This window comes from Drosophila mojavensis, unplaced genomic scaffold, assembly GCF_018153725.1.
Source record: "Drosophila mojavensis isolate 15081-1352.22 unplaced genomic scaffold, ASM1815372v1 contig_72, whole genome shotgun sequence".
Lineage (NCBI taxonomy): Eukaryota > Metazoa > Arthropoda > Insecta > Diptera > Drosophilidae > Drosophila > Drosophila mojavensis.
The window spans coordinates 1792609-1864697 of record NW_025318897.1 but is presented as its reverse complement, the minus strand read 5'-3'; the positions used below and the strand labels follow the sequence as shown (position 1 = coordinate 1864697).

General features: G+C 39.5%; 1 protein-coding gene and 2 long non-coding RNA genes across 5 annotated transcripts; 1 reads left to right on the top strand and 2 right to left on the bottom strand.

The window, feature by feature from the left end:
* Nucleotides 1–15869: 15869 nt before the first annotated feature.
* Nucleotides 15870–16388, top strand: LOC26528099. The gene is made up of 3 exons (XR_001448869.3): nucleotides 15870–15962; nucleotides 16048–16127; nucleotides 16184–16388. It is a non-coding gene; the product is annotated as an uncharacterized LOC26528099 (long non-coding RNA).
* Nucleotides 16389–22969: 6581 nt separating this feature from the next.
* On the bottom strand, nucleotides 22970–24551 carry LOC122757402. The gene is made up of 2 exons (XR_006357431.1): nucleotides 23120–24551; nucleotides 22970–23056 (listed from the first exon to the last, which is right to left on the bottom strand). It is a non-coding gene; the product is annotated as an uncharacterized LOC122757402 (long non-coding RNA).
* Nucleotides 24552–25275: 724 nt separating this feature from the next.
* Nucleotides 25276–68523, bottom strand: LOC6586709 (G1/S-specific cyclin-D2). Of its 3 annotated transcripts, XM_032733354.2 has the most exons (6): nucleotides 68416–68522; nucleotides 57178–57698; nucleotides 35125–35346; nucleotides 28670–28844; nucleotides 25684–25826; nucleotides 25276–25617 (listed from the first exon to the last, which is right to left on the bottom strand). In XM_032733354.2, the coding sequence occupies exons 2-6, from the start codon at nucleotides 57604–57606 to the stop codon at nucleotides 25552–25554; spliced, it is 1035 nt and encodes a 344-aa protein (XP_032589245.1). In that variant the 5' UTR covers nucleotides 57607–57698; nucleotides 68416–68522; the 3' UTR covers nucleotides 25276–25551. The 3 variants fall into 3 exon arrangements, with proteins under 3 accessions (XP_032589245.1, XP_043865277.1, XP_032589246.1); XM_044009342.1 differs by lacking the exon at nucleotides 35125–35346; XM_032733355.2 differs by lacking the exons at nucleotides 25276–25617; nucleotides 28670–28844 and having other exon boundaries at nucleotides 25698–25826; nucleotides 68416–68523.
* Between the last annotated feature and the right edge of the window lie 3566 nt (nucleotides 68524–72089).

The following is a 72089-nucleotide window of genomic DNA, read 5'->3' as shown; positions in this document are numbered from 1 at the left end:
CATGGTAAAGTGCAAAAATTAAAAAGTGAAGACACCCTACGACGGCCGCGGGGTCGGGGGGTCAGAAATTTCGGGAAGCGTCGAGCGAAAAACGGGACTAGAAAACCGTTGCGGCGCCGAAAAGTACAGTGCGTGCGAAAATATTACGCAGAAGCGTAAAACCGAAAACGCATGTGCATAAGCATGTGCACGCGCGGGGGCAGCGTAGCGAACGTCGCCGAAATGCAGCAACGAGAAGTGGTAAGAGCAGAGTGTGTATATATGTATGCACACACCAAAAGTAAGTAAGAGGACAAAAAAAAAAAAAAAAAAAAGAAAGTGGTCATAGTGAACGAAATTAAATGTCAACAAGATCATTGATGCCGCTGCAATTGCACCAAGGAGCTAATAGTTGAGTATAAAGTGGTTACAGATGAAGTAAGAGAAAAGTGAAAGCATTTAGTGCCGACGGCAAGCGAATATACCCGCCATAAGAAAGTGTAGTTGTGAAAAAAGAAACAGTCAAGAAAACGCGCATAGTCAAGGGTGCAAGTGTGCATATATATACATGAGTGAATGTAAGGATTAGCGGGGAGAGAACAAAAAGTGAAATAGTGAAGTGTATATATGTATGTGCGCATAGACGAGTGCGCATATGTATATATATACATATATATGTGCATGTGAGACAATTAGTTAAGAGAGGGTGAGCGGCGGAGTGTATATATGTATGTGCGTGGGTGCATGCGTGCGTACATATGTATATACATGCGAAGCGCTCAGTTAAGAGAGAGTGAACAGTGAAGGGTACTATGCGCGCATAGGCAAGGGTACATATGTGTATATGTATGTGAGAAAACAAATTGAGAAAGAGAGAGCGATCGGTCAAGCGTATGTGTGTGATTATGCGCATATGACACTGGGCGATTTTTTTTTTTGTATGCTTGCGCATGCGGGTGCGTGTATGTGTGTAATTATGCGCATGTGACACTAGGCGGTTTTTCTGATGCGCATATGACACGAGGCGATTTTGATCGCGGGAGTGGACAGTAGGCCGAGACCAGTGAAAATAAAACAAAATAAAATAAAATAAAATAAAATAAAATAAAATAAAATAAAATAAAATAAAATAAAATAAAATAAAATAAAATAAAATAAAATAAAATAAAATAAAATAAAATAAAAGAAAATAAAATAAAATAAAATAGAATAAAATAAAATAAAAAAAACAAGTGAGAACGTTGCAGTCGGGCGTTACCGACTGCGGAATACTCATTCACATCCCATCAACAATTTAGTAGTTAAGTTTCGCTCTTCGCCCCAACCGGGCGTAGACACCTCATTTTTGGTCAGTTTTTAGAACGAGATAACAGTACCCTAACTGCAAAGTTTGAATGCTTACTCTCAAATAAAAGTGAAAATTACAGAGTATTTTTCTATACGCCACGCCCCTAAAGAAGCGTAAAAATTATTTTTTGGGGAATCGTAGAGGAGGCTACTCAACAATCCAAATTTGAAGCTTCTAGCTATTATACTTTAGGAGATATAAATTTTTGCGGTTTGCCACGCCCTCTGTGGGCGGACATATATCCGACAAAGCTTTTTGGTCTTGGGTGATCAGACCGAGTATATATACAAAATTTGAGATCTCTGGCATCAATAGCGTTAAAAATATAGCAGAATTCGAAAAATCACTATATCTTCAGGTCCGATTTGCCACGCCTCTAATGGGCGTAGACTTTGTCTTTAGCCTTTATAGAATCATAACATTAGCTGACATGCAAAATTTCAGCTTTCTAGGTTTACAACTTTAGGAGACACAGTTTTATCCGATTTGCCACGCCCCCAATGGGCGGAGATATATCCGCCATAGCTCGTGATCTTGGGTGGTCGACGCGGACCTACATACCAAATTTCAGCTTTCTAGCTCTTCAACAAACATGATTTCTGGTATATCGGAAAATGCATTTTCCGATTTGTCACGCCCCTAGTGGGCGGATCGGGAAAATTTTAACACTTTATAAATCGGAGATATACACGAGTATGTGTTCCAAATTTCAAGTCTCTAGCTTCAATAGCGCCGAAATAGATTGCGTTCATACGGACAGACGGACAGACGGACGGACGGACAGACGGACATTGCACAAAACCAATATACTGATTCACTTTCGTGAATGAGTATAATAAAATAAAATAAAATAAAATGAAATAAAAACGCACTGGAACGGAGGGAAGCGGAACATAGCAAGGTTAAGTAGGATAAAGCGAAGCGAAGGAAAAGCAAAGAAGATATAGCGAAGCCAAGTCATGTGAAGATGAAGTGAGGCGATATGAGACAAAGTGAAGAGAAAATGCAGCAAGGAGAACTGAAGCGGAGTGAAACAGAATAGAAGCGGAGTAATAAAGTAAAGGGAGATAAAATAACGCGGAATAAGTAGAGACGGGAAAGTCAAGTAAAGGAACCAGAGTAAAGAGAAGAGGAGTAAGTCAAGTAAAACGGTAGTGAAAGCAAAGCAAGTTGAAGCGAACAATCTGGGATAAAGGGATAAAGTTGAGTCGGATGAGCGAACGGAAAGTGGAAAAAAAGGGAGGGGGAATAAGATCAATTAAGAAGTAAAATTGAAAGAAAAAAAAAAAAATGAAAGAAGGTAAAATAATCTAAACTAGGTTAAGAAAGAACAAAGAAAAGAAATAAAACAAATTAGATTAAGAAAGAACGAAGGAAAGAAATAAAACAAAAGAGATTAAGAAAAATAAAGAAAACGTAATGAAACAAAATATATTAAGAAAAATAAAGAAAACGAAATAAAACAAAATACACTAAGAAAAATAAAGAAAACGAAATAAAACGAAATAGATTAAAAAAAAAAAAGATTAAGAAAAAAAAAGGAATAATACTAAAGAGAACGAAATATGTTAAGGCGAATAAAGAAAGTAAAGCAAAACTAGAATAAGTGCAGAAAGGCAAGGAAGAGGATAATGGAATAAAATAAGATAGATTAAGACAGGAAAAGCAAACAAAATTGTATAAGATAAGAAGGAGGGGAAGAAGACAAAATTATAATATATAATATAAAGGAGTAAAAAAAAAAAAAAAAAAAAAAAAAAGAAAAAAAAAAAGAAAGAAAAAAAAACAAAGAAAAAAAAAGAAAGGAAAGAAAACAAGGAAAAGATATTAGTATAAGCGAACAAGGAAGCATCAAGACAACAAGGCATCAACAATGGAAGGAGGAACACCCCATACTTCGGGGCTAAGCGTCGGCTGGGTCTATCAGCGCTGTAAAGAGGAGTTGATAGCGGTGGCACGGGATCTGGGCCTTGAAGATGAAGGCCGCGTGGAGGATCTCAGAAAGAGGTTGTCGTCATTCATCCAGGGCGGCAACTATTCGGTGGAAATCAAAGGAAGACTGGCCGAATGGGAGACACGTTTCTCTTCGGGAGGCGCGGCGTCGAGTATGGGCGGCCGCGCGTACCAGAAATCAGAGCCCGATTTGCGGAAGATCCAGGAGAGTGGTTCTATTTCGGCGGCGCCGCTGAGGCTTAGCGTGCCGACGGCGAGCAGCGTGGCTGGGAGCCGGAGGGACGAGAGGCCGAGGGAATCCGGCAGTGGTGGCGAAATGAGGATTGAGCGACAGGCTCCAGCGCTCTCGTTGCCGCCGGAGAGGCACCCACCTTGGAATATCGCCGAGCAAGTGAGAAAGTGGGGAATGAAATACGACGGTCGGTCGGATCCTCTCGGTTTCATCGAAATCCTGGAGGAGCGAGCCATAACTTATGGGATCGAACTGGACAGGATGCCGAGGGCGCTGAGCGAGGTGTTGGTAGACAAGGCGGCTAAGTGGTTCCTAACTTGTGGGCTAAGAGACGTGCCCTGGATAGAATTCAAGAAAGAGTTCTTGGATTTCTTCTTACCTCCATAATACCTCGAGCGTCTGGAGGATCAGATCCGGGCGCGCCGGCAACAGGAGGGCGAACCCTTCAAGGACTACTTGATCGAGTTGCGTTTATTGATGCGTCAGGCTAGATACAGCCCGGCCCAAGAGTTGAATAGGGCCTACGAAAACGCATCCCCGGAATACAGGCTGTACGTACGGAGGCACGATTTTTCATCCCTGACCCAGCTGACACAGATGGCTGCAGAGTTCGAAAACGTGAGGAATCAACAAAGAGAACGAGGGAGGAAGGCAACGGTGGAGACCGCCTGGCCTAAGCCAGCGGAGGTGCGACAGAATAATCCCTTCCGTGAGAAGATGTCTGATCCCCGGTCTGGTGGACAAGCCGGGGGGCAGAAGGAGACGCCAGCGACGACACCTTCGACGGAGGCAACTAGCCGGATGATGGCGCAGGACGCTGGACCCAGGCCGAGTCGGGTCTGTTATCGATGCGCACAACCTGGACACTTCGCGCGGGAATGTCGTAACGCGCCGGTGTTGTTCTGCCGACACTGCGGGCAGCGAGGCCGGACTGCGAGGGAGTGTTGCGAACAGGACGGTGCGGGAAACGGCCAGGGGCGCCCTCCAAGAGAGCGGAGCGGCGCCAATTAGATACGGAAGACGAAGAGAGGTACCCGCTCCGAGTAAAGGAGTGGAAGATCGTCGCGACGGTGACGGTCGGGGGTCAAAGGATGACCGCCACGATCGACACCGGGGCCACGCGCAGTTTTGTCAGCGAGGATTGCGTGCGCCAACGGACGATACGAGGCGAGCGTTGCCAGGTGGAGTCGCGAATCAGGCTGGCCGATGGATCAGCGCTGGACGTGACGAGAATGATGAAAACGGACGTCTGGCTGGAAAGACGGCGGAAGCGAACCTGCTAATAATGCCGACCATGCTGGACCATGTCATCCTCGGCATGGATTTTCTATGCGCCATCGGCACTACGGTGCGTTGTGGCAACGCGGAGCTGGAAATGAGGATGGTGGACGACGTGGGAGAAGGGGCGTCGCCACCGAGTGAACGAAGAGGAGAGAAAGGCAGCAGCGGTTTTAGAGAGCAAGGCCAGCTCGCTAAAGGACATGTGAAGGAGTCGGGCCCAGAGGTGTCGCGCAAGGCCGCGACGTCGAAGGAGGATCCGAGGTCGGCAATCACGGTGTCGACAGTCGGCGTTCAGGAGGCGTCGAGCCAAGGCGCGCCGCCCGACAAGAAAAGAGGTGAGAGGAAACGGACGAAGAAAAGCGGAAATAAAAGGAAAAGAATGAATGAAGGAACGCCGAGGGAGAGACTTGGAGAGAATCTTCCGGCGACAAAAAGAAATGAAGAGAAAAGAGGCGAGACACTGGAGTATAAACGGGGAGCTGGGCCTCCCGCGAGAGCTGTGAAGCGGACCCGAGGAGCGGCCGCCGGAGTTCAGGTCGGTCAAGTTGGAGAAGGAAGGTGAGCCCGGAGGCGGCCTACCGACGAGAGAAGAATCAGAAAGCGAGGATGAAAGAAATGAACGATCCGCGCACAGTAGCAAGGAGTGGCCGGAGGAGTTGGAGGAGGAACTGCAGGAGTTTCTAGAAGCAGAGCTAGCATTGTTTGAGGACCTCAGAGGCGTGACGCACATCGCCGAGTATAGTATCCGGATGAAGGACGACAAGCCTTTGAAGCAAAGGTACTACCCTAAAAATCCGGCTATGCAAAAGTGATCGACGAGCAGGTGGACGAGCTACTCCAAGCAGGGGCGATTGAGCCGTCGAAGAGCCCACATAGCGCACCCATAGTCTTAGTCAAGAAAAAGACTGGAGATTGGCGCATGTGCGTAGATTATCGTCAACTCAATGCCCACTCGATCCCGGATGCGTACCCGTTCCGCGGATCCTGCACATTTTAGAGAGGTTGCGGCACGCACGTTTCATATCGACGCTGGATCTAAAGAGCGGGCACTGGCAGATCCCGATGGCGGCGGATAGTAGGGAATATACGGCGTTCACTGTGCCAGGCAGAGGACTGTTCCAATGGCGAGTGATGCCGTTCGGTTTGCATTCGGCGGGGGCGACATTCCAAAGGGCGCTGGATACAGTCATCGGACCCGACATGGAGCCTCACGCGTTTGCATATCTAGATGACATAGTGGTCATCGGAGAGACAAAGGAGCAGCATGTGGCCAACCTGAAGGAAGTTTTCCGGCGGTTGCGGGCAGCCAATCTGAGACTCAACAGAAAGAAATGCAGGAGTGAGGAAGACGGCAGCACGACTTGCGCAAAGGTACTATTGGCCGGGCATGTTCCGAGATGCCGCCAAGTACGTGAGGTGTTGCGAAACGTGCCAAAGATTTAAATGCGTGCAACAGAAGCCGGCCGGGCATATGCTCACCAGGCAGGTGGCGGAGCCAATGGCGGTTTTGTGCGCAGACTTCGTGGGACCGTTGCCTCGTTCCAAGCGTGGGAGTACGATGTTGTTGGTGTTCCACGACGCTTTCGCTAAATGGGTGGAGCTGGTGCCATTGAGGAGAGCTACTACCGCTCTGCTGCAACTGGCGTTCCGGGAACGTATACTCAGCAGATTTGGAGTACCCAGGACATTCGTTTGCGACAACGGCGTACAATTTGCAAGTAGGAGTTTCAAGGCGTTCATGGAATCCTTGGGGGTGACACTCCAGTACACAGCGCCTTATTCGCCGCAGAACCCGACGGAGAGAACGAATCGCACGGTGAAGACAATGATAGCTCATTATATCGAAGGCCATCAGAGCTCATGGGACGAGCTGCTGCCGGAGATAACGCTGGCCGTCAATTCGAGCGTGGCCGACTCCACGGGCTTCACTCCAGCATTTCTGATGTTTGGGCGGGAACCACGCCTACCCGCCGCTTTGTACGATGAAGTCACTCCCGGTTCGGCGACTAGAGAGACCCAGCCCGAGGCCAAAGAAGTTAAAATGAGAGAGGTTTTCGACATAGTGCGCAGTAACTTGCAGCGAGCATCAAAAGATCAAGGCAGGCACTATAACTTAAGACGGCGTGACTGGAGGCCAACGTTGGGTTCGGCAGTTCTGTTGCGACAACATCAACTGTCGAACGCGGCGGAAGGATTCGCGGCGAAACTGGCGCCCAAATTCGACGGCCCTTACAAGGTCGTTAGGTTCCTATCCCCCAACGTAGTGCGCCTAACGAAGGAAGGCGAACGCAAGAGAAGGGTGGCCAACATTGCACAGTTGAAGCCATTTCATCAAGGATATGAGGAAATTGACACGATCCCGGTAACCGAGACCGGGGAAACGGAGAACGAGGAGCGAACTCCGCTGTCCCCAAACAATAACGAGAAGACGGCGGCACAGGAGGACCCGCTTCCGGGTCGCGGCGGGGGGACAGTCTTATACGGTGACTGTCAATTCGTCGGGAGGCGTGGTAATTTCCCTGTCGAAGTAAGGGGGGGTGTAAGGCGGCATTTTCTTGCCCACCTTACATGTTTATAGCCTAAGTAGACGTTGAAATGAAATGGATTTTGTTGCAGATTTTGATTTGGTAGATAGTAAGGTTATATTTTGAAGTGTATTATTAGAATAAGAGTTAGTTTGTAAGGGTGGATTTCGATATAGATTTTGGTTTACATTTTGAAGTCATTTATAAGTTGATAGGAGTTAGTTGTTATTAGAATAAGCGTTAGTTCGTAAGGTAGCACTGGGTAGTTGATAATTAGATGTAAGTGCCGTAGCGATTAGCCTTAAAAGTAAGTAAAATTCAAATAGTTGAGCGCGCGCGCGCGATCAGCAGTGCAACCCGGCGGCTCGAAAGCTCGTCGTGGTGAGCTGCACTGCTGGTCGCGTGGTGAAAGCTGCAGAGGCGAGAGGAAAAGATCGAAAGCTGCGCATCAGTTTTTAGTTAGTTTCGAGCTCCCGAAGCGAGCGGACGCGACAGCGAGAACAAAAGGCAGCGAGACGATTTAGCGAGTATAGAGGACAAAGGCACAAATAAAGTAAGAACATGTATAATGGGATTAACTTGCGTGTTTTATTCAGATCTGGTTTGCCAGCTAATTCCCCAGTCCACTAATCATAACCACCATAACACTACTAACTGGTAGTTTGAACGAGCTCACGACCCGTTCGCCAGAAGGTTAACACTCTGGCAGTAAAACCGCGTGGTCTTGAGCGAACGCCGGCGGCAACGCTGGCCGTTCCTCGATCCGCGGTCTACCAATCGTAGTAACCCCAGTAACAGTGCGCTTGATCGCATCACTCGATTGCGGCCGCCCTCCCGCGTGCGAACGCGTGGGCGTGGTCGGCGAGCTCAGGCCACGTGGTCGCCTAACCTATACGACTTCCCCCCCCCTCTCCCATTTCTCTAACTCAATACGTCCCGTAGCTACTTACAAATTTCTTGTGAGTTATGGCCCTGGGCAGACTGAGACTCTGACCCCGGCTGGAAAATAATGTAACCTTACACCGTTACTGTAGTTTTTTCAGATGACGCTCTCTTATTAAGTTATTCTATTTTAGCAACTGGATCAGCTAGACCAAAACAGTAGCGCGTGTGCTAAAGACAACGCAAGTTATGTTAGAGTAGGGGAGGTTCGACACCTCTTCGATGTTATTGTTTTTTTTTTTTTTCATACATATTTCTTTTTGTACAAAATAGATATTTTATTGGAAAGGAGCGAGCTTGAATGAATGGCACTAAATATTCTGTTTTTTCTTAGTCGAATAATTCTATAAGTTTAAATTTGTTTCTTCTTAAATAGCCCTCAAATACATATACGCATATACATACATATATATATATGTAAGTATGTATATATAAGTCTTCACGCATAGCATCAAGCATTCCAGCCTTATACACGCGCTAATTTGTATGTGTGTGTGTATGAATCTCGTTGCGATTGATTTGTCATTGCATTGTTTTCGAATTTCCAGCCGCTACACTGGCTTTTCTTTGCTATATGGCGTCATAACAATAAGTGGATTTCGTTTTAACTACTGCGATTCTAAACGACGCGGTGGTGCTGTAGGCAGAAGCGCCGGCGATCTTCATTTTAGTTATTTTGACAAACGTGCTATTCGGCTTGGGTGCGAGCTCAAATCCCGTGGAAAACTCTTTTTTGTAAATTGCAATTTTTTGTTATTTTAGCTTATTTTATATTTGTTAAATTTCATAAAAGTGTTTCTTTCCGTTTTATGAATATCTATTAAGCTTATTAATATGTACAAATGCATAAATAGATGACTGACGCATAAATATGTCGCAATTCGGCCACTATAAATGCCGATTGTCATGCCCCTAGTGGCCGTAGACTCCTCATTTTTGGCCAGTTCTTAGAACGAGCAACCGGTAACCTAAAATTTCAGCATTCTAGGTTTACAAATTTTAGGAGATACAGTTTTATCCGATTTGCCACGCTCCCAATGGGCGGAGATATATCCGCCATAGGTCGTGATCTTGGGTGGTCAACGCGGGCCTACATACCAAATTTCAGCTTTCTAGCTCTTCAACTAACATGATTTATCATGATATATCGGAAAATGCATTTTCCGATTTTCCACGCCCCTAGTGGGCGGATCGGGAAAATTTTATCACTTTATAAATCGGAGATATACACGAAATTTCAAGTCTCTAGCTTCAATAGCTCCGAAATAGACTGCGTTCATACGGACAGACGGACGGTCAGCAAGACAGACATTGCACAAAACCAATATACTCATTTCACTCTCGTGAGTATACAAATTAAAGATGGAGCTCTGTTGGTTTAGTTTTTATTATACCCTGAACCCATTGAAAATGGGAAATCAGGGTATAATGGTTTTGTTGAAATGTATGTAACAGGCAGAAGGAGGCGTGGCAGACCCCATAAAATATATACATTCTTGATCAGGGCGACGAGCTGAGTCGATTTGGCCCTGTCCGTCTGTCTGTCCGTCCGTCTGTCCGTCCGTCTGTCAGCATGTTTGAACGCGGATATCGAGCTTTGCTTTAAAAATCGATAACTACTCCCGATATTTTTATACCCTGAACTCATTTTCAATGAGACGATTTAGACCTGTCCGTCCGTCCGTCTGTCTATCTGTCTGTATACATGAACGCGTCAATTTCAGAAGATATAAGACCAGTTTTTTTTAAATGTCCGTAATTACAGCGCGAATATCAAATTAATCATTAAAAATCGGTAACTCATCCCGATCTTTTTTATCGATAAAAACCTTATCGAAAACCAGCTATAAAATTATATCTCCTACACCTTTATTGCTAGAGTCTCCAAATTTTTTATGTATGCTTATATGCAATTTATGCAATTTCGGTTTTCGTTAAAATTTACCCCCCACCCCTATATCCACCCCCTCACCCTCACCTTTGTAAAGGGCGTATTTTAAATACTAGAGACTTGTGCTTTGGCAAATACATGCACATCCATGTTATAATCATAATCTAAAAGTTTCATGTCCACAAAAAAAGTTATTAAACAATTAAGTTCTCATAGTAAGCGCACACTGCGCCCATGCGTGTTTATGCTTGTGTGTGTGTGTATGTATGCCTGTGTGTGCGTGCGTGCTTGCGTGTGTGTGTGTGTATGTGCGTATTTCTTGTGTAAGCTGAAAGACGCGAAAAATTATTGAAATAGCTATTACTCCAAGGCTTCAGGAGATCTCGTAGTCGAGCAGTCTCGACTAGAGCTTTCTTACTGGTTTTTGTATTTTTGTTGTATTTTTTATGTAATTATACGTGAATAAAAGTATTATAAATGATTTTCAATATTTTCAATTTATTAATTATAATAAAATAGAGAAAATTCAAAATATTGGATAGCTCACTTCCCATTGAGGTTATCAAATCGCCTCGACCAGCCTTTGGTGGACAACAAAGAGCTACGGGTGTTCTCCCAATTGGGAAAGCCATATTAGAATAGGATTGGGTAGTATGCCGAATCCCAGCCGTGGACCAGCCCAATCGCTGTTTCAGACGCCAATGGCAAAGCTGTGTTGTGGGTATGTGGGAACACTACGAATGTACTTTCGAATGTTAAGTCATTCAATGGATTCGTACGTGGCCGATATGGTAACTTATGACTCTACAGCTGCTACCTGGCCGCGACACTAGATGTTGCACTGCTCAACATTGGTCACGAGATCACCTTCAGTCGGATACGGATCTGTTATTGACATTACTTTTGTCACCTCATCCCTCTTCCGAGAAGCAACATGGAGCCACAGCGTTAGCTATACGGGCAGCGATCATACGGCACTCCTGTTCACAATAGGTGAGCCACCTGCCAGGGCAACAACTTGTAAAGGGAATCGTATCGGCTGGATACTTTTGATCCGGCGGCCTTTTCAGAGGCCATTCAGTCTCTGGGCACAATTGGTAATGCTGAGGCCAGAACATGATAATTGGTTTCCGGAAGGCTCGGTCAACAAAAGATGCGCTAGAAAAACTTGCTGGCCTGGCGACTTCCGCCATCCAAGGCACCAGATGGAGGCACGTGACGAAGCAATACTGCATCATCGCGACCCTGGATGTAAAGAATGCCTTTAACACAGCTAGCTGGGATATGATACTGAATGCGCTGTCACAATATAATATCCTTAAATATCTAAAAGAGATAATAAAGAGCTACTTCAGAGGAAGAACACTGGTATAAAACACGAGTGAGGGTCCCCAAACTCATACAGTGTCAGCTGGAGTACCCCAAGGCTCAGTGCTGAGGTCTCTCCTATGGAATATTAGGTACGACGGCGTATTGCGCTTGGAACTTCCAGCAGGTGCGATCACCATTGGCTTTGCTGATGATGTAGCTGTCGTCGCCATAGGCAAGGAGCTTTAAGATACAGCGGATATGTGCAGCGAAAGTATCAATCGGATACGAAACTGGTTGACAGGAGCTGGGCTCAAGCTAGCGGCACACAAAACCGAAGTCGTCTTAGTCAGCAGTCGCAAAAGAGTGGAAACTGCCAATATAAAGATCGGCAGCGTCACCATTGCGTCAAAGAGGGCGATAAAGTATCCTGGCGTCATGTTAGACACCAGATTAACTTTCCGCGAGCACCTATAATATGTGCATAAAAAGGCAGCTGATTCTTGTAGAGCTTTCTTAAGGATTATGCTTAACACACGGGAACCTAAACAGCAACGACGTCTTCTTCTAATGAGCGTCATTAGGTCTTTCATCCTCTATGCTGCGCCAATATGGTAAAGAGTGATGGCAACGCCGAGCTACAGCCGGGACATTTGCGCGATCTACAGACTGAGCGCAATCAGAGTCAGCTGCGCTTTCAGGACTATTTCCGCTGATGCGGCGCTTGTCATAGCCGGCATGGTGCCACTGGAGTACCTGGTCGCCGAAGCCGTGGAGCGGAATTCGCACGCGCCTGTGCGACACAACGCTATCATGGCGAACAGCATTGCACGATGGCAAAGGAAGTGGAATAGCTCAGCTAAAGGGCGGTGGACGCACAAGCTCATCCCGGAGCTTGAACCATGGGTTAACCGCAAACACGGCGAGGTTAACTTCTATCTTTCGCAGATCCTCTCGGGACATGGATGCTTTCGGAGCTATTTGAAGCGCTTTGGTCACGAGGAAACTGACGAGTGCCCCTGGTGCGGGCGAGGGCATGCGGAAGACGCCAACCACATCCTTTTCATATGTGGACGGTTCCTGGAGGAGAGGCGTCGTCTAGAAGAGGCACTGGGCTACTCTATCAGAGCAGACAACATAGTCAACGGCATGATGGAATCGGAGGAAGCTTGGGAACTAACAAGCACCTTCGCGGCCACAGTGATGATGGAGCTCCGCAGAGTCGAGCGAATAAGAAGACGAGCTGTCCCAGGCTAAGGTAGCACATAGTGCTTGCGAAGCAATGCTTTACCGCCGTCCCGCAAGCATCGCGCGATATCCATCCAAGAGATCCCCTGAACCCTTCGAGCAATAGCTATTTCAATCATTTTTTGAGTATTTCTGCTTACACATGAAACACGCGCACACACAAACACATACACACACAAGCACCCACGAATAAACACGCATGGGCTGCAGTGTACGCTTACTATGAGAAAATTGTTTAATAACTTTTTTTGTGGAGATATGATCTTCATGAAACTTTTAGATCGTAATTATAACAATAATATGCTAAAGCACAAGTCTCTAGTATTTGAAATACGCCATTTACAAAGGTGAGGGTGAGGGGGTTGATTTAGGGGTGGGGGGTAAATTTCAACAAAAATCTAAATTGTATAAAATGCGTATAAATATACATTCAAAATTTGGAGACTGTAGCTCCAAAGATGTAGGAGATAACATTTTATAACTGATTTTCGATAAGGTTTTTTTATCGATAAAAAAGATCGGGATGATTTATCGATTTTTAGTGATAAACTCGATATCCGCGCTGTAAATACGGACATTTTAAAAACAAATCGAAATTGTATAAAATGCATATAAATATACATTCAAAATTCGGAGACTGTAGCTCCACAGATGTAGGAGATATAATTTTATAGCTGATTTTCGATAAAATTTTTTATCGATAAAAAAAAAGATCGGGAAGATTTATCGATTTTTAGCATAGCTCGCAATTAACTGTTAACACTTTTTCGTTGTCTGCAAATAAATGTCTTTCACTGATACAGTCAAAAAAACTCAGACAGAAACTGTTTGTGTCGCGTCTGGCTTAGCTCGCTCGCGCTCTGAGGGAGACAGTTATTTCTGTTTTCGTTTCCTCAAGTCGAACACTGATCGTTTGCTTGAGTTAAATGAAGCAAACGGTAAGTTGCGTTTGTATGGGTAATCACGCGCGATTGCTGCGTTCTTTTTGTATGTATGTATGCGTGTATTTACATGCACACGAAGGCAAAAACAATTTTTGCTGAGTTTTTTAGTCAAAGTGTTTTTGCTGAGAGTCTTTGTGTGAGGGAAAATCGTCTTAGTTTTACGCGACACTCATGTGAGTGCGTCACACGAATTCTAAGGAAAACAAAGAGTGACGCTCAGAGCGAGACGTGTCTGCACAATTTTTTTGGTTATGATGCGAAGAAGAGCATAAACGAAAAAACGATCAACTCTCATTTGCAAGCTCTGATTTTTAGTGGTAAACTCGATATCCGCGCTGTAAATACGGACATTTTGAAAACAAATTTGAAGTCTCTAGCTCTTATATCTTCTTGAATAGACGCGTTCATACATACGGACAAACGAACAAATGTAGAAATGGACGGACAGACAGACGGACAGGGCCAAATCGACTCAGCTCGTCGCCCTGATCAAGAATGTATATATATATTATGGGGTCTGCAACGCCTCCTTCTGCCTGTTAGATACATTTCAACAAAACCATTATACCCTGATTTCCCATTGAAAATGGGTTCAGGGTATAATAAAAACTAAACCAACAGAGCTCCATCTTTAATTTGTATACTCACGAAAGTGAAATGAGTATATTGGTGGTTGTGCAATGTCCGTATTGCTGTCCGTCCGTCCGTCTGTCCGTATGAACGCAATCTATTTCGGCGCTATTGAAACTAGAGACTTGAAATTTGGAACACATACTCGTGTATATCTCCGATTTCTAAAATGTTAAAATTTTCCCGATCCGCCTACTAGGGGCGTGGCAAAATAGGAAATAATGTTAGTTGAAGAGCTAGAAAGCTGAAATTTGATATGTAGGTCCGCGTCAACCACCCTGAATCACGAGCTATGGCGGATATATCTCCGCCCATTGGGGGTGTGACAAATCGGATAAAACTGTATCTCCAAGATTTTTACAGCTAGAGCGCTGAAAATTTGCAGGTCAGCTGATGTTATGATTCTATTAAGTCTTAAGATAAAATTATAAGTTTACGCCCATTAGGGGCGTCACAAATCGGACCTGAAGATATAGTGATTTATTAAATTCTGCCTTATTGTGGACACTATTGATACCAGAGACCTCAAATATTGAATATATACTCGGGCTGATCACCCAAGACCAAAAAGTTTTGTCGGATATATGTCCGCCCACATTTTTCACGTTTTTTGAGGGTAAGCATTCAAACTTTGAAGTTAAGGTACTATATTTTCTACAGTATTAGAGCGAAACTTAACTACTAAATTGTTGATGGGATGTGAATGAGTATTCCGCAGTCGGTAACGCTCATCTGCTTGGTTCTTACTTGTTTGTAATTATCTTGAAAACGAACAATTGAGTAACATCATATTTAGCAATTATAAAGCTCACCAAGTGCTAGAAGAATAAAATAAAATAAAATAAATGTTTTGACGAAACGTACGTACGAATGTCACATTCGACACTAGAGAATTGCCCATATGTAATATATGGAAGTATCATTACCAGGAGAGGCAAGAAACCAGTGGGTGAGTGCCGAAGTACTCAGCGGGACGCGAAGTACCGACAACCAGTAAGAGAACTAGTGTTGGAGTTATGTTCTTAACAAAATGCTGTAAGCACCCTCTAGTACTGGTAACTGGTTCGTAGCAGGTGAAATCAGTACTTACTAGGGTACCACCATTACTTACTTTGTTGACCCTAAGCAATGCATTTCATCAGTTTGTTTCTTGTATGAAATGTCCGCAAATAGGGTCAATCGCCACCACATCGTTTACCTCGAACTAGTGAATTGGGTCACCATAAAAGGGCTAGTGACATGGGTACCCATACCACGGGTGGTGATGTGAGTACCCATGAGAGGGCTAGTGACATGGGTACCCATGCCATTATCCCTTTTATGGTAACCAATTCACTAGTTCGCGGTTGGTGGTGAAATGGGTACTCAATCCAGGGGTGGTGAAAGAATGAAAAAAAAAAGTTAAGTTAGTTTTATTTTTTTTTTTACTAGCTGGCCCGGCAAACGTTGCATAGCCTATCCATTATTTCTAGGTAAAAAATTGTTGAAAGCTATGTTGTTCAGGTTGGGATACACTCTGATTAATTTATTAATCGGATTTTCATTCAAGCACATTGTGGTAAACGATAGTGCTGCAAATCCATCGATGGAAATATCGATAGTATCGATGGACTTTCTTTTGTTAGATAGGTCGATGGAATTTTCTCGATGTCGATAGATCGCTGCAGACGCCAAGCCACAAGTAAGTTCATACGTTGATACTCAAATTATTATTAAAATTAGAATCTATTTTACACAAACAATTTGATTTATTTTTTAACATATAGCACATAGATACCTATTTACCACATTATTTAATTGTTGGCGGTTCCTCCACGGAAAATGGAACATTTTTTGATCCCATCTGGTAAGATTCATACAATTAATAGCAAACACGTTTTTTCTAATTGTTTTGGATTTTAGATAAAAGTGCTTCTTCGCCTGCAGACGCCAATAAGGAATCTTCATTTGCTGTTACGGTACACACTGAAAATATTGCGCCTCCGAATAAGCGAAAGAAATTTGAGAAATCTCAAGTATGGAAGTTTTTTGAAAAATGCCAAGAAAAAAACTTTGTGAAATGCCTGTTGTGTGGGCAGCAATATAAAACGAGCGGGAACACATCAAATATGCAAGAGCATTTAAAGCGTGCACATAATGGATCTCACGATAATTAATTTCAGCTTTAAGCTCAAGACTTTTGTGAAAGATAGTCAAGTTTTGTTTTTTAATTTTAAGTTAAATTTTAAAACTTGTTAATTACAGTCGAAATTTTTTTGTTTTTTAGTTATAAGATAAATATGAACCAAAGTTGATTTTTAGGATAGACTGTTTTGTGATGAACTGGAATACAAATATTATTTTTATGAATTAAGACGAAAAATCATGAATTGTTTTGAACTTACTGAGTATAAATGTTTATAAAGTTAATTTTTTTTCTATGAATTTTCAATAATTTTTTAATGATGGAGCTATTTTCGATGGAACCATCGATACTATCGATGTTTTAATCCATCGGACTCAAACAAAATCGATGGACGGTCCATCGATGGTTTTGCAGCACTAGTAAACGACATTCTTCGTTTTTTGGTCAGGTGCAAGAACAAATAATGCGGATGGTTTGCCAACACGTGAGCATGCCACGTACAATTGACCATGAGAAAAACACGCATTTTCTAGATTGAGGCTACAAATAGTCAAAGATTGGCCCTGTGATTTGTTGATCGTCATGGCGAGGCAAGACAAATCGGGAATTGAATTCGTTTAAACTCAAAGGGCATATCTGTTGGGATCATCGGAATCCTAGGAATAAGAACTTCCTCATCTTTAAATTTTCCTTTGAGTATCGACGCGTGAGTCACATTGCTCGTCAATTTTCATATCACCAAACGCGTTCCATTGCACAGTTTTGGTTGGTTTAAATTTCTAAGCATGATAACTACCGAGCCAACCTTCAGTTGTAAATTGTGCGGTGGTAAACGAAAAGCAAACAGAATGAAATGTATATTAAATTAAAATGAAAACAATGATTGATTTTACCATTATTTTTTTTTTTTTTTTTTTTTTTGGGCTGAGGTAGGAAAAAATGCTTTATGCACCGTCAGTCATGTCGTCACTTTGACCGGTGTGTCGGACTGCATAACTGCTTACCGACTAAAAAATCCTCCTCTTCTGGGGCTCAAATCCACCTTGGAACCAGGAGATATCCCGCATTAACCTTCAAGGTGGAACCCCATTGTGTGCTCTAAATGAGCGTTGCCCTCTGTGTGCCTGCGTCCAGGTCATACTTCTTCCGCCGCAGAACCTTTTCGGCGAAGTCATACACTTTTTTCCAAGCGTCTATGCTGCTGCACATTTGCTGTACTAACGTCTCTACTTTGACTTCACCTACTGTTTCTGCCAGGTCGATTCTTTCTTCCGACCATCTTTTGCAATTGAAGAAGGTGTGTTCTGCATCGTCCATTGCATTTTCGCAGTAAATACAGCTGGATTCGGCAGTTTTCCCCATTTTATTTAGGTACTTTCGAAAGTATCCATGTCCGGAGAGTAGTTGTGTCAAATAGAAAGACGTTTCACCGTGCTTTCTATTTATCCACTGCTCCAGATCGGGGATTATTTTAGCGGTCCATCTTCCATACCTTTCGCATGACCATCTCGCCTTCCACGAGACTATGGTTTGCTGTCGTATGCTCTTTGCCGCATGTTTTGAGTATTCTCCTCTTTGCCGAAGATTCCATATTTTTTTGCGCTCTTGGGCAAGCAAGTCAACCGGTATGACTGCTGCTATCACAGTCACGGCCGCCCCGGAGACTGTGCGGTACGCCGATGTTATCCTTAAGGCTGCTCTTCGTTGCACAGCTAGCATCGGTTTTCGCCTTACATTCGCCTCTAAGGTATCCGCCCATACTTCACTGCCATATAGCAGTATTGCATTTGTCGCTTCCATGAGGAGTCTCCGTTTTCCTGCCGTCGGGCCGTCAACGTTTGCCATCAGTCTACTCAGAGACCCCGTTGCTGTCGCTGTTTTCCGCGTGGCATACTTCAGCTGTTCCCAGAAGGTAAGTTTACTGTCCAGCCTAACGCCTAGATAGTTCACTGTCCTCTGCGTTCTTATCAGGTTTCCGCTTACTCGCATCTCTATTTCGGTTGGGATCTGCTTCCCCGTGAACAGAAGTAACTCTGTTTTATGGGTGGCAAGCTCCAATCCTCGAGAGCTGAGCCATGTCTGTGTGCGGATCATGACTTGGGTAAGTCTCTTTTGGGCCTCTATGGTGTTTCTGGCAGTAATGACGGCTGCGATATCATCGGCATAACCAATAAGGAAGGTGTCTTCAGGCATTTCCAGTCTTAAGATGTCGTCGTAGCTGATATTCCACAGGTCTGGTCCCAGGATTGACCCCTGTGCAGCTCCTCCAGTTACTCTGTATCGTTTTGTTCCAGTTTGCGTGGAGTACAGGAGTATTCGATCCTGCAAATAGCTCCTGATCATATTCATGAGGTACTCCGGTATCTGGAAGCGGTGCTCCAAGGAAGTAAGCATATCAGTCCACCTTACACTATTAAAGGCGTTTTTAACGTCCAGCGTTGCTAACAGAACAACTGGGCGCGAGTATGCATTTCCTCTTTGCGTAGCTCTGGCTGCCTGAACCACTTCATCGATAGCTCCCATTGTGGATTTTCCAGCTCTGAACCCATGTTGCCTAGGGCTAAGTCCTCCAGCAGCCTCTACTGCTGCGAGTAGTCTCGGTCTTATGAGCTTTTCTAAAAGCTTCCCAGCTGTGTTTAACATACACAATGGGCGATAAGCCGAGGGTGTGTTGGGATCGCCTTTGCCTTTGCTAATGAGCACCAGTCTCTGTTCTTTCCACGCTTCTGGGAATATCCTTTCTTTTAGACATGCGTTATACATCCTAAGTAGAAAAGTGGGACGTCCTGATGCTATCACCTTCAGTATCTCTGCCGGTATATTATCTGGTCCCGGCGCTTTCTTGTTCTTCAGGGAGAGACCTGCAATGTTGAGTTCTTCCTCGGTGAAATCTGGGACTGAACCATCGAGCTCTACGGGTGCTCGCTCATGCGCCTCGTGGATGTGTGCTGGAAATAGTGTTTCCACTATGTGATCCATCGTGTCATCATCCACGTTTGGCACTGCTCCGTAGTTTCTCAGCTTTTTCATGACTATCTTGTAGCCAAGTCCCCAAGGGTCTTTTTTTATATCTTTGCAGAGCTCTTTCCACTTGTCATGCTTACTGCGTGTGATAGCAATCGACAGTTCTTTTCTCGCAATCTTGGCTGCTAACGCTTCCGTCGTGAAATTTCCAGAGCGTCGTGCCCTTGTTAGCCTTCTTCTACATTGTATGCATACTTTCCTTTTTTCTGCAATATCGTGGTTCCACCAGTACGCCTGTCGTCTACCTCCGTGTTTGCTGTGCGTTTTTGGCATCGATACGTTACACGCTCTTTCCATAGCGGTTAGGCTTCTTTCGACCACTTGCTTCGACGTCAATCTGCCGGCGAACTGTCGTTCTCGCCTATCTAATTCAGCTAGTAGTTTGCCTGTATCCACCTTACTTATGTCCCATCTATGATAAGTCTTTCTTGAGTATGATGGGTGGTTTTGCTGACTGGTATTTTGGAAGTCATATGATATATACTCGTGATCACTTCCCGTGAAGTCATCGAGTATCTTCCAGTCCTTTATCCGATCTACGATGTGTTCGGATCCAAAGGTTACGTCAGGTATTGTGCCTTCACATCCCGGCCTATGGAAGGTAGGTCTGCTTCCGCGGTTTGCTACCACTAACCCGGACCTAGCGGCCATATCCATAATTTTTCGTCCTCTAGAGTTAGTAGACGACATTCCCCAGTCCACTGCTCGTGCATTCAGATCGCCTGCCACAATGAAGGGCTGCCGTCGATCCATGAGGAGATCCTCGATTGCATCGAGTTTATTCTGGAAGGTTCTTATGTCATCGCTAGGGGTTAGGTAGCAACTGACTACTGCGACTTCTCTGAAGCGTGCGTAGACGTAGCAGTTTCCCATCTTGCTTTCTAGTGGCTGTTGTCCACTACTACTGGGGATCCATATGGCCGCAGTCTTGGTGTCGTCCTCTAACCAAACTCCGTTCTCTTTTCGCTTATATTGCTCACTGATGATCACTACATCTATAGCATGTTCTGCTACTATCTGTGTCAAAAGTGCATCTGCCGTTTTGCTCCGGTGTAGATTACCTTGGAGAATTTTCAACATTTTGCTGTAGTTTGTCGTGTGCTTGGGCATTTCTGCGATCCCGGCATGTGATCGACAGAAGTACGCCCCGCATCCGTGCAAATGCAGCATTTTGGTGTTTTTTGCAGTCTTTCATCTTGTGACCTGATTCACCACATCTAATGCAGATGCCACCACCACTTCTGTCCGGTCCTGTGCAGTTGGTCTGCAGATGGCCGACCCCGAAGCATCTGTAGCATCTGCGGATGGGTTGACACATCCTGGGCCTAGCCCTGACAAAACCAATTTTAATGTCTGAGCTCAGCAACGTCTCCGCTAATTGGCTTTCTAAAGTTACAAAGGCCCTTACTTGCTCTCGACTGTTTGGGGCAGTGACTTTTATGCGCAAGTCCACTGATGAATTATCAAGGACTTGTCGCACTGCCTCAGCCACCTCAGACTCTACAGTTAGTGAGTCTAGATCTCGGATCTCCACTGTCGCTGTAGGCTTTAACTCGGCTACCGTAGCTGTTTTTTTAATGGTAGCCTTTAGTTTTTCAACTAGTTCTGGATGTAACTTTTCCCCTCTGCTCAGTTCGACAAGGAGTGCCCCGGATCGGGTTTTTCTTATGCCTCTCACGTTTGCCTTTTCGTCTTGTTGGATTGTGCTGCGTATGTTTCGTAAAACATCTACGTAGCTTTGTCCACTTTCAGGTTTTATGAGGACTGCTTCTGAACGGGGAGGTTTCTTCTTCTCTTTTTTTGCTGGTTGTTTTACTACTTTCGGCTTTTCTGCGGGTGCCGAAGTAGTCTTTTCCGCTCTTTGTTTCAAAGTCCCTTTTCTGGTGACTTTTTGCCACAAGTTCTGTTGTCCCTTGCAAAGTTTTTTGCCGGACTCAGACTCTAGGGGGCTAGGGGCTTGTCTCTTTTGAATGGTAGGTGTTTCCACCGTTTCCAAGATCCGTGCCTCTGCTGCTGGATTTTACCATTCAATGGATTAATCATTTTGATATTAAAGTGATATCCATCGTCTCCTTGCCAAAGCGTCATATGAACGGTGCGTTTCAGATATTCTTTGCAGTTGCCCAGTACTGCGTCGTGTAAGCACAATATTGCGTGCTTCCAAGCTTTCACCAACAATCAGGATTGCCACTTCATCGATTGTTGGAGCATTATATGTGCGTTCATGTGTTCCAGCTGGTCTTTTATCTGCTCTGATTACTACTTTATAGTCATCTCTTGGCATGCGCTCTAAAGCAGTCTTGAACAGCTTGACCAATCTTGGAGAATTGCTCTTTTCATAGCTGTGTTGATTTTCTGACGCCGGTCAAGTTGTTCTTCCATATTGCCCATGAAGTATATTTGCAAGAATTTCAATAGGTTGCAATGATCCAATGCGATGGCAAATCTGGCCTTGACTCTTTAAATTCAAAGCCATAGTTATAGTTAGATTTACAAACACTTTTTACAGAAATCTATTCCAATTTTTTTTTTTTTTTACAATCATAGAAAATAAAATTTTTAACGTAAATTACCTTAAATGTCGGATTATATCCGTTTCCAATAATTTCCGCCCCAAATGAAGTCATTTGGAAACAGGCATTGTATTTTTGAGTGCTCGCTAGAAAATGTCGTGATTCTAGTGTTTCGCCATAAAGCAGGGAACGCAATGGCTCTGGTGGCGGGACCACTAAGGCAGCACAAACCGGGCGTTTCACCAACAATCATATCGAAACGCTGCTCGATTCAAATCAATCCTTGAACCATTTCTTATTGCCGTTTCACGGGCAGCCTCTCTTTGAGAAGCACGAATTAAGGCCCTTCTTTGTTGGGTACTAACGCGGGGCCTTTCTCGGGCGATTTCTCGTTCTTCGTCAGATAATTTACTCGCGATATTCCGATTCCTAATTGCATTATGGGTCCGCCGGAAAAGATTAGATCTTTTAGGACGCGGCATTTTTATTAATAGTAATACTGAATATGCCCTCGCACAAAACCACATAAAACAATCGAGAAATATAAATATAAATAATTTACACAAATTTATGTTTGAGACAAACAAATACCTGAACTTTCGAGATATTTAGCTTCTGTATGCACGCGTATTATTTTTCTCAAATGTGCTTTTTTTATGTATAGTTCGCCTGAGGCTGTGCCGTAGACTGACTGACTACATTTGTTTATTTACTTCTATACTATTGACCGAAAACTGTCAATCAAGCCTACTGAGTACCAATGGAAATTTGAATCTTTAGGGAAAAAACCGCGTTTTTCAAGTATTCGTCAAATTTTTTTAGTATTTTTAAGATCTACTATCGTACTCGTAGCGGAGACAAATCCAACAAATCAAAAACCATGAAAATTGGTCCAGCAGATCTCGATTTATAAGTGGAGGAGCACTTTTACACAACTCTCTTTTATATATATAGATAGATTTCAAAATACATGTTTTTACATTGAAACCGTTTCATTTTCAATTTTTTGTGTTCACGCTATTGTTAAAAAAAAAAAAAAACGCTTCTTCTGCAGCTGCATGGCCTTTCGCAGTTCTTCAGATGATCCACTGCCATTAACCAAATTTATTGCATCTGGGGAAATATGTGAAGATTAAATTTAGTAATTAAATCGGCAATGAATTAAATAATACCTACCAATTAATACTTCATAAAAAGCGCTCTATTTTTCAAGGCAGCTTTCCCTTGAACGCCATCAACATTGTATGCTAATACTACAGGATCAGCCATAATATTTTTAAGATTTTAAAATTACAAGGACCTCGATTTTTTACTGTGTCACTTTTTGGTCAGCTAAATTTTAATATATTTAGATTGAATATATATAAGTATGTTTATTTAACTAAAAGCTCATTAAATCATTTTTATACCTCTTAAAGAATGAATTTCTTTCACAAGAATATCAAATTTTTCCTGGGCCACTTTCTCGACATCTAAATTATGGCTTTTCAATATTTTAACTAAATCAATCGCGCAGTCACGCCACGGCCTATGCTTTAGGAACCACAATTTTAGCTGTTTATTTAAATTATTAATTTCTTTTTCTTCGAGTTTATTATTTATGCCACTGTCAATGTTTATCACATTTAATACTTCCTCAACTTTAACTCCCTTTCCAGGCGTGTTTTCTAATGTCGCGGCAATAATTTGTTTACGTATTTTGCTTTCTGCTCCTGCTTCAGCCTTCTTAAATGCCTTTCACTACACATCAATTAATTTTAATTTGCTTAAATTGTGTGGCAATATTTACGATTGTTGCTGCTTCAGAGCTTCACTTGCAATGCTTGTGATTGTATTTGCGCAACCGACGAACGCAGCAACCTTCGAACATCGAGGAAGATCAGAAAGCATAAACGAAAAGAAACGGTACTACCATAACAATTGTTTTTGTAAATTAGGAAAGAAACAGCAACAGAAAGCGAAGATTATTTTTTTCCTTCAGCTATGCGCCATTCGCAAAACACCAAAAATATATGTGATGATAGTACCGTTTTTCCCCCGTTTTTTTCTGCCGTTTCATGTATATACTTTGTTGCTTGGTGGTTCGGCGTTCGCTTCCATAGGGTCAGTCAAGTAAGTACCCATGTAAGTGTTAAAGTAGTTCAACTATGGTCAATCGCCACCTCCAGTACTACAGGGCATAGTATGGTGCAGAAGGAGCAATTCCTGTTAATGGGATCTGGCATTAACAGTACAGATGGTATTATTTTATTTTAGGATATTAAACGCGTACAAATATTACACCTAACGGGTGCCGTCTTATAATAAAATAATTTAATTTTAGTTTTATAATCATCTTCTTTAATAAGCCAGAAATTGATATCGCCAGCAATTACATCCTCTGTAATACGATACGATAAGACCCATAATAGCGTGAACCGTTGAATAAGACGCTACTACTACTTAATGATATTAGAAAAGACGAAAGCAGTCACGAGGGGAAGATGTAGTTATGAGACACCAGATTAGCCAATAGGAGTTTCAACAAGTATGAAAGCTCTAGTCGAGACTACCCGACTACGAGATCCCCTGAACCCTTCGAGCAACTGATATTTCAATAATTGTTCACACATGCACACACACACACACCCATACGCACGCACGCATAAACACGCATTGGCTGCAGTGGCGGCTTACTATGGGAACTTAATTGTTTAATAGTTTATGTATCGACTATCTTCAAGAAACTTTCAGATTATGAATATAACATAGAAATGCATGTATTTTCCAAAGCACACGTCCCTAGTATTTGAAATACGCCTTTTACAAATGTGAGGGTGAGGGGGCGAATTAGAGGTGGGGGGTAAATTTTGACAAAACCCGAAATCGTATAAAATGCATATAAGTATACATATAAAACTTGGAGACTCTAGCTTTAGAGATGTAGCAGATATAAATTTATTACTGGGTTTCGATAGTTATTTTAATCGATAACAAAATAACGGAGCAAGTTATCGATATTTAAAGCAAAACTCGATATGCGTGTGCTATGCACGGACCTAGGAAAATTTCAAGTCGCTAGATCTTATATCTTCTGAGATCGACGCGTTCAAACATACGGACGGACGGACGGACAGACGGACAGGGCTAAATCGACTCAGCTCATCGCCCTGATCAAGAATATATATACTTTGTGGGGTCTGCCACGCTTCCTTCTGCCTGTTACATACATTTAACAAAACCATTATACCCTGATTTCGCATTAAAAATGGGTTCAGGGTATAAAAATACTGACAGCCGGAGCCAATAGCTTACGATTGCTAAATGTGACGCGGAATAATTGACATACCGAATTTGAGAAGGGTTCAATAAAAGAATTCATTTTCTGAGCTTCTCATTTTTAAAATATCAGCCAAAATGAATCTCAAGCTTTCTCAATAAAGCACTAAAATATGATTACATAATTGTATTTCATTTAAAAAATGGTATTTCTTGCAAATCCTTCTGTGGTTGTTTCTGCGATTCGCGCTTCTTGGTGATTATAATATACTTTTGATGACACTGAATTGATCATAAGCTATTACAATATCCATTTATTGGTTACGGTGAGAATCGTCGAGAAAGAACGGCTAAAACTTGTGACTCTGCTCTTTATATATGACGTTCATTTGCAGTATGCACTGCTGAAGCTGATCCTACAATAAAATATAAAAAAAATAATGAACACAATATGTAGATTTATACATTAATATTAGGCAAACCTGTTTTACACTTGTCGTGTCGGTCAAAAAGTTAAAAGGCAAGTGTATGTTATCCGTACAAATTTGCCATTTGAGGTTATTCATTGATGCGACAATACTTGACGCTGCAATTATGCTTGCCGCATACTTGGAAAATCTATATTCTGCGAATTATATAATCGTTTAAAATGAAAGCATAATATATGTTTATTAATATTTCACTATTATTATTCTCAAAATTAAATAGTGTTTACGACGATGTGATAAAAGATAAATATAGATACAGTATGTCCATTAATTGTTTGCAAAACAAAAAAAGTCGTACAAATTTAACTTTAACATCATATTTTATTAGGAAAGGCACTTTTTCTCAGAATTTTTTTTTTACATTACTTTAGTTTCATATATTCTTAAAGAAAATAAATAACAAAAATAATAAAAATAGCAACAAAACATACAAAATAATTCAAAACAAAAAAAACAGCAAATATCGGCTGTCCATTAATTCTTTGCAAAATGCAAACATTAGTTGAAAGAAGACGGGAAAAAACTAACGGGACATCAAAATTAAATGCGGCTCGCTGGGTCTATTTTCACAAGTCTTCCGCGAATTCATTCGTTATAATAAAGTCGTGGGATCACTACTATTTTTCATAAAATTTGAATTTTCGCAATGCCTGGTAAACGCACCGATGACAATTTGATACAATTAGTGTATTTTAATTATATGAAAGGAAAAACCATCAAGGAGTTAGCTGAAATGTTTAATATTAAGCTTAGAACAGTTTATAATATTATTAATCGGGCAGAAAAAGAAAATAGACTGGAGCTAAACAGCTCTAAAGGCAGACCAGCAAAGCTCTCTCGACGAGATTGTTCTCAAATTCTTAAGACAGTGGAAAACAAACCACACACAAGTCTCCGGGAGTTGGTGACGGACATTAGGTTAAACCTTCAAAAGACAGTGTGTCGCGAGACTGTGAGAAAAGTTCTCAATTTACACAAATACTCCTCACATGTGGCAAGAAAGAAACCGTTGCTGTCTGCTGTAAATATTGAAAAACGTCTGACCTTCGCAAGACTTCATATTGACTGTCCTCCTAACTATTGGAATAATGTTATCTTTTGCGACGAGACAAAGATAATGTTGTTTTATAATGATGGCCCAGGAAAAGTTTGGCGGAAACCCAAAACAGCCCTCCACGCCAAAAACATTGTGCCCACTGTTAAGTTTGGCAAGCTATCAGTGATGATGTGGGGTTGTATTTCTTCGAAAGGTGTGGGAGAGCTGAGAATATTCGACGATATCATGACGAAGGAATTTTATTTGGATATTTTGAAGAACGAATTGACAAAAAGCGCGCACAACTTTGGCTTCATTAATCCTGAAAACCCCAGCAAACTAAAATATAAGCTGTATCAGGATAATGATCCGAAACACAAGTCACTGCTGTGTCGCACTTGGCTTCTTTATAACTGCAGCAAAGTTATTGACACCCCACCCCAAAGCCCGGATATCAATCCGATTGAGAATTTGTGGGCTTTACTAAAGAGAAAAGTCGCCAAACGGAGCCCTAAGACGAAAAACGAGCTAATTCGTTGCATACACGAGGAGTGGCGCAAAATACCGGAATACTACGACATAAATGAACTAATATTGTCGATGTCGCGACGCCTCAGAGGTGTAATGGAAGCTAATGGTGAACATACCAAATATTAGCCAATTCCATACCGATCTGAGAGAGATACAGATCTCATAATATTAATGTTTGCATTTTGCAAAGAATTAATGGACAGCCGATATTTGCTGTTTTTTTTTGTTTTGAATTATTTTGTATGTTTTGTTGCTATTTTTATTATTTTTGTTATTTATTTTCTTTAAGAATATATGAAACTAAAGTAATGTAAAAAAAAAATTCTGACTTTTTTTGTTTTGCAAACAATTAATGGACATACTGTATGTTCTGGCAAAAGCATACAAATATACAAAGATCGTAAATATGCCTGCTACGCATTGAACGAATAGCGGGTAGTGCAATATAAAATAAAAAGATAAGGGGAGGACACTATAAATTGGCAGATGAACTATGACCCTAAGCCTCTGATAAGAGTATGTAAGAGATGAACGCGGAACTTCATCCTAGACTAATCAATAGCCTAACGCGCTCTTACAAAATCCGCAATAGATACACTATATTTAAGGAATGGAAATATGCATGAGTCTAGGTGTAGCAAGTAAGAACGCTCTAGTCGAGACTGCTCGACTAGTAGATCCCCCGAGTCCTTTGAGGAACTGATATTTCTTCGTGTCTTTCTGCTTACACAATAAACGTATACACACACACACTCAAAGACACATATAAGCACACACGCCGATTTTCGATACGATTTTTAATCGATAAAAAATAACGGGATGTATTATCGATTTTTAAAGATGAATTTGATATCCGCGCTCTATATACGGACTTTTTACAACAAATTTCAAGCCTCCAGCTCTTATATCTTCTGAGATCGGCGCGTTCAAATATACGGACAGGCAGACAGACGCACAGGGATAAATCGACTCAGCTCGTCGACCTGATCAGGAATATATATATACTTTGGGGGGTCTGCCACGCCTCCTTTTGCCTGTTACATACATTTCAACAAATCCATTATACCCTGATTTGAGAAAACTAAACAGCTAGCTTTATTAGAGAGGGGAAATACTTTCCGTTTATACGGACGGAGAGAAAGATTGACAATATACACTTTACTTTAAGAATGAATGCGACTTAAATAATAATCGTCGATTTATTTATAGTGTTAAAGTTTCTTATTAATTTATAAATAAGTAATTAGATGAAAGATAATACAGATATTAATGGGTTGAAAAATTAGATGTGATCAACAAATCAACAAGATCGCGCATTACATAATATTCAAAAATTGACACGATCTATTACTTGAACAGATGAATAAATAAACTAAGTTAAAAACATAGCATTTTTTATGTTATTATACTTACCTTTAGCGGCAAGATATATAAAAGTTTGAGCATTGTTGCGTACTGTGTTGATGTTTAAGCCAGAAAAAACTTTACATCTTACAGAAAGTTTAATGATAAAAAGCTCCAAAAAGTCCAAGGGGGTCACGGATGATAAATCCCAGCCTAGACTGCTCAACACGTATAGCTCCCACTTCTGGCAATGAATGAAATAATACAATTTCAAAATCTTTAATTAAGACACAAATAAGTGGTTTATTAACCAACAACAAGTAAGAATGCTCTAGTCTGCTCGACTGGTGAACCCAGCAAAAGGTTTACATTCAAATCACACATACAAACACTCACGCATATATACATACATACGCATGCATCCACATGGCAGACATAAGCACGCTAATTGCGTAGTATGCCGAGACTACGGTTGGACTGCTGTGCGGGCAATACTATAGGAGCTTATTGGTTGAATAAATCTACATTAAAGGTGTGTACCTATTTGTCAAAGCACAAGTCTCTTAGACTTGAGCACATGCATACATACATTTGTGTATGTGTATGCTTGTATGGGATGGCAAGCTAATTGTCTCTGGATTTAGTAGTTTATAAATTTTGTATGATTTGAATCGTAGGGTGACTATCAAATGGGCCATTATGACTTAATTAGAAATTTTTGACAATAATGAGTAAAGCTTGAGTATAATACATAGCTCGCAATTAACTGTTAACACTTTTTCGTTGTCTGCAAATAAGTGTCTTTCACTAACACAGTCAAAACAAGTAAGAAAGCTCTAGTCGAGACTGCTCGACTACGAGATCCCCTGAACCCTTGGAGCAATAGATATTTCAATACTTTTTCGCGACTTTCAGCTTACACAAGAAACACGCACACACACACACACACGCACGTACGCACACACAGGCATACATACACACACACGCATACAGACACATATACACACACACACACATACATACACAAACGCATACACACACACACACATACACACACAAGCAACCACGCATAAACACGAATGGGCTGCAGTGTGCGCTTACTATGAGAACATAATTGTTTAATAACTTTTTTTGTGGACGTACGATCTTCATGAAACTTTCAGATTATGATTATAACATGAATATGCATATGTGCCAAAGCACAAGTCTCTAGTATTTGAAATACGCTTTTTACAAAAGTGAGGGTGAGGGGGTGAATTTAGAGGTGGGGGTAAATTTTAACAAAAACCGAAATTGTATAAATTGCATATAAGCATACATTAAAAATTTGGAGACTCTAGCAATAAAGGTATAGAAGATATAATTTTATAACTGTGTTTCGATAAGGTTTTTTATCGATAAAAAAAGATCGGGATGAGTTATCGATTTTTAATGATAAACTTGATATGCGCGCTGTAATTACGGACATTTTAAAAAAAATTTGAAGTCTCTAGCTCTTATATCTTCTGAAATCGACGCGTTCATACATACGGACAGACGGACAGACAGACGGACAGGGCCAAATCAACTCAGCTCGTCACCCTGATCAAGAATATATATACTTTGTGGGGTCTGCCACGCCTCCTTCTCCGTGTTACATACATTTCAACAACACCATTATACCCTGATTTCCCATTGAAAATGGGTTCAGGGTATAAAAACTCAGACAGAAACTGTTTTTGTCGCGTCTGGCTTAGCTCGCTCGTGCTCTGAGGGAGACAGTTATTTCTGTTTTCTTTTCCTCAAGTCAAACACTGATCGTTTGCTTGAGTTAAATGAAGCAAACGGTAAGTTGCGTTTGTATGGGTAATCACGCGCGATTGCTGCGTTCTTTTTGTATGTATGTATGCGTGTATTTACATGCACACGAAGGCAAAAACAATTTCTGCTGAGTTTTTTAGTCAAAGTGTTTTTTGCTGAGAGTCTTTGTGTGAGGGAAAATCGTGTTAGTTTTACGCGACACTCATGTGAGAGCGTCACACGAATGAGTCATTGCATTGCGACTGAGCGAAACAGATTATAAAGAAAACAAAGAGTGACGCTCAGAGCGAGACGTGTCTGCACAATTTTTTTGGTTATGATGCGAAGAAGAGCATAAACGAAAAAAAACGATCAACTCTCATTTGCAAGCTCTGGTATGATATGACATGTGTATTTCATATATTGCAAAGCATTTAATAATGTTAGTAGTGTTTTACGATCATTTTATCAGTTGAAAATGTGTATAAAATAATTTTAATTATATATAATTATTTACGGATATAAACACATTTATAAACATGATTAGCAATAATAATATATAAATGTACTTATGTACATACACTGCGCGTCATCAGGTCAGCGCCCCCCTTTACACTATATCTCAAAGCAGAATAAAAGCTAAACCATCAGAGCTTCATCTTTAATTTTATTTATTTATTTTTTTTTTTTTGTATTATACTACATCTATTTCTCTTTAAAATAAAAAAACAATGGCTACTGTAACAATAGGGAATCATTTTTAATAATTTTTTTTGTAAAATTTACAAAAAAAATGTAACAAAAATTTGGTCATCAGATTAGCGCCCCCTGCGCTAAATTCAATTTATTTAAGTCAATGACCAAAAATATCACCTGTATTTTATGCTATTATTATTTTTAAAATATTATTAAATATTATTCAAGGATATGGTTGACCAAGCGTGTTCAGTACCTTCGATTAACTCTGTCTTTGTACTATAATGCTTTCCGGACTCATATACTTTCCTGACCAACCATCCCCAGACGTTTCAAATAATATTAAGGTCGAGTGAGTATGGTGGCCACTCCATGAGATCAATTTTTTGGCCCTGAAACTTCAGAGATCGGGCGGTCTGAATTGGAGCATTATCATGCTGGAAAATTGAATGCCGGTTTTCAGACAGGTTATAGAAATGCGGAACAGCAGTTTTAAACACGATGTTATAGTCCTATGCATTCATGCGCGATGTCAAAAATTGAAGCTTGCATGTGCTGTAGTAAGATATTGATACCTACACCAATGCCACACCACCCCCCCGCCGCAGCGGCTTGGAAACCGTTCCAAACAATGTTCTTTTATGAGTAGGTCATGGATATAATAATTATAGCGATCAGTTCCTTCCGAATTCAATTTTTCTCATCAGAAAAGACAACAGGCTGCCATTGGATAGACCACGTCATGTTCGCCCGGCCAAAATTAATACGTATTTCTTTTCTCAGCATATCGACTGGTGTCTTTTTTTTTACACTCTGTTTCTTTAAGTAATTAACTTTCTTAATTGCTCTTTGGACCGTTGATAAGCTCGTCTTAACACTGATTTTATCCCTAATCTTGGTGGTTGATTCGTGGGAATTCGAAGCTTCCCGAACTAATGCTCTTCTATTTCCTTCTGAAATCACTTGATTATTGCCGCTTATATAGTTTTTTCCATAGTTTTCCCTATTTGTAAGAAAATTGCCAATTATTTTTCTGTTTTTTCCTGTTTTTTCAGCAATTTTATGGTAGCATAGTCCAGATTTAAACTATCTTTGATTTTCAACCAAAGTTAAAACTGTTTCTTTACCCATACTATAAATATATTGAATACTTTGAGCTTCACAACCTGATGACGCGTATGTTCATACATAGTACATCTGTGTAAAGTGGTTATGACAGTCCGTAAGACCGACCAAATGCAAATGCTGGGCTTTAAAATTGCTACAAGCAGCAAGAGTAACGCACGCAGGTCACAAATGCTCATACATGTAGCAAGGGACTACAAGTGTGTGTGTGCATGCCCGTCGCGAGATCATATTCTTTATGCGCCTCAACGCATTCATACCCTTCCCATAAATATATATCGAAACGCTAACATTTTGTTCGCATGAATGTCGCAAACGATTTTAAGATCTCGGTATACTCTTCACTCAAAAGGAAAGAGCTGGGACCGTCGCGAAGAAATTTCAATTTTTGTGCGCTGCTGAGCTTCATGATTTGAGAGCCCACAGAGAGAGAGAGAGAGAGAGAGAGAGTTAGAGAGAGAGAGGGAGAGTAAGACAAAAAACGCAAAGCGCATACAAGACCATTTCGCTTGCGTGTTTAGAGCACACTGATTTCGTCGTGCTATCTTTCATTACCCGAGCCATCCAATACCAAGCCGAGTGAATACGAAGTTGGCCGGGACCTGCTAGACAGATGTTGCGGCGTGGAAAAGCGTTGCTCTACATGTCTAGTCTATGTGTTGTTTGGTCAGTGCTCTAGGTCTAATTGTATTCAAATTACGCTTATAAAACGAAATCAATTTATCGATTGTTGTCGATAAAAAATAAATCGGATGAGTTATCGAAAGATTATGTTAAACTTGTACTGCGTATGGTACGGTTATGCGCTCTTTTCGCCTTACTCTCTCTCCCTCTCTTTATACTCTCTCTCTCTCTCTATGGTCTCTCAATAAGTAGCAGCGCACAGAAATTGAAAATTGTTTGCGACGATCCCAGCTCATTTCTTTTGATTGAAGGGTATAGCGAAATCTAAAAAGCGTGTGCCACGCTCATACAAAATGTTAGCGTTTTCATGATTATTTCTAGAAATGGTATGAAACAACGCTTTCAGGCGTATAAAGAATAGCGACGAGCGTTAGCACACAAAATTTCATATATGAGCATTTGTGTGTCTATGTGCGCAACTCATGCTGCCTGTGCAAATTGTAAAACCCAAAACTTGCCGCTGGTTGGTTGGTCTATATCCACTTTACGCAGATGTACATACATACATTTAAACTATATACGTACATTTATATACTATTATATTTAATCATGTTTATAAATGCGTGTACACTGACTTTATCGTGCTTTATTGATGAATACAACGACTGTTTAATTTACAGATTTTGGATACCATGCCCCTTTGTACAAAATTTGTAAAAGGCGTATTTTAAATACATACTAGAGAATTGCACGCATTAAAATGTTTTGATCATGATCTACAAGTCTCATGGAGATAGTTCATCGACAAAAAAAAAAGTATTAAACAATTAACATCCCATAGTAAGCCCACACTGCAGTCCATGCGTGCATGCCTATGTATGTCTGTGCGTATGCGCTTCTTGTATAAGCAGAAAGACGCGAAGAATTATTTAAATATCAGTTCTTAGAAGGGTTCAGGGGATTTTGTAGTCGAGCAGTCTCTACTAGAGCTTTCTTACTTGTTTCGGTTTCGATTACGAACAGAGCGTAAAGAAAACAAGTAAGAACGTTGCAGTCGGGCGTTACCGACTGCGGAATACTCATTCACATCCCATCAACAATTTAGTAGTTAAGTTTCGCTCTTCGCCCCAACCGGGCGTAGACACCTCATTTTTGGTCAGTTTTTAGAACGAGATAACGGTACCCTAACTGCAAAGTTTAAATGCTTACTCTCAAAAAAAGTGAAAATTACAGGGTATTTTTCTTTTATACCACGCCCCTAAAGAGGCGTAAAAATTATTTTTTGGAGAATCGATAGAGGAGGCTACCAGTAACTCAACTATTCAAATTTGAAGCTTCTAGCTCTTAAACTGTAGGAGATATAAACTTTTCCGGTTTGCCACGCCCCCTGTGGGCGGACATATATCCGACAAAGCTTTTTGGTGTTGGGTGATCAGCCCGAGTATATATACAAAATTTTAGATCTCTGGCATCAATAGTGTCCAAAATATAGCAGAATTCGAAAAATCACTATATCTTCAGGTCCGATTTGCCACGCTCTTAATGGGCGTAGACTTATAAAGTCTTTCGACTTTATAGAATCATAACATTAGCTGACATGCAAAATTTCAGCATTCTAGGTTTACAACTTTAGGAGATACAGTTTTATCCGATTTGCCACGCCCCCAATGGGCGGAGATATATCCGCCACAGCTCGTGATCTTGGGTGGTTGACGCGGACCTACATATCAAATTTCAGCTTTCTAGCTCTTTAACTAACATGATTTCTGGTATATCGGAAAATGCATTTTCCGATTTGCCACGCCCCTAGTGGGAGGATCGGGAAAATTTTAACACTTTATAAATCGGATATACACGAGTATGTGTTCCAAATTTCAAGTCTCTAGCTTCAATAGCGCCAAAATAGATTGCGTTCATACGGACAGACGGACGGACAGCAAGACGGACATTGCACAAAACCAATATACTGATTCAATTTCGTGAATGAGTATAAAAACGGTTAACAGTTATTTGCATATCATGGAATAAACACATTCACACATAATATTCATACACTAAACAATACGTTTTTACTTTTTTTAAAATGTATACTATCTTGTATGATTCAGGGTGTATAGCAAACCTAACATACTCATATATAAATGGTGTGTAAGGCATGTTTTACTCGCAATTGTCAATTATCTTTCAAAACTTAATTCCTTGTTTATGATATTCACTTTGTAGATGCATATATAAAATCTAACAGCTAATATAGTAACTAACACATGTTAAATTAGTGAAATTAGTGTGTTTTTACTTACTATTAGATCATCTTTACATATGCTGTTGTCCGTGTAAAATACAAGTAGTTCTGCCGAAAGTGCTCGGCAGCTGGGCTCGCGCAGTTTTGAAGCAAGTAATAAACAGGCTGCTGCTAAAATTTGTAGATGAGTTTTTCGCACAGATTTCTTAGATAAAAAACGGTCCATGTAGGTAATTGCTAGTAAAACTACTTCCTCCTGACATTTTTCTTCAACACACACCTAAACAATAAAGGCAGGTTAGTTAAATAACGTTTAATTTGATCAATCGTATTATTTATATCTTAGCATATACAAATATGAAAGCTCTTATCGACACTGCTCAACTACGAGACCCTCTGATCCCTTCGAAGAACTGATATTTTAATAATTCTCCGCTTCTTTTCCGCTTACACAAGAAGCAGCACATGCACATACACAGACATACACATGCAGACATAAATACGCATGGGCTGCAGTATTGACTTATATGTCTGTAGATATTCGGTACATGAACTATTTTTATTAAACTTTCGTTAGAGAGCTAAATTGAACTACTCCATATTTGCCATTTGTTTAAAATATTAACTCTAAATAATTTATTTGTATACCCTGAACCCATTGAAAATGGGAAATGGGTACAATGCTTTTGTTGAAATGTATGTAACAGGCAGAAGGAGGCGTGGCAGACCCCATAAAGTATATATATTCTTGATCAGGGTGACGAGCTGAGACGATTTAGCCCTGTCCGTCCGTCCGTCTGTCCATCTGTCCGTCTGTCTGTATGCATGAACGCGTCGATTTCAGAAGATATAAGAGCTAAACTTCAAATTTTTTTAAATGTCCGTATATACAGCGCGGATATCGAGTTTATCAACAAAAATCGATAGCTCAACCCGTTATTTTTTTATCCATAAAAAAAACCTTATTGAAAACTAGTTATAAGATTATATATCCTACACCTTTAACGCTAGTCTCCAAACTTTAAATGTATACTTATATGCATTTTATACAATTTCGGGCTTTGTCAAAATTTACCCCCCACCCCGAATTCACCACCACATCCTCACATTTGTAAAAGGCGTATTTCAAATACTAGGGAGTTGTGCTTTGGCAAATACATGCATATCTATGTTATATTCATAATCTGAAGATAGTCCATCCACAAGTACGCCAACACTGCAGCTAACGCGTGTTTCTGCGTGCGCACGTATGTCTGTGTGTATGCGTGTATGTGTGCATATGCGAATAATTATTGAAATTTCAGTTGCTCGAAGTATTTAGGGGATCTCGTAGTCGAGCAGTCTCGACTAGAGCTTTCTTACTTGTTGTATGTTTTTTTTTTTTTTTTAAGTATATAACAGGCAGAAGGAGGCGTGTCAGACCGCATAAAATATATATATATATATTCTTGATCAGGGCGACGAGCTGAGTCGATTTAGCACTGTCCGTCTGTCCGTATGTTTGAACGCGTCGATCTCAGAAAATATAATTTTTATTTAATATTTTTTTCCTAGGTCCTTAAAAGTTGAGAACTTGCCCCGTTATTTTGTTATCGATTAAAATCTATCGAAAACCAGTAATAAATTTATATCTGCTACATCTTTAAAGCTATAGTCGCAAAATTTTAAATGTAGATTCATATATACTTTACAGAATTTCGATGTTTGTCAAAATTTACTCCCACCCCAATATTCACCCCTCACCCACATATTTATAAAGAGCGAATTTCAAATACTAGAGACTTGTGCTTTGGCAAATTACATGTATATCTATTCATAATCTAAAAGTTTCATGAAGATAGTCCATCCACAAGAAAAGTTATTAAACAATTAATTTTCCTTAGTAAGCCACCACTGCAGCCAATGCGTGCATATTTCCGTGTGTGTGTGTGTGCATGTGCGAATAATTATTGAAATATCAGTTGCTCGAAGGGTTCAGGGGATCTCGTAATCGAGCAGTCTCGACTAGAGCTTTTTACTTGTTTGAATTTAAAATCTGTCCATTTGGATAAGTATAATATACGAGGCATTAAAAAAAACAATCAGGCTTGATCCACAGGGTGCAGTCTTTTTAGCCTATGAAGATAGTTTTTATACTCATTCACGAAAGTGAATCAGTATATTGGTTTTGTGCAATGTCCGTCTTGCTGTCCGTCCGTCTGTCCGTCCGTCTGTCCGTCCGTCCGTCTGTCCGTATGAACGCAATCTATTTCGGCGCTATTGAAGCTAGAGACTTGAAATTTGGAACACATACTCATACTATATCTCCGATTTATAAAGTGTTAAAATTTTCCCGATCCGCCCACTAGGGGCGTGGCAAATCGGAAAATGCATTTTCCGATATACCAGAAATCATGTTAGTTAAAGAACTAGAAAGCTGAAATTTGGTATGTAGGTCCGCGTCGACCACCCAAGATCACGAGCTATATCGGATATATCTCCGCCCATTGGGGGCGTGGCAAATCGGATAAAACTGTATCTCTTAAACATGTAAACCCAGAATGCTGAAATTTTGCATGTCAGCTAATGTTATGATTTTATAAAGTCTACAGACAAAGTTATAAGTCTACGCCCATTAAGAGCGTGGCAAATCGGACCTGAAGATATAGTGATTTTTCGAATTCTGCTATATTTTGGACACTATTGATGCCAGAGATCTAAAATTTTGTATATATACTCGGGCTGATCACCCAACACCAAAAAGCTTTGTCGGATATATGTCCGCCCACAGGGGGCGTGGCAAACCGTAAAAGGGTGTCTGCAGAGTCTGTCGAGATGACGGGTTCCGAAACTCAGAACCTCCTTGTGGACTGATGGGGTTTTTAGGTCTCTATGAAGCACAGAGTTTCGAACATAGAATAAGGTACTTATCAATCTACGTAGAAAAATGATAGAAACTTTTGAAATCTTTGGAGAGTTTCTACATTGGAGTGACACGCTGTGCCCCACAATTTGATGCCGTATGTTCATACGGGCTTTAGTAAAGACTTGTATGGCAGTATCTTGTTCGATGTGCTAAGCTACGATTTGTGACCGATACGCCAATGCATCTTCTTCGTCTTAGACTTGATGTAAACCTTCCAATTGAGTCTACGGTGAAGAGTTAAGCCGAGGTACTAAACCATACATATTTCTGACATGATCATGCTTGAAAATACTGACAGGAGCCATGCTTTTCATGCTTGAACAGTGATAATATGATATGAAGATATGTGTGCATCTATTAAGGCGCAGGCGTCTGGTTTTGCGGAGGGAGGTAGATTACAACGAACGTTAAGTGAACTATAGCTACTTCTTGCTATAAATGGCACTGAATAAATGCACAATTTGGCATTGATCCTCTTCTTCCTAAGTTTGCATGTAAATTGCAGCAACAGCGCAAACGGGAAGCACCCACGGAAAGTTTTAGTAACGCAAGTGCTCATATATATTTTTCGATCTTGCTCGTAACAAGTGCTGTCAGTTTAGCATATTACTATACTATTCTAGCATAATACATATACAGTGACGAGCAAAGCTGTAACACGAATTCAATGTTGCACCTTCAAGGGTCTGTATTTTTGCTTCTACTCTACAGATGTTTAAGACAGGACTACTGGACTGTTACAGTCAACATCTCGCCGTATTAACCGTTTCAAGTCATATGGACAATCCTGGCATTGGCTTAGAGATCCTACAGTCCAGTCTGTTGACTGTAACAGTTCAGTAAGGCAAGCTGTCAAGCGCGGTGGCAGCACTCTTATGGTTTAGGGGAGTACAAACAAAGACTATACTGGACCCTTGGTTTTAATCGATGGATTAACGTTTCAGGAGTAATACCTGATCACTTTACAAAAGAATTTTGGAGGATTAAGTGAACATATGGGTCTTACTACTGAAAATTGCATCACAATGACTTAAAGAACACGTCCTATTTGATCGAAAAGTATATAATATGGCATGGATTCAAGTCCCTGAAGTGTCCTGAGCAATCTTCAGACATGAATTTCATTGAAAATATATGGAGTTATGTGAAATCGCAGCCTGCGAATTATAGAGCTATGGGAGAGGAACAAGGATATTTTGTGCGCGATTCCTTCTGAAATGGTGCGACAGTACACAAAAATAATGGCAAATGGCATTAATGAACTGTAAAAATCAAAAGCGCCATGTTAATAAATATATTTGTTGGAAAATGCAAAAAAAGTGCAAAACTGTAACATTTGACTTTCTTTACATTTTTAATTCTTATATTTATTCCAGCCAACCGAATAATTCCAAATTTTCAGGTAAGAGAGCTAAATATCCTACTAACTGTTGAAAATGTAATTGAAATTAGCATTAACATAAGCATACATGTAATCTGGCAACACCATACGAAGAATGTAATTAACATTATTATGTTTATGTTTTACTCTTTATTAAACCTTTATCCGAACCACAACGTTTTTACTCTCGCTGGCATTGCAACGCAAACATTAAGCCAAATATCTTTAGCACTAACAAAATAATATTAAGATCTTAAACATCTATAGAGTAGAAGCATAAATACAGACCCTTGAAATTGCAACATTGAATTCGTGTTACAATTTTGCTCGTCACTGTAGCACTTAATATTCTATAGCATATTAATTTGTCTTTAGAGACTTCTGTTTTTCCCTCTATACGGCAAGAATCCTTCATCATTCCTTTACATAAAAAAGGTGGGAGAACTGATATTTCAAATTATAGAGGGATAGCAAAACAATCTGATATTACAAAATATTTCGAAAAATAATAACATCAACCCAACTATATTATTGTTCAGAATCAATCTACCTCGACACACCTACAAGAGTTTTCCTCTCTAATTAATAATAGCTTTTTAAATAAAATGCAAAATGCTGTTATTTATACTGATTTCTGTAAAGCATTGGATTTTGTACATCATAACATTTTAATTCTAAAGATTGATCGCTTAGGATTTCACCCTTAACTTGTGTCATGGATTTCATTATATTTGAAAGGTAGTACTGCCGTTTCAAAACTTGTTTTTGTTTTTTCAAGACTACCTCAGGGCAGTCGTTTGGGACCATTTCTTTTTATACTCATTCACGAAAGTGAAATGCAATGTCCGTCTTGTTGCCTGTCTGTATAATGCGACACTATGGATTATTTGCGTTCTATGCGTTAATTATATTTTCTTAAAAGCTCTCTCATCCAATAATAAAATACTTGCATTCAGCTCATCTTATTTGCAGTGCCCAGGCTTACGCATTTGCCAAAGTTGTGCAGTAAATTCTCAATCCTATCCAATATTTGTCTGCTCTTCTTTCACCTTTTTTTCCTCTTTATTTATCATTCGGTTTGCTTTTCACTACTTTGTATTTTCCTTTTGCTTACTAATTTTTATCTTAAGAATTATTTTAAATGTAATATATTAACTATATTTAGGTTCCTTTAATATTTATGTTAAGTTTCCAATTAAAACTTTCAGTTTTTCGTAATTTCAATAATATCACTAATCATATTTGTCTGTGAATTGCGGGATAGCTGGCCGGATTGGCAAATAAAATACCCCAATCTTACTTTACGATTATATTTTTAGTTTCACCTAAGTTTTATTCACGTTTTGTCAATACATCTTTAAATAAAAAAATAAAAATAATTAAATGTTTTGTATATAATGGAGTGTATTTGCTGGTTAAGCAGACCAAATAACCAGACAATGGCTACAGCGATATACATATGTACATCATTCAAATATCTCGTAATGTCGGCTGCACATGTTCTCCTGGCCCCCGCGTCAACAACTACATATTTCCGGTTGTGCAGTCCGTCATCATGGCAGGCTTTAAACATGCCAAACAATCTTGGCGACTAACTTCTTTCTCATCTCTCCCTGTCTCTTGACTTCTATTACTTTCACTTCTCCAGTCATATGTACACTGCTGGTCTTAGGTTAGACGCACCCATAATTTTTGTAAAAAAAACGGTTTTATTTAATTATTAGGCATGTCTTGGCTGCCAAAACTTTTTTATTATTAAAGTTCGAGTCTTCGAAAAACATCTGTTCAAAGTTTGTTGATATTCGTATATGTACAGTGCGTATCACTTATAATCCGCTTAAACGAATTGGCTGAAAATTTTTCCCAAATGACATTTCCTCAAAACCGTAAAAAACGAGTAGTTCAATTATGAATGGCGAACAACTTTTTCACTTCAAATTAACGATTTAATAACGATTTCTTAAAAAGAAATAAATAAGAAAGAACAAGTAAGAAGGCTCCAGTCGAGACTGCTCGACTAGGAGATACCCTGAACCCTCCAAACTGATATTCTAATCATTCTGGACCTCTTTTATGCACCCATGCATACACATGCACGTATAAGCACGCGCTCTGCAAACTGCGCAGCTAGCAGCGGCTGCGCTTGGGCTGCACTGCAGTATGGGCAATATTATGAGAATTTATTTGTTAAATAATTTCTTTTGTAGACATACGATCGTAATGAAACTTTTGGAGCGTAATCATAATGTGCAAATGTATGTACATTTCAAAGCACAAGTCTTTAGTACTTGAAATACGCTTTTTACATAGGTGAAGGTGAGGGGGTTGATATAGGAGTGGGGGAAAATTACAATAATCGAAATTATATAAAATACATAGAAGTCGACATTTAAAATTTGGAAGCTCTAGCTCTAAAGATGTAGGAGATATAATTAAATAACTAGCTTTCGATTTCTTCTGAGATCGACGCGTTCATATATACGGACGGTCAGGGCCAAATCAACTCAGCTCGTCGCCCTGATCAAGAATATATATACATACATTTCAACAAAACCATTATACCCTGATTTCCCATTGAAAATGGGCTCAGGGTGTAAAAAGTATACGCTTGGGTAATGGAGAACCACATTTTTAAAAAACATTCATTCTGATAGGTAAACCCACGATCATTGAATCAAAACAGGTACTTAAACATAAGCGCGCCTCTTCAATCAAAGCCCAAAATCGTTCACACCATTCTAAGTTGAGGGAGGCACACGCCAATGTTCATCTCCCATGCATACATACAAACACATACACACACGCACATGTAAAGGCACACAGGCATACAAGTGCTTCTACAAGTTATATCCCAAAATTGTGAGCAGCGCCTCCCACGCGTACACACAATCAAGTGTATATACATACATGTGTATGTGAGCACTTCACAAGATCGACCAAATGCAAATGCTGGGATTTTAAATTGCTACAGGCAGAAAGAGCTTCGCACACAGGCATACAAATGTTCATAGTACATGCAGCATACTGTGTGTGTGTGCATGCTCGTCGCGAAAACATTTTCATTATGCGCACCAACGCTTTCATACACTTCCCACAAATAATAACGAAAACGCATGGCAAACGGTTTGAAAAGTTCGGTATACTCTTCACACAGAAGGGAAGGCATGGGTTCTCGCTGCGAAGAAATTTCAATTTTTGTGAGCGCTGCTTGTGCTCACATGCATACAGACATATACATATTTGAGAGAGTAGAGAGCATCGTGAGAGAGAGAGAGCAAGGGAAACATTCAGCGCAGAGGGATCTTTTGTTCAACAGTCGACCATCTCGGTCGAGCGCACGAAGCGAAATGATTGTGCTTTATTTTCGTAGCCCGAACCCATAAAGTGAGGAGCCGAGCAAATACGAAGTGTCTGGGAGATAACTTGTCCGGTCTATGTGTTCTCTAGTTAGTGGTATAACTGTCAGTTCCTCCAAGTGAGTACAGTAAAATATACAATATTTGACAGTTGAATATACTGTACAGTATAAAATGAGTGCAGTATTTTTGAGAACACTTTACTACTGTACAGTACTATGGTGCTGGAAATTAATACATTCATGAAGATCTGTAGTTTAGACCTTTTTATGATTCCTGAGTTTTTAATTACTCTCCAAACAATCACCGCTGACACAGATCCGAACACATGTGAGGCCAAAGAGGTTAAGCAGTTGCTGGCATTTGTAATAATTTTGCGTTTATCGCGTGCACTTAGTATCGGTTTTCGACCAGTTCGTTTTATTGATCCATATTCTTCGGGGTTGTAAAAAAATTTCTAATTACACGTCGACTTCTTTTCAAGTTTCGTAAAATACTCGAAATAGACTCTTCTGACTCGAAAAGTGAGAAAATACGGACCTTTTCATAATCAGATAATTGATTTCCAAGTGGCATTTCTTAAAAATTATCTACATTTACTTAATTACACTGTCTGTTAATCCAAAAGCACTTAACAAAGTCAAATTTGCTAATTTGGGTTATAATTATGATACACAAAAATTCAAGCAAAGTGAGCAGACAGCAAAAGTTAACGGTTCTTTCTTAGTTTTCTATAAACTGAACAAATATTTCGCTAAACTTTACTGAACATGCTTTTGTCAACATAGAAGAGTAAAATTTAATTTTGAAAAACCTTTAAAATGTTATAAATATGCTAAGCACTGTACATATACAGCATATCGAATATCAAGTGAAGCACACAGAACTAAATTCAATTTAAGTTCAGTTAAAGCTGCTTTCAAATTTTCAATAGGGCCGACTATGTGTTCCAAAATCCTTTCGGTCTATGTTCCTGTCTCCCTATGCTCTCACCCTCTATAAGCACACAAGAAATTGAGCACAACAAGTAAGAACGTTGCAGTCAGGCGTTTCCGATTGCGGAATATTCATTCACATCCCATCAGCAATTTAGTAGCTAAGTTTCGCTCGAATACTGTAGAAAATTCAGTTTTTTCCCAATTTACCACGCCCCTACTGGGCGTAGACACCTCATTTTTGGTCAGTTCTTAGAACGAGGCTAACGAGGGTATTTTTCGATATGCCAAGGTTACTAGTAACTTAACTATCCAAATTTGAAGCTTCTTGCTCTTATACGTTAGGATATATTTGCAATCCACTTATTCTTCTGCTGATCTCTATAGCGATTCATATCCATTTTCACTTCCTGAATATAGGTCCATTAATGCTCCAAAGGTCACTGCAGCCTCTCTGGCATGCAGCCATTAGACGTTTCATCTTTCTCTCCTGGTTCCGATAATATTCCAAATTGTGTGATTAAAGAGTGCAGTGTGTCTCTTCAGTCACCATTACTAAAATTGTTTAATTTGTCTTTGGAAGCTTCTGTATTCCCTTCAATTTGGAAAGAATCTTTCATCATTCCCCTATATAAAAGAGGTGGAAGATCTGATATTTCAATTACAGAGGTATTGCAAAATTATCTGCTATTCCGAAGTTATTTGAAAAAATTATAACAAATTATAGCAGATGGAACGCTTTGGATTTTCCCCTAGATTCCTATTCTGGATTTCATCCTATTTAAAGGGAAGAAGCTAAAGAGTCTTGCTGAGAACAGCTATTTCTAAACTTATCTTTGTTTTGTCTGGTGTACCTCAGGGTAGCCACTTGGGTCCATTACTCTTTTACCTTTTTATACCCTGAATCCATTTTCAATGGGAAATCAGGGTATAATGGTTTTGTTAAAAGTATGTAACAGGCAGAAGGAGGCGTGGCAGACCCCACAAAGTATATATATTCTTGATCAGGGCGACGAGCTGAGTCGATTTGGCCCTGTCCGTCTGTCCGTCCGTCCGTATGTATGAACGCGTCGATCTCAGAAGATATAAGAGCTAGAGACTTGAAATTTTTATACTCATTCACGAAAGTGAATCAGTATATTGGTTTTGTGCAATGTCCGTCTTGCTGTCCGTCCGTCTGTCCGTCCGTCCGTCTGTCCGTCTGTCCGTATGAACGCAATCTATTTCGGCGCTATTGAAGCTAGAGACTTGAAATTTGGAACACATACTCGTGTATATCTCCGATTTATAAAGTGTTAAAATTTCCGCTCACTAGGGGCGTGGCAAATCGGAAAATGCATTTTCCGATATACCAGAAATCATGTTAGTTAAAGAGCTAGAAAGCTGAAATTTGGAATATAGATCCGCATCGACCACTAAGGATCACGAGCTATGGCGGATATATCTACGCCCATTGGGGGCGTGGCAAATCGGATAAAACTGTATCTCCTAAAGTTGTAAACCTAGAATGCTGAAATTTTGCACGTCAGCTAATGGTATGATTCTATAAAGTCTGAAGATAAATTATAAGTCTGCGCCCATTGGGGGCGTGGAAAATCGGACCTGAAGATATAGTGATTTTTTAAATTCTCCTATATTTTGGACACTATTGATGGCAGAGACCTCAAATTTTGTATATATAGTCGGACTGATCACCCAAGACCAAAAAGTTTTGTCGGATATATGTCCGCCCACAGGGGGCGTGGCAAACCGCAAAAGTTTATATCTCCTAAAGTATAATAGCTAGAAGCTTCAAATTTGGATAGTTGAGTTACTGGTAGCCTCCTCTATCGATTCCCCAAAAATAATTTTTACGCCTCTTTAGGGGCTTGGCATATCGAAAAATACCCTGTAATTTTCACATTTTTTGAGGGTAAGCATTCAAACTTTGCAGTTAGGGTACCGTTATCTCTTTCTAAAAACTGACCAAAAATGAGGTGTCTACGCCCAGTTGGGGCGTGGCAAATCGGAAAAACCTGCATATTCTACAGTATTAGAGCGAAACTTAACTACTAAATTGTTGATGGGATGTGAATGAGTATTCCGCAGTCGGTAACGCCCGACTGCAACGTTCTTACTTGTTTTTCCTAGGTCCGTGTATATCACGCGCATATCAAGTTTTTCTTTTTATAGCGATAACTACTCCCGATATTTTATTATCGATAAAAACCTTATCGAAAGCTAGTTATTTAATTATATCTCCTACACCTTTAGAACTAGAGCTTGCAAATTTTAAATGTAGACTTATATGTATTTTATATAATTTCGATTTTTATTGTAATTTACCCCCCACCCCTATATCCACCCCCTCACCCTCACCTTTGTAAAAGGCGTATTTTAAGTACTAGAGACATGTGCTTTGAAAAGTACATACATTTTCACCATATAATTACGCCCTGAAATTTTCATTAAGATTGTACGTATAGAAATTAAATTATTCAACAAATAAATTCTTATAATGTTACCTACAGCGCAGCCCAAGCGCAGTTAGCAGAGCGCATTATAATACGTGTGTGTGTATGTATGTGTGTCGAAAAGCAGTGCAGACTGATTAGAATATCAGATTAGAGGGTTCAGGGTATCTCCTAGTCGAGCAGTCTCGACTAGAGTCTTCTTACTTGTTATAAATGACCTTCCTATCTGTATCTCTGATTCTACGATATTTATGTATGCGGATGATGTAAAACTTTGCCTTCCATATTCCAGTGCATATGGGCATATACACCTTCAAGATGACCTTAATGCATTTAAACTTTGGTGTGTGGCAAACTAGCTGCACCTAAATTGCTCAAAGTGTATGACAATGACCTTCAGTCGTACCGTTCCTTATATTGCTGATTATAAAATTAATAACATTTCTTTAAAACGCATCTTTACAGTCAAAGATCTTGGTGTTTTCTTTGACTGTAAACTTAATTTTAATCTTCATATTTCTACCATCATAAATAAAGCCAAAAGTGGGCTTGGCTTTATTAAACGTTGGTCTAAGGAATTTAAAGATACATTTATTACCAAGCAATTATATATTTCGCTTGTGAGTCCCATCTTAGAGTATTGCTCAGTTGTATGGTCTCCGCAGCATAAACTGTATCAGGATCATATCGAATCGGCTCAAAAACAGTTTCTTCTCTTTGTCTTAAGGGACCTTAGCTGGAACAGTAATGTACGATTACCGTCTTACCATAGTAGGCTCCAGCTCATTGATCTTCCATCGTTAATCAATCGCAGAACAATTTTAGGAATTGTTTTTCTGCACAAATTGATTAGCGGTGACATTGATTCCTCCTCTTTGCTGATGCGTCTTAATTTTTCGGTTCCGTCCCGAACAACTAGACATAGTCCGCTTCATTTACCTGTGTGCACTACGGATTATTCTTTGCATAGTGCGTTTTATGTTCTAAGCGTTAATTTTAATAAATATTATCACGTATTTTCCTTAGAGCTCTCTCTTCCTAAAATAAAAATCTCTTCTATTAGCTTATCTCAGGGAAACCACTCGCAATGCCCCGGCCTAAGCACTGGTATACATTTCGTTGCCAATGTTGTGTAGTGATTTCTGGATCCTATCCAATATTCCTTTTTGTCTCTTGTTAACTCATTTCTTTTTATTTCTTATTTCTTTGCTCTTTTTACTATTTCTTGCAATATTGGTAATACTTTCCTTTTTCATTACTTATACTTTTACCTTAAGATTTATTATAATTTTAATTATATTAACTAAGCTCTTTGAATATCTAATTTAAATTTTTCAATTTTAACACTGTCTTTTCATAGTTTCAGTAGTATTACTGACCACATTTGGCTGTGAAGTGGGGCATAGCTGGCCGGACTGGCAGATAAAATAACCCCATCGGGTTGGTGATACTATTGTTATACTGTGTTGTAATTTTTATAGGCTATTTTAATTTTAGTTGACTCTAGTATTGTCAATATCTTTAAATAAATAAAATAAAAAACAAGTAAGAACGTTGCAGTCGGGCGATACCGATTGCAGAAGACTCATTCACAGCCCAAACGCTGTCAACCAGAGTATATAGTGCAATTTTCAAGTCTAGTGCCCAGCAAAAAACACGGCATGATGCCATTAAAATTGGAAAATCATCGATAGCTATTGCATTCAAATTACATACATATATAATTTATACAATTTGGATTTTTATTATATATTTATATCCATACATTGGATACCGGCTTCAAGCTAACAGCAGCAGCAGCGCGATTTTCCTATGCTTGTGCACACACTCATCGTCTATTCTATGCGTACAGACAGAAGCGCGCCTTTTCTCACATTCTTAGAATTTCGATTGATTTCTGGACTTTCTAGCCGTTACTGTAGTTTTGTCTGATGACGCTCTCTAATTAAGCTATTCTATTTTAGCAACTGACTGCTTGAGCAAAGCAGTGGCGCGGGTGCTAAGGGCGACGCAAGTAATGTTAGAGCAGAGGAGGTTCGAACCTTTACTATGTTATTTTTTTTTTTTCATACATATTTCGTTTTTTATAAAATAGATATTTTATTGGGAAGGTGCGAGCTTGACTGAATGGCACTTAATACTTTTCATTTTCTTAGTCGAATAATTTTATAAGTTTAAATTTGTTTCTTCTTAAATAGCCCTAAAATACATATACGCAAATACATACATATGTATATATGTAAGTCTGCACGCATAGCATCAAGCATTCCAGCCTTATACACGCGCTCATTTGTATGTGTGTATGTATGTACACATAAATGCGTGCTCTAGCATATTCTAAGAATCCCGTTGCGATTGATTTGTCTTTGCATTGTTTTTGAATTTCCAGCCGCTACACTGGCTTTTCTTTGCTATGTGGAGTCATAACAATAATGTGATTTCGTTTTAACTACTGTCGATAGAAACGACGCGGTGGTGCTGTAGGCTGAAGCGCCGACGATCTTTATTTTAGCTATTTTGACAAACATGCTGTTTGGGTTGGGTGCGAGTTCAAATCCCGCGGAAAACACTTTTTTGTAAATGGCAAATTTTTGTTATTTTAACTTTTTTATATTTTATTAATTTTATAAAAATGTTTCCTTCCGCGCTATCAATGCCTATTAAGCCTACTTATGTGTACATATACATAAATAGATGGCTGACGCATATAAATGTCGCAATTCGGGCACTGTAAATGCCGATTGCCACGCCCCTAGTGGCCGTAGACTCCTCAATTTTAGCAAGTTCTTAGAACGAGCAACCAGTTACCTAAATGCAAAATTTGAATTCTTACGCTCAAAAATGTGAAAATTACAGGGTATTTTTCGATATGCCACGCCCCTAAAGAGACTTAAAAATTATTTTTGGGGCATCGATAGAGGAGGCTACCAGTAACTTTACTATCCAAATTTGAAGCTTCTAGCTCTTAAACTGTAGGAGATATAAACTTTTGCGGTTTGCCACGCCCCCTATGGGCGGACATATATCTACCATAGCTCGTTGGACGTGGGTGGTCAACCCGCGTATATATACCAAATTTCAGGTCTCTATCATCAATGGTGTCCAAAATATAGCCGAATTCGAAAAATCACTGTATCTTCAGGTCCGATTTGCCACGCCTCTAATGGGCGTAGATTTATAATTTTTTGACTTTATAGAATCATAACATTAGCTGACGTGCAAAATTTCAGCATTCTAGGTTTACACCTTTAGGAGAAACAGTTTTATCCGATTTGCCACGCCCCCAATGGGCGGAGATATATCCGCCATAGCTCGTGATCTTGGGTGGTCGACGCGGACCTACATACCAAATTTCAGCTTTCTAGCTCTTTAACTAACATGATTTCTGGTATATCGGAAAATGCATTTTTCGATTTGCCACGCCCCTAGTGCGCGGATCGGGAAAATTTTAACACTTTATAAATCGGATATACAGGAGTATGTGTTCCAAATTTCAAGTCTCTAGCTTCAATAGCGCCGAAATAGATTGCGTTCATACGGACAGACGGACGAACAGCAAGACGGACATTGCACAAAACCAATATACTCATTTCACTTTCGTGAATGAGTCTAAAAAAAAGTCGGTCGATGTCAAATTTTGCTGACACGCAGGCGGTGCGTAAGGAAACGAAGTTAATCAAGAACGCAAGCAAGGTGGCTGTGCGCTACGATCGTTGGACGTAGTCGATCGAGAGCACAAGCCAGGTGGCTGTACGCTAAGATTGATACCGAAGTTGGCCCCGAGATTAATCGTTGGAATCACAGGCGGACCATCTGGGCAAGAGGAACTGGACGCAGCCGATCAGCAACGCAAGCAAGGTGGCCATTCGTGAGGACGAAGTGCGTCGAGGGAGTCTTAGTAAAATGAAAAGTGTATCAGTAAATTGTGCAGTTTAAGTAGAAAATCTAAAGTCATAGCAGCAAGCAATTGTAAGCGAGCAAAATTATAAGTGTTAAGTAACATAACATAATCTGTTAATCTAGCATCAATTAACATAACATAGTAATTGTTACTCGATATCACCACTGACCAAACAGCACATAGACTAGACATTGAGGCGCATAAAGAATATGATCTCGCGACGGGCAAGCACACACACACTTTCAGTCTCTGGAAACATGTGTGAATATTTGTCGCCTGTGTGCGTAACTCTTGCTGCCTGAGCAAATTGTAATGCCCAAAATTTACCGTTGATCGGCCTTTGAGGGAGCACACATATGTGTATGTATGTATGAGATGAGATGATAATTGTCTCGCGATTTACTAGTTTGTCAATTTTGTATGGTTTCAATTGTAGAGTGAGCCTTCATGACTCAGTATCAGTAATTTTGGCAATAATGAGTACATCTTGAGTTAGTATGACATGTCTATGTCCCCTTAATGTTAGCATAGCATTTAATAAACTTATTAGTATACCACGATCATCTCTTCCGTTGAAAATGTGTTAAAACTAATTTTAATTATATATAATTACTGTATTTAATCGATATATGCATTTATAAACATGAATTTGTATATATACATATTTATGTACATACATATGTACATCTGTATGAAGTGGATATGACAGTCTGTAAGACCGACCAGCGTTGTTTTGCGATGTTTCCAGAGACTCGAAATGTGTGTCTGTTTATGCGCATCAACGCATTCATACCCTTCCCACGAATATCCATCGAAACGCTACATTTTGTTTGCATGAGCCTGACAAAGGGTTTTATGATTTAGATATACCCTTCACTCAAAAGGAAAGAGCTGGGGAGCTGGGATCGTCGCTCGGTGATTTGAGCGACCATAGAGGGAGATACAGAGAGAGAGAGAGTAGGAAAAGTTGCGCATAGCTGTGCTTCATATAAGAATGGGACCATTTCGTTTGAGCGTTTGCAGCGCACTGACTTTGTCGTGCGATATTTTCACTGCTCGAACCTCCAGCGACCGAGCCGAGCAAATACGAAGTATAAAGGTCGATCAACTTAACATTTTCTGCTGTAGAAAAATTTGTTCTACATGTTTAGTCTATGTGTTCTCTGGTCAGTGTCGATATGCAAATTCACAGTTGATTGGGCTGCTGAATAATTTAGAAACCGAAAACAAAAAAATGCCGAAATTATAGTTTAAGTAAACTAATTAATAATTGCGAAATGGAACGGTCAATTACGAGGAAAGTTAGAAGAATTATAACTGAGTACGGCTGGATGAAAGGTTGAATTGCAGAACAGACTATTAGAATATTATGGTTTGGGAGTGGAGGAGGATGACTCAGAGGATGAAGCAGTGAAAACAGTTCCATTGGCCCGTAATTTTGAGCAAAGCAGATCGTGGTTTAGAGAGGACAGTGTGAATAAGTTTGATGGCTCGAGTTCAATGGATGTAGAACAGTGAGTCTCCGAAGTTGAAGAATGCTCAGTTACTGTTCAGTGGTCAGAGCTGCTGTTGTTTGTGTACGCAAAGCAATTACTTGAAGGTGCTGCTAAGTAATTTATTCGCAGTCAGAGACGTATCAATAACTGGGAGAAATTGAAAGCAGCATTGATAAGTGAATTTGAAGTAAAATTGAAATCGGCCGAAATTCACAGAAGGTTAAGAAAGAGGCAGCTGAAGAAGGGTGAGACCCGTCAGGAATATTTGTATGCCTTGATGAATATAGCAAAGAATATCGATTTAGATGAAGAGAGCTTGATCGAGTATTTTGTTGAAGGGATATCCGACTCTAGGATAAATAAGACACTTTTGTATCAAGCTCGATCGATTAAATAGTAATCAGAAGCTGTATAAGTCAACATCGAATACGTTCGTTACAAGAAGTAATGCAACCAAAAGAGATTGTTCAGATGAAAAAGCTGTAAAATGTTTTAAATGCGGAGCTGACTCGTATATCTTGAAGAATTGTCTTAAGAAAGAGTTTTGTTGTTTTAAATGCGGTAAGCCAGGACTGCAGCGTAGTGCAAAGGTCAAATTGTAAACGAACCAATGAAATCAGCAAATCTTGTTAATGAAGTCAAAAAAAGATGTCGAGTACATTCACGCCTTCTGGATTAGAATTGAATAATATAGTCTGTGGTGCAGTGATTTGGAAAGGCTTAGTCGATACTGGAGCAGATCTGTGTCTCATGCAAAAGCGCGTATATCGAATGTTAGGAATAAGAAAATTGGCTTGCCTTAGTAAATTTTTGAATGGTATAGGTGATGGTCAGATTTTGACATTTGGAAGCTTCGTAGTAGAAGAGTTTTAAAACATGTGTATGCTTAGTTTGGATCAGGATGTTGGGGCAGTAGATCTAAATCGCGACAAGAAGTGAGACGAATAGTAGATTCTTATCATCCGATAAAAAATCCAAGCTCCCGGATTAAGATGAAAATTTTGTTAATCGATGATTTGCCAGTGTATCAACATCCGAGACGAATGGTCGACTGTGATCAGGAGATCGTAGATAAACAAATAAAGGAGGGGCTAGCGGAGGAAATTATTAAGCCGAGTGTTTCAGAATATGCTTCTCCAATTGTGCTAGTTTCCAAGAAAAATGGTAAAAAAAACGTTTATGCTGTGATTACCGGAAACTGAATGAGAAAGTGATCCGTGATTATATTCCAATGCCGAATATGGAATGGGTGATACATACATAAGTTGCAAGAAGCGTCGGTATTTACTACCTTAGATCTGATTAATGGATTCCATGTTCCAGTTGAGCCAGGTTCACAGAAATACAATTCGTTTGCTACTCAGAAGGGGCAGTATGAATTGTTATATGTACCTTTTGGAATTTCGAATTCCTCAGCAGCTTTTACAAGATTTATAATGTCACTTATGAGCGAACTAATCAAGAATAATGAGGCCGTCGTTTACATGGATGACGTCAAGAAGGTATTGAGCTTTGCAGAGAAAAGCGGTTTACGTATAAACTGGTCGAAGTGTGAGTTGTTGCAAGAAAGAGTAGATCTTTTAGGATATATTATACAAAAGGGTACAATAAGTCCAAGTAAGGAGAAGACTCAAGCTGTATCGAATTTTCCAGTGCCACAAAATAGGAAGGCTATTCAGCGATTTTTAGGGCTCACTTCTTATTTTCGAAATTTTGTCGAAGGATATGCATTAATAGCAAAGCCGCTAACTGATCTATTGAGAAAGGATGTAGCGTTTACATTTAAAAAGTTAGAGCATGTCGCATTTGAGCAATTAAAAGCAGCGTTGTCAACTGGGCTAGTGTTGAAACTGTATAATCCGAAGTTTGAAACTGAGATTCATACAGATGCAAGCAAGTATGAATATAGGAGGTATTATTACAAAGAGACCCCGAAGATTGGTTGTTTCATCCTATTCAGAACATGAGCCGGAAGACTAGTGAAGCAGAAGAAAAGTATGACTTATAAATTAGGAGTTTAAGCCGTCATGTGAGGAAGTAGCGTGTGTATGTGCTAGGCATCAAGTTCAAAATTGTAACAGATTGCACATTCACAATGACCATGAAAAAGAAAGATGTTCCTTTGCGTGTAGCTAGGTGGGCAATGTACTTACAAGATTTTGATTATAACATTGAGCATCGTTCGGGAACAAAAATGCGCCACGTTGATGCGTTGAGTCGTGTATCATGTTACATGTTAAGTGATAGTTTATTGCATCGTTTAAAAGAAGCACAACTGAGAGATGAGTGGCCAAAGCATTGCGCACTTGCAAATCACTACTGGTGTACCTCGCGGAAATGGTCAGGAAGAGAGAATGCATAAGATAGTCGTACCAATGCTTTCCAAGTTAAGTCACGATTGCCCTGTAGGCTGGTACAAGCATTTTGGGAGGGTTCAACAAATAATTAATAACACAGCACCAAGAAGTACTAAAGTGTATCCTTTTAGAATTCTAACAGGCTTAGAAATGCGTTTGCCTGAAGATCTTGAGTTGAAGAAATTAATTGATGAAAGCTTGATCAACGAGTTAAATTTTGAGCGGTCTACAGTGCGGGAACGAGCCCGAGAAAATATACGAGAGTTACAGGAAGAAAACAAAAGAACTTACAATCTGAGGAGGAAGGCAGAAACTCAGTACGATAACAATGATTTGGTAGTTATAAGACGTACCCAATATGGCACCGGCTTAAAACTAAAAGGGAAATATTTAGGACCGTATAATATATTAGAAAAGAAAGATCATGGCAGATATGAGGTGGAAAAGGTGGGAATCGGAGAAGCACCACATAGAACGACAACAGTGGCGGAATATATGAAAAGGTGGGATTCCTTCGGGTCGAACTACTTGTCAGGGGGGCCGAATGTGGGATTCCTAAAAGTCGCAGCATCCCTGGTAATTCGGAGTCAACGCAAGCTTAGAGTTAGATGATCCGTTGCTAAGAAGCAGAGTCGTAAGAAAGTCGCCAAGTAGGTCAGTCGCACAGCGGACTTAGACAATGAAGTACTGAAGTCGTGAAAGTCAAATAGAGGTCACAAGAAGTGATAGAAATCGCCCGTAAAGATCGCGTTTTGCGTTCGATTACTTAATATATATATACAAGTGTAACTAAAACTAATCCATAATACTAAATGAAATAAAGTGTAGACATTCATCGCTAAATAAATATTCCTACATTTATGTATACATATATTACACATTGTTAATTCGAACACCCGTTTTCATATAGCACTCAAATACATACATACGTACATATACTGGTTGCAATTGGAACAAAAGCGAAAGCTCTAGTCGAGACTGCCCGACTACGAGATCGCCTGAGCCCTTCGAGCAACTGATATTTCAACAACTAAGAACCCTGAACCCTCCAAGCTGATATTCGAATCATTCTGCACTTCTTTTATACACACACATGCATCCAAACGTACGTATAATCACGCGCTCTGCTGACTGCGCTGTTAGCAGCGACTGCGCTGGGGCTGCGCTGCAGTTCTGAAGATCTGAAGTCTCCAGGCTTAAAAGTGTTCAAATTAGGCTGAAAAAAACAAAATCCATTTTTCGATTATTGTCGATAAAGTTTTCGGACGAGTTATCGAAAAAAAATATGATAAACTTGTACTGCGTATGGTACACACGAGTATGCATGCTAAATTTCAGCTCTCTAGCTCTTATAACTTCTGAGATCGACGCACTCATACGGACAGACGGACGGACAGACGGACTAAGTTAAATCGACTCAGCTCGTCACCCTGATCAAGAATATACATACTTTGTGGAGTCTGCCACGCCTCCTCCTGCCTGTTACATACATTTAACAAAACCATTATACCCTGATTTCCCATTTTCAATGGGTTCAGGGTATAAAAATTATATATGTATTTTGAAAATTCTTACTGATCTGATGAACATACCCTGATATCCCATTTTGAATGGGTTCGGGGTATAAAAATTATATATGTATTTTGAAAATTCTTACTAATCTGATGAACATATGCTGCACAGTTGGTAACGTACCAAAAACGTAACATTTTGATGCTTATTAGGGTTGTCGAATATTTTAAAAATATCGTATCGCTGATATTTTAAATTAAAAAAAAATATCAATATGATATTTGATATGCAAGTTTAGAAAATCGATATATATATATATACAAGAAATTTGTAATCCGTTCAAAATACTTCTTAACTGAAGTATTCGGTACGACTTCGCGAGGCGCTGACAACACATTTTATTACCGAAGCAAATCGCTCCGAAGGCACTGAGCAGACCCCACAAAGTATATATATTCTTGATCAGCACAACGAGCTGAGTCGATTTGGCCCTGTCTGTCCGTCCGTATGTATGAACGCGTCGATCTCAGAAAATATAAGAGCTAGAGACTTGAAATTTGTTTTCCTAAGTCCGTGCATGTCACGTGCATATCAAGTTTTTCCCTAAATATCGATAACTACTCCCGATATTTGATTATCGATTAAAAGCTTATCGAAAGCTAGTTATTTAAATATATCTCCTACACCTTTAGAGCTAGACCTTCTAAATTTTAAATACAATTTCGGTTTTTGTTCAAATTTACCCCCCACCCCTATATTCACCCCCTAGCCTTCACCTTTGTAAAAGGCATATTTGAAATACTAGAGACTTGTGCTTTGGCAAATACACGCATATCTATTTTATAATCATAATCTAAAAGTTTAATGAAGAAAGTACATCCACAAGAAAAGTTTTTAGTTCTCATATTAAGTTCTCATATTAAGCGCACACTGCAGCCCATGCGAGTTTATGCGTGCGTGCGTATGTCTGTGTGTGTGCATGTGCGAATAATTATTAAAATTTCAGTTGCTCGAAGGGTTCAGGGGATCTCGTAGTGGAGCAGTTTCGACTAGAGCTATGTTTAAGAGCTTGTTTAAAGTATATTTCTTTATTACCTATGCATCTTAATCAATAACTTAGCTTACTCGTAGGCCAAGAAAACCTTTGCTTACGCGTCGTAAAAAAAAGAAAAGTTTGCAAAGAGATCGGAAAGGATGTCTTGGCCTCAAAGGCAATGGAATACCATTATATTTAGCGATAAAGCTAAATTTGATGTTAGTATCGGCGATACGAGAAATCGTGTCATCCATTAGAATTCAGAAACATGCCATACATACTGCCTTAAAAGATCAAAGTTTCCGGCAAGCACTATGGTATGGGGATGTATGTCTGCCAAAGGATTAGGAAAACTGCATTTTTTCGAAGGGACGGTTAATAGTGAGAAGTACATTAATATTTAAAAAGATAGTTTACGGCTATCAATACCAGAACTGGAACTTTTCAGCATCGCGCGCAGAGCACAACTTTTTCTATCATCATTAAGAAAATAAAATTCTCTTTATGAAAAAAAATGGTATGTGTTATCTTTAGTAGTATTGACAATGTAATGTGTTGAACATTGCGTACTGCAAAAAAAAGCATGCTGTTCGAATTATTCCTACGTCGCAATCGCACACCGATCGTAAGATGCCACCACTATCCACGCAACACATAGACTAGATTCGCTCAAAAGAAATTTAGAGAGAGAAAAGAAAGTACATTTTCCTAAATTACATTCAACATTATTATTTCTGAAAGCACATATTCTACTTTTAGAACATATAATAGCTACTCACCTCCATCATCCATTGAGCTACAATTTTGCGCATAGCCGGGGTAATGTCCTTTTGAACAGTTTTAAAATATGTTTCAAGGATATATTGATCCTTTTCTTCAGTTTTTAAAGCATTTTTTAAGCAACGGTCAGTTTTAAAAATGGGATCAGAAACGACCATTTGGGTATTTTCATCAACAAAATGGTGATCGTTTGCAGTATCTGTTTTTTTAATTACTGCTGTACACACCCACTTGGTGTTGTCACATGAGCGATGTGGAGTAACTTTACACAGAACTTGACAAGTGGTTGACCTTCTCTGCTTTGTTGATTTGGTTGCATTTGTAGGAGTTGCAACTGAAGATAAAACATACATAAGATTACTCATACTGCAAGCGATAGGTACTATTTCCGAATGAGTCACTATGCTTTCAGTACACAGTAAATCCATGCTTTATCCACATAGATCAACTCATTTGATAAGTAAATCAGTTTGCTTATATAGTTTTTAAATAAGGCTTAACACGTTAAAAATTTGCATTTCTGTAAGCAAAAGAAATATGAAATGGTTATTTTTTATAACATACGATAAAAATCAAGATTGTCTACTAATTAAATATCTGGTTTATTATACCCTGAAATGTATGTAACAGGCAGAAGGAGGCGTGGTAGACCCCACAAAGTATATATATTCTTGATCAGGGCGACGAGTTGAGTCCGTCTGTCTTTCCGTATGTATGAGCGCGTCGATTTCGGAAGATATAAAAGCTAGAGACTTGAAATATTTTGCAAATGTCCGAATATATAGCGCGGATATCGAGTTTATCACCAAAAATCGATAACTCATCCCGTTATTTTTTATCGATAAAAACCCTATCGAAAATCAGTTATAAAATTATATCTCCTACATCTATAAAGCTAGAGTCACCAAATTTTTAATATATAGTAAGATGCATTTTATACAATTTCGATTTTTGTTAAAATTTACCCCCACCCCTATATACGCCACCTAACACACATATTCCTAAAACGCGCATTTCAAATACTAGTGACTTGTACTTTGGCAAGTTTCATTCATTGTTATAATCACGACCTGAAAGTTTCATGAAGATCGTATGTCCACAAAAAAAGTTATTAAACAATTATGTTCTCATGGTTCTCATGGCGCACACTGTAGCCCATGCGTGTTTATGAGTGGCTGCTTGTGTGTGTGTATGTGTGTGTGTGTGCGTGTGTGTATGTGTGCGTGTGAGTGTGTTTCTTGTGTAAGTAGAAAGACGCGAAAAATTATTGAAATAGCTATTGCTCGAAGGGTTCAGGGGATCTCGTAGTCGAGCAGTATCAACTAGAGCTTTCTTACTTGTTTTTACTCATTCACGAAAGTGAAATGAGTATATTGGTTTTGTGCAATGTCCGTCTTGCTGTCCGTCCGTCTGTCCGTCTGTCCATATGAACGCAATCTATTCCGCCGCTATTGAAGTTAGAGTCTTGAAATTTAGAACACATACTCGTGTATATCTCCGATTTATAAAGTGTTAAAATTTTCCCGATCCGCCCACTAGGGGCGTGCAAATCGGAAATTTTCCGATATACCAGAAATCATGTTTGTTGAAAAGCTAGAAAGCTGAAATTTGGTATGTAGGTCCGCGTCGACCACCCAAGATCACGAGCTATGGCGGATATATCTCCGCCCATTAGGGGCAAATCGGATAAAACTGTATCTCCTAAAGTTATAAACCTAGAATGCTGAAATTGCATGTAAGCTGATGTTTTAATTCTATAAAGATGGGTGAAAAAATTATATATCTACGCCTACTAGGGGCGTAGCAAATCGGACCTGAAGATATAGTGATTTTTCGAATTCGGCTATATTTTGGACACTACTGATGCTAGAGACCTGAAATTTGGTATATATACGCGGGTTGACCACCCAGGTCCAACGAGCTATGGTAGATATATGTCCGCCCATAGGGGGCGTGGCAAACCGTAAAAGTTTATATCTCCTACAGTTTAAGAGCTAGAAGCTTCAAATTTGGATAGTTTAGTTACTGGTAGCCTCTTCTATCGATGCCCCAAAAATAATTTTTAAGCCTCTTTAGGGGCGAGGAATATCGAAAAATACCCTGTAATTCTCAAATTTTGTGAGCGTAAGAATTCAAATTTTGCATTTAGGTTACCGGTTACTCGTTCAAGGAACTGTCTAAAAATGAGGAGTCTATGGCCGCTAGGGGCGTGGCAATCCGCATTTATAGTGTCCATATTGCGGCATTTATATGCGTCAGCCATCTATTTATGCATTTGTACATATTAATAAGCTTAATAGATATTCATAAAACGGAAAGAAACACTTTTATGAAATTTAACAAATATAAAATAAGCTAAAATAACAAAAAAATTGCAATTTACAAAAAAGAGTTTTCCACGGGATTTGAGCTCGCACCCAAGCCGAATAGCACGTTTGTCAAAATAACTAAAATGAAGATCGCCGGCGCTTCTGCCTACAGCACCACCGCGTCGTTTAGAATCGCAGTAGTTAAAACGAAATCCACTTATTGTTATGACGCCATATAGCAAAGAAAAGCCAGTGTAGCGGCTGGAAATTCGAAAACAATGCAATGACAAATCAATCGCAACGAGATTCATACATACACACATACAAATGAGCGCGTGTATAAGGCTGGAATGCTTGATGCTATGCGTGAAGACTTATATATACATACTTACATATATACATATGTATGTATATGCGTATATGTATTTGAGGGCTATTTAAGAAAAAACAAGTTTAAACATAGAATTATTCGACTAAGAAAAAACAGAATATTTAGTGCCATTCATTCAAGCTCGCTCCTTTCCAATAAAATATCTATTTTATACAAAAAGAAATATGTATGAAAAAAAAAAACAATAACATCGAAGAGGTGTCGAACCTCCCCTACTCTAACATAACTGGCGTTGTCTTTAGCACACGCGCTACTGTTTTGGTCTAGCTGATCCAGTTGCTAAAATAGAATAGCTTAATAAGAGAGCGTCATCAGACAAAACTACTGTAACGGCTAGAAAGTCCAGAAATCAATCAAATTCTAGGAATGTGAGAAAAGGCGCGTTTCTGTCTGTACGCATAGAATAGATGATAAGTGTGTGCACATGTATAGGAAAATCGTGCTGATCTGCTGCTAGCTTGAAGCCGGTATCCAATATATGGATATAAATATATAATAAAAATCAAAATTGTATAATTTATATATGTATGTAATTTGAATGCAATGATGCACTGATCATAGCAATAGCTATCGATGGTTTTCCAATTTTAATGGGGTCATGCCCTGTTTTTTGTTGCGCACTAGATTTGAAAATTGCACTATATACTCTGGTTGACAGCGTTTGGGCTGTGAATGAGTCTTCTGCAATCGGTATCGCCCGACTGCAACGTTCTGACTTGTTTTAAATATTTTTTTAATATGCAATCGGGCTTATACCAAACAATAAGCACAAGATCAATCCATGTATTTACATATTAATAACTAAGTCTACTCTCTACTTGGCAAATCTAGTACGTGGAATCTTTTTAAGCGCCGTACGCTGCTATATGTGTTGTTGAGGATTCCAAAAGTTTATTTAACCGTTTCGCTAACTGGAATGGTGGATCCATTGAGTGAGACTGTAGGAGAATTTCCGCTTGTTCAGCCAAGCTTCAATCAGACCAAGATCCTCAAAATAAGATTGGATAGACCTATAGGGTCAGGACTCCAGCGTTTGCAGTGTATATTCTGGATGATTCGTCCTGCTCTTGTACGTAAAGACTCCTGTTTTCCAAAAAGGACTTGATCATCAGGAAGTATGGCAGGCAACCATTTCATAATTTTATACAGTAGGCCATGCATGCCGCACTTTGTCAAAGGTCTGTTTCACATCTACAAATACTCCAGTGCAATATTTTTTAGATTCAAACGCATTAATAATTATTGTGTGATGCGATAACATTGCTCTATCGTGCCGTGTCCTCTTCTAAACCCAAACTGGTGTTCGGGTATGATTTTTAGTTTGTCCAGCACAGGTGACATTCTTCTTTAAAGTATTCCATCGAATACTTTAGAGAACGTCACCAGTAAACTAATGGGACGGTACGATAATGTGCAGTCTTCCGGCTGTTGGGCTTAGCAATCATTATTACTTCCGCGCATCTATGCTATGCTCAGCAGTGGAATGCATTTTCTCTGAAGATATCTAATTGTAGTCACACAAATTTTATCGAATCTTGGCGACTTTTTCTTAAATAGGCTTTTTATATTTTCTTCTAATTTGGACATTTGGCAAGATGATTCTAAATATGATCTACCATTTCTACAGTTTGAGCATGACCATCATTGGGCTTAAAAACCGAGCTTAAGTGTTCTGCAAATGCCCCTGCTGTCGACAACTGTGGTAATTTTTCTGGTCGGTCTCTTCAGAGACTATAATCAAGGACTCGTATTTGGATCAAGATTATTTAGATATTCTGATGTCGCTTCATTTTTTATTTCCCATAGTTTCCTGTTTAGGTCTCTGGCAGCCTTGTTGAATCTTCTTCTATTTGCAGCTATTTGTGCTCTCAGTTCTAGTGGTAGAAAAGTTTGCCGATGTACATTTTCATTTGGTGGTGGTGTAAACATGCATTCTGCCACGTGAATTGAGTTCGTGAGTTTTTCAATCACAGATTCAATTTCATCCTAGTTCGTTCGACTAGTTCGTTCGTCAAGCCAGTTCTTAAATGCATTTGTGTTTGATTTTGCATTAATGATCCTACAGTGACGAGCAAAACTGTAACACGAATTCAGTGTAGCAACTTCAACGGTCTGTATTTTCGCTTCTACTCGATGGATGTTTGAGATCTTAATTTTGTTTTATTAGTACGATATTTGGCTATATTACCTGAAAATTTGGAATCATTCGGTTGGCTAGAATAATTATAAGAAATACAAATGTAAAGAAAGTCAAATGTTACAGTTTTGCACCCGGGTCATTTTTCAACAAATGTATTTATTAATAATTTTTTCAAATTAATGCATAGCTCTTTTGACTTTTTTTGGTCATTAATGTCATTTGCCATCATTTTTGTGTACCGTCGCACCATTTCAGCAAGAATCGCGCACCAAATGTCATTGTTCCTCTCCCATAGCTCTATCATTCCACTTGGAGCCACCCATAATTCGCAGGTTGCAATTTCAAATGACTCCATATATTTTCAATGATATTCATGTCTGAAGAATATTCAGGACAATGTAATGCAATGTAATTACAAGAAGCGTAAGTGTGAATGTATACACACATACGGACGCGTACACATGAACATGCAAAATAAAGTAAAATGCGTTGCTCACGGGCAATGAAAAAAAAAGAAGGAAGTGAAAAAGATGCCGATTAATTATTAAATTATTATGAAATAAGAAGTATCTGACAAAGGTCAGGGGAAAGAAAAATCCGACTAAATATTAGACAAATGTTTAAAAAGATAACTATCTGACAAAGGTCAGGGGCAAAACGCCGATTAGTATTAAACAAATGTTTAATAAATAGAATTATCTGACAAAGGTCAGAGGCAAAACGCCGATTAGTATTAAACAAATGTTTAATAAATAGAATTATCTGACAAAGGTCAGAGGCGGAATGCCGATCGAATATTCAATAAATGTTTAATAAATAGAATTATCTGACAAAGGTCAGAGGCGGAATGCCGATTAGATATTAAACAAAAGTTTAATAAACATTTCTTATATTATCTGACAGTGGTCAGTGGCAGTCCGCCGATGAGAAAGTCAATAAAATGCAACTTGCTAGACAGAAGCATCTAATTAATGGTTGATTTTATTTACAGACAAACATATATACTTGATCGCAATGACTGAAAGCGTCATAAAACCTTTCTTATGTGAAAGCTTGGGAAACGCACTACTACAGAATGAATGGGAAAAATGGTTGCGAGCTTTTATGATTTATCTGGAGGTGGAAGATGCCAAATCAGTAATGCAGAAAAGAACAAAATTGTTACATTTAGGTGGTACCCAGTTGCAAACGGTTGCATACGCATCGCCGGGTGCCATAGTAGAATTTAGCGAGGCCGATCAAAACGATGTCTTTACTGTTTTAGTCGATAAGTTGACAGCTTATTTCTCCCCAAAGCAGAATTCGACTTTTGAAAGACACCTTTTTAAGAAGGTGCAACATTTGGAAAGTTCATTTTGCGGTTGCGTCAACAAATTCAAAAATGTAATTTTGGATCTACAAAGGCCGAAATAGAAGAAATTTGTTTTAAAGATAAAATCATCGACCGAAACAATTGCGAACTGATAATGGCCGACAATATATAAGCCTTGAGTTCAAAAACTACTGTAAATCGTGCGGCATCGAGCAACTAACAACACCTCCTTATTGGCCGCAAGCCAACGGCGAGGTCGAGAATATGAACAAGGCATTAGTCAAGCGGTTGAAGATAGCTCATCAAACCAAGAAAAATCTTAAGGATGAAATTCAAGCTTTCACCCTGATGTACAATGTAACCCCTCATGGAACCACAGGCACCGCTCCTACTGAGTTAATGTTCAATCGAGTAATTAGGGACAAGATTCCAGGAATACAAGATTTAGTAGGGGAGTTCGCTGACTCAGCGGAAAGGGATAAAGATTGCATTAATAAACAGAAGGGGAAGGAAGTTGCAGACAAGAGGAGAGGAGCAAAGGAAGTAAATATAAATGTAGGAGATAAGGTGGTTCTCAAGAATGTAGTTTTTCCCCACAATTTAACACCAATGTTTGACACTACTGAATACGAAGTTGTAAAAAAAGAAGGGAATATAGTACAAGTGAGTGGGGGAGGGAAAACGCTCTTAAGGAATGCAAATCACCTTAAAAGGGTCCCGGGTGAAACGGAACCGGCCGATGTCACCAACGCGAAATCGGTTCCAATTCCGGCCACAAAACCAACTCCACAGCCAGCCGCACAATTCGAGGACCAAGCACCAGCAGAGGATCACGGAAACTCCACTGAGGGACTAAAGCTCAAGCTCGTAAGGAAGGGAGGGATGTGGGAACCGGCACCGAGATGCTAAGCAGAAAGCGACGCCTACAAAGCAGAGCCCGTTAACACTCTCTCTTGATAATCTCTTGTTACTTCTCTCCCCATTCAAGTTCTAGCGTTTAGTACTTTTGTGACAAGCTAAGCGGCCGCATTGAAGCGGAACAATATATGTATTATTACTTTGGAAATAAAGTGTTTTATTTAAAGTAGCGGGTAGCACTACTCATTCTGCACTTCTTTTATGCCCACATGCATGCACACGCGTCCATACGCACGTATATCACGCGCTCTGCTGACTGCGCAGTTAGCACCGACAGCGCTTGGGCTGCGCTGCAGTGTGTGTAGACATACAATCTTTATGAAACTTTCAGAACGTGTACATTCCAAAGCAAAAGTGTCTAGTACTTGAAATGTGTTTTTTCCAAATTGGGGCGAAGGGGCGTGGTATCCAAAATCTATAAATGACAAAATCTTCGTATCGATCAACTGTATATACAAAGTAAATCTGAAGTCTCTCTAAAAGTTTTCAAATAAGGCTGAAAAAACAAAATCAATTTTTCGATTATTCTCGATAAAAAAGTAACCGGATAAGTTATCGAAAAAATATGATAAACTTGTACTGCGATTGGTACACACTAGTATACATGCTCTCCAGCACCTACAGCTTCTGAGATCGACGCACTCAGACGGACGAACAGGGCTATATCGACTCAGTTCGTCGAGCTGATCAAGAATATACAATATATGTATATATTGTATATTTATGGGGTCTGCGATGCTCTCGCTCTCTCTGCTCTCTCAAATATGAATATGTATGTATGCATGTGAGCACAAGCAGTAGCACACAAAATTGAAATTTCTTCGCCTTAGACTCCCGTTTCTTCCCTTCTGTGTGAAGAGTATACTGAATTCTTCAAACCGTTGCCAAGCTCCTACAAAATATTTGCGTTTTCGTTATTTGCGGGAAGGGTATGAAAGCGTTGGTGCGCATAATGAAAATGTTTTCGCGATGAGCATGCACACACACACTTACAGTATGCTACTTGTACGAGCATTTGTATGCCTGTGTGCGAACCTCTTGCTGCCTGTAGCAATTTAAAAAGCCCAGCATTTGCAGTTTGTCGATCTTGTGAAGTGCTCACATACACATGTATGTAACACTTGATTGTGTGTACGCGTGGGATGCGATGCTCACAATTATGGGATATCACTTGTAGGAGCATTTGTATCCCTATGTGCCATTACATGTGCGTGTGTGTATGTGTTTGTTTGTAAGCATGGGACATGAACATTGGCCTGTGCCTACCACAATTTAGAATTGTTTGTGAGAAGGATTTTCGGTTCGAATTGCAGAATCGCGTTTATATTTAAGTATCTTACAAATGCACCCTTTAAAATGGGTCCATTTGGCCAATATACACTCCGCGTCATCTGTCCGTATGTTTGAAGACGTCGATATCAGAAGATATAAGAGCTAGAGACTTCAAAATTGTTTTCCTAGGTCCGTGTATAGCACGCGCATATCAAGTTTTGCTTTAAATATCGATTATTTGTCCCGTATTTTGTTATAGATTAAAAACCAGTACTAAATTTATATCTTCTACATCTTTAAAGCTAGAGTCTCCAAATTTTATATTTATACTTATATGCATTAAGTCGAGACTGCTCGACTACGAGATCCCCTAAACCCTTCGAGCAACTGATATTTCATTAATTTTCCGTTCTTCTATGAGTAGGTCATGGAAATAATAAATATAGCCTTCAGTTCCTTCCAAACTCAATTTTACTCATCAGAAAAGACAAAATGCTGTCATTGGATAGACCACGTCATGTTCGCCCGGGCAAAATTAATGCGTATTTCTTTTCTCAGCATATCGACTGGTGTCTTTTTTTTTCTATTTCTGTCTCTTTAAGTAATTAAGTTTCTTCATTATTCTTTGGACCGTTGATAATCTTGGTGGTCGATTCGTGGGAATCCGAAGCTTCCCGAACTAATGCTCTTCTATTTGCTTGTGAACTCACTTGATTATTGCCGCTTATATAGTTTTTTCCATAGTTTTCCCTTTTTTTAAGAAAATTGCCAATTGGTTTTCTGTTTTTTCCTGTCTTTTCAGGAATTTTATGGTAGCATAGTCCAGATTCAAAGTATGCCTCAATCTTGATTTTCAACCAAAGATAAAACTGTTTCTTTACGCATACTATAAATATATTGAATACTTTGAACTTCACAAAAAATTTGGTGAGTGCAATTGCCAAAATAAGCAAGGTAATTACGATTGCATTTGGGGGCGCTAATCTGATGACGCAAAATTAGTTCACGCATTTTTTTGCTAAAATAAAGAAGATTACAAAATACAATATAAAGGGATTTCACTTGCCCTTTTTTTTTTTGGTATGAGAGACATCTCATATGATGATAATGAATTGAAATTTTCGTGAGCTACTGCGTGTGCTCACATGCATACATACATATACATATTTGATGGAGCAGAGAGCATCGAGAAAGAGGGAGAGAGAGAGAGAGAGAGAGAGAGAGAGAGAGAGAGAGAGAGCAAGGGAAACATTCAGCGTAGAGGGATCTTTTGTTCAACAGTCGACCATCTCGGCCGAGCGCATGAAGAGAAATGATTTTGTGTTCCCATATTTTCGTAGCCCGAGCAAATACGAAGTGGTCTGGGAACTAAACGCAAAACGCTTTACACTACTTGTCCAGTCTATATGTTCTGTGATTAGTGGTTCAAATTAGGCTGAAAAAACAAAGTCGCTTTTTCCATTATTCTCGATAAAAAAATTATCGGATTAGTTATCGAAAAAATTAGATAAACTTGTACTGCGTATGGTATTTCAGATATCTAGCTCTTATAACTTCTGAGATCGACGCACTCATACGGACGGACGAACGGACAGGGCTATATCGATTCAGCTCGTCGTGCTGATCAAGAATATACATATGCGATAATTCCTTCTGCCCGTAACATACTTTTTCACAAAACCATTATACCCTGATTTCCCATTTTCAATGGGTTCAGGGTATAAAAATCGTCTAGACAAGCGGATTTTTGTTAAAAGCGGACACGTTTTAAGCGGAGGCGAATTTTCATCGACATAACCGGTTGAACGCCTTAAGCGGAGTCGTTATAGCCGTATTCCACTATATGTGTGTATGTATTTGCATCCAAACTGGGCGAACTCATTATGGAAAGACTGTATATGCATTTAACGGATACAAAGAATTTGGAAAATTTTAGAAACCACGCCCCTTTTGCCACCAATTCAAAAAAATGTATTCTAATTACTTGTGCTTCGGAATATACACACATTTACACATTATGATCACGCTCTAAAAGTCGCATGAAGATAGTCCTACTACAAGAGCAAATATTCGACAAATAAATTCTCATTATATTGCCCACACTGCAGCGCAGCCCAAGCGCAGTCGCTGCTTACTGTGCAGTTAGCAGAGCGCGGGCTTAGGCGTGCGTGTGGATACATGTGTATGTACATGTGTGCATAAGAGATGTGCAGTATGATTAAAATATCAGCTTGGAGTATTCAGGGTATCTCCTAGTCGAGCAGTCTCGGATTGAGCATACTTGTTTTATGCCTATGTTAATAGTTTTTAATTTTTATTAATTATATTTGTAAGACAACAATTTTAAAAACATTTACTTTACAATACTTAGTATTTTTTTTTAAGTTCAAGAACAAAAATATATTTTTTTTCTCATGTGAAAACACTTTCGTGTCAAGCTGTACATGGATGAATACATTAAATGAATTATATTATAATAATTAGATTCTGTCCTATACTTGCCATTAGCAAATGGCAGAGGAGACTGAACACAAAAACAACTTTTCGTGGTGTACGCAGAGTTATCTTAGAAAGTATGTACATAGTTTGACAATCACTGTAATTGATTTAAAATAAATTAAATAAAGGACACGTGGTATAATATATATATCTCCCAATCTAATTACATTTACATTATTTACTTAATACACATACATACATATGTCTATATACATTGTAGATATGTATGTATACAGATAATACTTATTTTGTATACTATTTAGCATTGTTAATGTTGACACGTATTGAAGTACACGTAGCAGCGTATTTAAAATCGCAAATAAACATTTTTAAATTTCCACACAAAGTAAAGTATTAATATATATATAAATATATATAAAACTTGCATACACAAACCTCCGAATATGTTCTCCTTATTACCGACAAAATAGTGCTGCCAAGCAGGGTGACCGCGCCGGACCAAACGAAAAATACCAATTTGGTCTCAAAAATATACTATAAAATACTATTTCATATTTTACAAAATACCACTATAAATACCATAACAAATAAATCGTCTGGAAATTCAAATTATAATAAAATAATAACTGACTTATTATATATAGAAAAAATAAGGGTTTTCCCATTGCAAAAAATGTTTGTTGTTTATTTCATTTTAAAAAATTAATAATATCTCAGTCCAACATAAAACTAGAACAATATGCATTCGTATTCAATTCCATATTCCAATATATATTTAAAGTCTTAAAATTAATTAAATGCTTAAAATTCATTTTGGAACATTTTCTTAAAATAAAATAATAAAGTCTTCAGTCTTCAGTCTTGCTAGTTTCTCTTAAGATCATTTAATTATATTTACTAGCCTTCTTCGTCAGAGCAGCTTAAATTCAATTTGTTGAAATCTTTACATAACACTTGTTCACTGGGCTTAAAATTATTGCACCCATTTTCGCGCAATGTTTATTGTACATGTAATATATGTGATATATTTACATTTTTAAAACGGTTTCGATTTATCGTTTTGATTAAATTAATTTGAGAGAATATGCGTTCACACGACGGATTAGAAACGGGCAAAATTATTAAATCTTTGTTTTTGTGTAGCCGCATGCTGCTTAAGTGACGCCAGCCTACTCAAAATGTTAGTCTGGCACGCTTTACAGTGCGCATCCATATTATTAGCGCTCCTTCCCAGGCATTTTTCATGTTCCGGCATAGTCTCCCACTCAGCTCTATATTTTTGCTTATTGCTCATGTTTTCTATTTATTTGTTTTAAAATTAAGCAAGTCTTAAGCATTAAGCATTCGATTCATTAAGACCAGTAACCAGAGAACACATAGACCGGACAAGTAGTGTAAAGCGTTTTGCACACTTTTTTTTTTGGGAGTTATCTCCCAGACACTTCGTATTTGCTCGGCTCTTCACTTTTTGGGTTCGGGCTACGAAAATATACGAAAGCACAATCATTCCGCTTCATGCGCTCGACCGAGATGGTCGACTGTTGAACAAAAGATCCCTCTGCGCTGAATGTTTCCCTTGCTCTCTCTCTCTCACGATGCTCTCTGCTCTCTCAAATATGTATATGTATGTATGCATGTGAGCACAAGCAGCGCTCACAAATTGAAATTTCTTCGCGAGAGCCCATGCCTACCCTTATGTGTGAAGAGTATACCGAACTTTTCAAACCGTTTGCCATGCGTTTTCGTTATTCTTTGTGGGAAGGGTATGAAAGCGTTGGTGCGCATAATGAAAATGTTTTCGCGACGAGCATGCACACACACACTGTCCCTTGCTACATGTACTATGTACTGCATGTGAGCACAAGTAGGCTAACGAAAATTGAAATTTCTTCGCAGCGAGAACCCAAGCCTTCCCTTCTGTGTGAAGAGTATACCGAACTTTCCAAACCGTTTGCCATGCGTTTTCGATATTATTTGTGGGAAGGGTATGAAAGCGTTGGTGCGCATAATGAAAATGTTTTCACGACGAGCATGCACACACACAATTACAGTATGCTGCATGTACTATGAACATTTGTATGCCTGTGTGCGAAGCTCTTGCTGCCTGTAGCAATTTTAAATCCCAGCATTTGCATTTGGTCGATCTTGTGAAGTGCTCACATACATATGTATGTATATATATTTGATTGTGTGTACGCATGGGAGGCGAAACTTCAATTTTCGTGAATTGCTGCTTGTGCTCACATGCATATATACATATACATATTTGAGAGAGGAGAGAGCATCGATAGAGCAAGGGAAACATTCAGCGTAAAGGGATCTTTTGTTCAACAGTCGACCATCTCGGCCGAGGGCATGAAGAGAAATAATTTTGTGTTCCCATATTTTCGTAGCCCGAACCTAACCCGTTTTCAATGAGAAATCAGGATATAATGGCAGACCCCACAAAGTATGTATATTCTTGATCAGGGCGACGAGCTGAGTTGATTTGGCCCTGTCCGTCTGTCTGTCTGTCCGTATGTTTGAACGCATCGATTTCCGAAGCTATAAGAGCTAGAGACTTGAATTTTTTTTGAAATGATGTCGAGTTTGCTTTTAAAATTCGATAAATCATCCCGTTATGTTTTTATCGAATAAAAACATTCAAGTTCAAGTCACATGCCACTACAGCTAATTGTGAATGATTTTTCATTTTTTTTTTAAATTTCCCAAATATTCAATATAATATGTAGATCATATGCTGCAAGTTTCATTAAATTCTGTTCAGTCAAAAATTAATAAAAAATAATCAAATATTTCGCCAATTAACAAACGCACGTACAGCATCGTATACGTTTGCACACATACATTCAAAATTCTTCTGGAACATTCTTTGAATCACATCAGCTGTTAGTTTGGTTTAGTTTTGGTAAATAGCGCTGCAGCAGTGAATCTATTTCAGTTTTGCCAGCGCAGCTTCCAAAAGTGAGGTGGCGTAGTGTGTTAGCGGCATAACGCTCGATCGAGAAGTCGCGGTTCGAATCCCGATCGGTGCAACTTATTGTGAGGAGTAATATAGGTATGCACGTATTAATGTATATGAACGTACGTATTTGCTGTGCGTTTATATGCATATACGTGCATATACATGTTGCTCCACACAGCGACACGAATACTGTAGGAGCGACCCTCGCACTGGAAAGGGGGTCAAAGTCCTGTTAGAGGCGGTCTCTTTCGCTCCTACAGATTTAGCAATGGGTTCGCGTCGCACGCACGACGATCATCGGTGACCGTTAGCCGAGGTGCCGTTCGGGCCGGGTGATAGCAGTGGATATTTTCACTCGCATGGCAACAACGGTACTTCGGCCAATGGGAGGCTGCCACGCAATTTGGCGGAAAGTGGCGTCACCCAGATCACGCCACTTCACCGTTTTTATGGGCACGAGCAACAGAAAGGCCCCGCTCCAGAGCCGAACAGGCCCCGTTACCACACGAAGCAGGGCCTGTGGTTGGGGTATAAAAGGCCACCAGCAGCTCCATACGAGGCTGTCGAAACTATAGTGAAGAGAAGATATAAAGTGAAAGTCGAAGTGCGTGAAGAAAGTGCCAAAGTCAAGTGAAAGTCAACGCGAGTGGTAAGTCAGGACTCCCAGGACATCGTGGGAACAGCAAGGACATCCAGAGGGAATCCTTGCGGATCATCAGCGGCACCGATCAGGACATCGGTGCATTTCAGCGGCTTAAGCGACGCCTGCACATCTGAATAAGTTCACGTAGCCGTGCGCAAGAGAGGTGTTTGTGAGGGAAACATAGCTAGTGTTGTGCTGTGAACGAGTGGGATAGTAGGAGAGGCCTGTATATCTGAGCGAACCGCCAGAGTTTACAGATCGAAATCCTGGCGTTTGCCGAATCGACCCGGTGAACTAGCGTGTTTTAGCACAACACTCTCCCAGCCGGAGTGCGTTGAACCAGCGCTCAGTAGGTGTGCTTCGCTAAAGCCAACCAGCGAACCAGCATAAATTTAAGTGACGTGTACATTTCAAACTTATTAAGAGAATATACATTTACGCTATAAAACCTAAATTCACAAGTGACTAATTAATATCGCAGGGGCTTCAACAAATAAATTT

Coding starts and splice junctions, on each gene's coding strand:
- LOC6586709 (XM_032733354.2), bottom strand. CDS start 57,606: ATGGATTTACTGTGTACTGAAAGCATAGTGACTCATTCGGAAATAGTA. Junction 35,347..57,177: donor TAGCTCAATGGATGATGGAG/GTGAGTAGCTAT, acceptor TTTATTGTTTAG/GTGTGTGTTGAAGAAAAATG. Junction 25,618..25,683: donor ACACGACAAGTGTAAAACAG/GTTTGCCTAATA, acceptor ATTTTATTGTAG/GATCAGCTTCAGCAGTGCAT.